Raw genomic sequence first — 72,089 nt, forward strand, 5'->3', positions numbered from 1 at the left:
ATCACAAAATTGATACTAAAGTACTCTCCCATCTTTTCAGATATGAGAAACTTTTATCCTTCTGCCTAATTTGATTCTTCTTATTCGCCCTGCCATACATTGGAACCTTTTCCAATGTCTCAGAGTTACACTTAAGCTTGTAAGTATAATCATATTTACTGAGCTTTAGTAAACTATGACGAATAGTCTTATCAATCTTTTGTGGTGGACTTAATCAGTGCACAAGAATGTGTACTCGATCCCTTAGTCCTTTACTTGACTCACACATCCATGTGGCCGAGTAATTAGTCTTAATTTTCCAAAACTTGAAAGTTCTCATTCATCATGCTATACAACTTGCATGATTCCAAGTTCCGGTCCAATTGAAACTTGGGTGATGAGAATCTTTCCTTATTTGGTAAATCTAGACATTACCACAAATGAAAGAATCAATTTCATATTTCCACTCTTGCTTTTAATGGAATCATATAAGCAACAATTTTTCCTCAAAAGCCATTGTAAGGATATTTTAAAATAAATAAAATCAAAAAAAATTTCTTTTATTTTAAAACTTTGCGGAAAAATTTATCCTTACAATCCATATGAAAACTTGTTGTTATCTATTCCTAAGCAATATCTCATAACTCCTAAGAAGTTGCTCAAGAATCCGATCTTCAAACTATGTGATAGAAATCCATCTAAGCCATCAGATTCAGCATATTCTTTCTTTAAGTTTCTTCACTTTTCTTTGATTCTTAAAACATCACCATGTTACCCAGTCACATCATGTATCAGGAATCTCAGAATAGAAACTTAACAGAGTTAGATAGTCGTCTTTACCTGAAGTAGAGTCAAACTTATTGACTTTAACATCCTTAGGTAAATTTGGCAGCTTCGCAACCAATGCCCCTTCCCTTGGCAATATAAACATATGGACCCTTTGATAATGGTACACGAGACTATCACAAACTTAGCTTTTCTGTTTACCATTTGGTCAACCGAGTTGACTATGGCCGATCCCTTTCCATTGGGAAGAGAATGCTTTACTGGATATCCAATGTCATCATTGTCAATGTCCATAAAGTTTTAGGAAGTTGATCTTAGCAAATAGATAAGATCGTTAAGGGTCTTGTCATAGTCTGTTTCATAGGTGTCCCAAAGGAACTCACTATGTGACTTAGAAAGTGATTGAACCACCAACTTTCTCAAGACTTTGACACCTAACTCTCCTGGCTTGTCAATATGTGACTACATCTCCAAGATGTGCTCACACCTAGACCTTGCCTTGCCAATAGGGCTTGAGTGACCTTAAACTTTTCAAGAACTTGTGGGTTGGGGAGAATAATTGGAGGAGGTGAAAGAAGTATGATTTCCAAAGGACATCATCTTCATTTAGGAAACCTTGTTTCACTAGATTTGGGAAGATCATAGGTGTCTATTACAGACATCTTTTGGGAGATATTCAAGATAGTTGATTTAAAGTCCTTAATATGACACCCAATATGAAATATTAAGGCTAGGACCCAACAAACTATTTTATAACTTAGAAGAGGTATGCCGTAATCCAAGCTATAAAATATTTGAAGGTAGGTGAATGACGATTCACCAATTTCCACCAAGATAAACGAAATGAATTATTAGGTTTTAATTGGTTTTGAAACTCCTAGATCTTTGAGATTCATTGAACTTTTCAAAGGCATGTTTCAATCTCGAGTGTGCCCTTCAGGTTTTGTGACTGGGATGTCGAGGATCACAAAACAAGGTGTGAAGTAACCATGCAAATCACTTGGTACCCTTAATAAATTACCCCTCAATCGATGTGCCGGTTAACCACACACGCTCCATCGATACTATGATAAATATTAAGTCACCCTTTACCTACCTTGTTAAGTCCAAGTTAGTGTGCCGGTTAACCACACACGCTCCACTAACGACTTAGACAAAGTGTAAAGTGTAATTTCATGGGTTAGCACCTTATTCACATTTTTCCTAAGTAACTAAGATTGGTTATTATTAAGAGTTTAGTTACTTAGTATTATCATTAATACTTTTAATGAAGGGAGAATTCTAGTCCTGTCAAACCCGTTCGGCTAACGACCCTCCACCAGTCAAGCAAGCGGTGGGTAAGAGTGGACACCCATTAAGTTGCCATTTTATAGGCAACAACCTTATACCCACCTTATAGACCGGCTTCGTGAATGAGGCGTACTAGCGGTAAGACTGACTTTACTCTTATACATATATATATATATATATATATATATATATATATATATATATATATATATATATATATATATATTATTAACTTATAATATTATAAAGTATAAGGGTTGAATTTTAACTTTTAAAATTCTAAGGGCTAACTTGGAATTAAAGTACTCATAAGTGAAAACTTTACAAATTCCAAAACTTGAGGGCAAGTTTTGAAACTATTCAAAACTAATTAATTCCATAACTTATGTGTTTAAAGTAGTTTTAATCCAAAAACTCTTCAAGTTCCGTAACTTGAGGACAAGTTATGGAAGACTTTAAACTAATAAAAGAATTAACTTTTCTTTATTTTATAACTTATGGAATTAATTAAGGTTACACCTTTTTTTTTTTTATTTTATTTTATTAAATGAAGAGACTCTTGGTCCTCCATAACTTGAGGACAAGTTATGGAGTCATAAAACCATTTAATTAGAACTAGACTCTTCATTTTTGTAACCTTTGCCAATTTTTATGAGTTTTATGATTCTTAAATGTGACTTTTCATATAACTTGAGGACAAGTTACAAAAACACATTTTAGAATCAATTCTTAGATTAATTTAGATTAAAACCAACTATCACATAATTTTATTCATTAATCTAAATTCACTCATAAAACAAGGTAACACAAAAAACTTTTGGTGATCCATAACTTATTCTTAAGTTATGGAATCCTTTAAAACATTAACACCAAATTTTGTAACTCCAAAAAAAAACTTTGAATCAATTTTTTTTTAAAACCTTTTCATATCCATAACTTATGGAGGTTTCAAAAAATAAAACTCTTTAGATCAAACTTTTAAAACTAATAAAATAATCATATTATTTTATCTTTTATTAAATTTGACCTAATTCAACTCATAAAGCAAATTATTCAAATTTTACAAATAATTAGTTTTTCACCAGAACAAGTAATTATCTTAAAATTTGACAAACTTCATGTTTTTTTTTTCAACTTTGAAAATAAAATATTTGCATCAATATAACAGAAAACAACCCGTGACTCTGATACCACTGTTGGGTTTTGAGCATTCTAACACTTCCTAAGTGTACATGAAACCCTAAATACCTTGGATCTATGTTTTCTCTATTATACATGCAAATAAGAATATCCAAGGTATTATCCTAATCTAGCATACAAAAACTATGAATGTAACAAGATAGAATACATACCTCTTGATGTAGCTTGATGTCTTCAAGCTTTAAGAGCTTAGCCCCAATAGTGTGGAAGCCTCAAGTGGAATCACAAATCACCAAGACACCTTGGAATACTTTAGAGAATATGATTACTTGGTTCTCTCTAGTAAAATTGGCTAGCCCTTCTTTAGTGTATCCACACTAGTGCCAATTTCACCAACCAAAGACATCTTTATATAGTATGGAGGATTAGGGTTAAACCCTAATACCCATGACCTTTCATTTCCTAGGATCCATGGGTTAAACACTCCATGGACTATCCATGAAAGCTTAGCCCAACCTAAATGAACTTGGCCCATTCCATATATATAAGAGTCCATATTTAATTAGTTCCTTTTGATCACTTAATTAATTATGAATTAATTCTTGATCAATACTAATTAAATAATATGATTCCATATTAATATATTAGAACTTATAACATATTAATATTAATCATAAACATACTATTCTCAAAAGATTATCCATATAAATTGTGTCGGTGAAGTGCAACCCAAATGGACCATGTCGGGTCGGGTCAAGTACATACCAAATATAGTTATGGACTTAGACATTAATCCAACACTTATCAGCAACGAAATCGAAAAGTACTGATGCATATATATTATTAATAGTAAACATACCCGTCTCCACATTTGGATCATTGATTGCATCCCTAGTGCCTATCACAAATGCCCTTCCGCTACCATTTCCTTCTTGGTCCCTTAATTTTGGACGTTCTCGTTTGAAATCACCTACATCTCCACATTCATAGCAACCACGATTTACACCAGTATTGTTTCCAGGTTTGATTACCGAAGTAAGATTCATATAGTACTTAGCAGTGTGATCCTTCCGGTTGCAATCGTTGCAGTGTATCTCTTGACATGCACACATATGGTGAAAATAGTATTTATTAAACTATGGTACATATCCAGTGTATTGCATTTTTTGGATTGGGTGTCGGTGAAAGATCTAGTATGCTTAAGAACCATATTAAAGTGATATTGCTAATTAACAAATGATACTAATGGGTCACACTAACGACAACTTGATATAATTGATTATTTATTAGAATTTGATTTTAATAAATATTCAATAAACTCTTATAATTAAATTGGAAATTATTTACTTCTAGGAAATAATAATTTTCATTAGCAAGTAACATTAAATAATTTTTATGGTATGAATTAATAAGTCATGCGCAATATTTTGGACTAGATAAATTCTTTTGTCTTTTACCAAAAAGTTAACTTTATATTTTATAAACTTGGTTTATAAAATAAATAAATAAAATCCTCTTTTAACTTCTTAATTTTGAAATTGAGGAAGAAGAAAGAGAGGTATGGTTTGTAGCTTATTTTAATATGGGGAACATACTTTAGAAGTATGAAATTAAAGTGTTACAAGAAATGAAATCATGGCTCGTCTTACAAGCATGAGAGACATGTTTGTCTAAAGTGATAAATGGTTAAGGACTTATAGACTTTTTCTTCACGCTATAAATACTAGCTTCATGCGACTTTCATTCTTGCTCTTCTTTTGGACACAAAACCATGAGTTGGAGAGAGTATGCATACTCTCTCCATTTTGTTCATCCTCTTGATGATATTACTTGCTTTTATACTCTTTTGAAGTTCATACTTTGGTTATGAACTTCAAGCTTAAGAATTAAGAGTTTTCTTTCAAGACTAGTATCTTAAATCAAGTTGACAACTTGTTGGTGTCTCAAAGGTTCCACATTCTCCATCAACTTCCAAGCCTCCCCTTGAGGATTTAAAGTCTACAAAGCTTGTTAAACACTTCTTCCTCTTTGTTTCTTGTTTTCTTTCCAAACTTTGCAAGAAGATCCTTGGTGGGTATAAACTTAGTTTAGGTCTATTCAAATTTAAAGTCTTCCGTTGCTAAATATTATTTTTTTTGAAATTTTTTTTTTGAATAAAAACACAACAATTGGTATCAGAGTCTCCTTGCATAAAAACAAGTTCATACATATTTTCTATGACAACTTTATAATTGTTATTTTATGTGACAAAAGTTTTCATGTATATTTTGTCATTTTAAAGTTATCTTACAAAAACAAAGGTTGTTTAATGTGTAAGTTGATATGTATGATACACATAAAATAGCCAATGACCATTGTGTTTGTTGTGTTGTGTTGGTTGTTTTATAAAAATGGTTGAAATAATTTATTTATTCATATGGTATGTAATAAATGAAATAGATTATTTTTCTTGGTTTATTTTTGTACGTAATAGATTAGTTGTTAGAAATAATTTATTTGTATAAAAATGTAACAAGAAATGAAGTTGGAGCCATTTTTTGAAGACCAAAGAGCAATTTTCGAGTTTAACAACATGTTGAAAGTTAGTGACAGTTTCTGAAAAGTGTCACTAATGCTATTTACAAAGGGTTGTTAGCCTTTTAGTAACAGTTACTGAAATATTACTTTCAAGAAGCATTTCCAATCTTTTGCAAGCAAATGGTGTTTACTCAAGTGAGAGCTTCTACAACAACATTACAAGAAGATGTGTTGGTCCTTTAAAATGTCCCTTAAGGAATGGACTTTGCATTTTTTGTGTTGGCTCACAAAAAATGTCATTAGTTGGTTATTTTTATGCACATATAATTTTATGCATGTTTGTGTTGTTTATTTTATGCAATTATTATGCGTGATTGATAAATTAGTTTTTCACATGCTAAAATAATTTTGGACAAAATAAACATCACATGGAGTTTGGTTTTCAAAATTTATAATGTGGACACAAGATGTACCAAGTTATAGTTTTAAAATAAAATTCAGTTTTATAAAAACATTAATAATGTCAAATTTTGAAATACTCAAATATAAGTTTAAAATGGTGATTTTTGAAACTTATACAAACTCTAAATATATAAGTAATAAAAGGAAGTTTTATTAAAGATATATAAAGGTTCAAATGCATTCAAACTTAATAGCGGTTATTAAAATTGAATCACGTCGAATTATATAAAAGCTAGCTTTTTATATAGAACATTTAAAAGTGATTTCTTTTGAAAATTGGTTCCATGGTTTATTATATGCATGTAATAACCATGATATCATATGTTTTTAAAACTAGAATTATAAAACATATAAAAAGACCCTTTTTACAAACCTCAAATTTATGCAATCTGTTTTGAAGAGCACTCGCACATCTCTTGTATGCACTAGTGGGATAAAAGATACCTAACCGCTTAGTGTTATCTTTAGATGGTCGGGGTGTATTCACGATATCTATAACCAAGTTATAAGCCGATTACACATGTTTTTCAAATTGGATGATTTGATTGTAAATCTTTTGTGATAAAGGATACCTAAGCAAGAGGGTTCTGAGGCATAGATTGGATCAAACATGTCTAATTAATTTTTTTTATTAACGATCCCATAAATCTAGGAATTATATAGTAAGATATAATTGATAACCGATATCTACTTGGTTAAATTCAAATGGATGGCATAAAGGATACTTAACTATTTATTTGTTTTGGAACTTGGATCCAAGATTTTGATAGTTAATATTTATGGAAACTAAAAGGGTATTAATTATTAAAGAGTTTAAATATTGAAAATACTAAATGAATTTTGTTAAAAATTTGCACTTGAATAATCCATTCTCATTACCATAAAATTGTAATTTTCTTTAATGACTTAATGAAACAATAACATTTACCAGATAAAACTTCAATAAATGACTTCATGTCTTAAGAGACAATCTGATGAGAGATATGAAATTGTATACACTTAAAGGTCCTAGTCCTAAACTATTTGCTTTAAGCAATAAGCCTGGCCATAATACCTAGTAAAGGCATCACTGTGATGCTAAACATGTTTCTAACATTAAACTAGGAATCGTTCAAGGCCAAAAAGGAATCACCGTGTGTGATCTACGAGTCCCATGTTTTATGGATTGAACACCTTTAGAGCACAAGAAATCCAGTAAGACCCACATAGATGGATCTTGTTTCTTTTATGAAGAAACTGGACACTGGAAGAGGATGTGCTCCTCTTATCTAGAAAGAAAGTCTGGAAGATACTAGTACTTCAGGTATCTACTAGATAGAACTCATACTTTTCATATAACACTTAGTTACTTGGTATTTAAATTTTAATCTAGTATTTGTAAATGGCTTGCAAATATTTACAAAAGAGTAACCAATTGAATACAATCAAGTTGGAACTACACTCTCGAAGTTTAGTTTTATTAATTATGTTAGGAACATAATGCACTTGTATTATGATACAATGTTTGTTTTGGAACAATGTATGTTTTAGTTTAGCTTGCCTAAATATATGTCTCAGTTTAATTTATGAATTATTGACTATTACTTAAATCGTTTTTCATAACAATCACCTTCATATTCGGAAATGATTAAAATTCTTTTTATGATACTAGATCTCTTAATAAGAACTATAAAGTAAATTTCAATGTTTTATAAATAACAAGTTCTATATACAAAATACTTAAACTTGATTTAAATCAAAATCATCTTTGACATTTTTATCTCTATTATATAAGTGACGTTCACATATTCCAACTTCAAGAAAGGGATCCTTGAAGGAAAATAATGTAGTTTATTTGACATATGTAAATCCTATATATATATATATATATATATATATATATATATATATATATATATATATATATATATATATATATATATAAGAGTCCTAATGACATTTTTACTAAGTAGTAGAGAAAATAAATTATTAAGGGATTATACAATATGGTGTATGACTTCCTTTCTAATGAATGTATAAGATTTTTCACAAGATAACAAATGAAATTTATTAATAACTATAGTAGTTTCAATTATATTTTACATGGTAAAGCATAATTGTGAAATATTTGTTGAAGGTTTCAAATATAAAGTTGAAATACAAACCGATAAGAACTATCTATGGCCTTAATGATAACAAAGGATGAATTAAATCTTACTTGGTATGATTTACTTTCTAATCGATAGAAATGTCCTCCTTTTATTTCCTGGGGATAACTCCTAGAACACTATCAATTATACCTTGTGTACAAACTCCAACTAACTAGTAGATATAACATTTTCTTCATAAGATTTTGTATGGAATGGCTCCATCCCTATCTTACTTAAATATTTTATGGATTTAAAGCCTATGTTGGACTAAATCTTTTAAACCAAAAATCTACTAAATACATATTTTTATATAATACTCTAAATGTGGCTTAGATTATTATAAGCAAGCCTACCGAGAATAAGTTTTTCTTATTCCTATGATAGCTGAGTTATCAGAAAGCAAGCTTCTAATAACAAAGCGAGTGGGAGGTACATGGAACTTGAAGCAACTCAAGAACCATAACCCGATGTAGTTGTTGTTGGAACTAGCTTTACAAGGAATTGTTAAACTTGAATAATAGTTATTCATAAACACAAAATTGTTCGCATTAGTGGTAGAAATCATCTATGACTTGAGAAATGTGGAATCTCTCATTGATGAGCTTTTATTGATGGTTTATACCAATCCATCAAATACTAAGATGCTATGTCAGATCTCAAATCTGATAAATGACTTGGAGTCATGAACATGATATATAATCCATATATGATAATCAAGTATGGTCCTGATTGAACTTTCTCTATATATTACATGGATAACCATACACACTTAGAGCAAGACTTGTTATAAAAGGATTTTCTCATACTCATGTCATTGACTATGGTCCTTATCACACTCAGGACATTGACTATGATCAAACCTTTTTCATAAGTAGCAATGATTAGATCAATAAAGATATTGCTTACTATAAATTCATATTCTCAATATGAGATATAACAAACAGATTTCAAGAAATACCACTTTTCTTAATAGACATCTACAAGAAGATTTATGCATAGATTAGCCTGGAGGTTTTCTTAATCCATGTTGTCCTACAAAAATGTGTAAAGCTTATGATCCACTTGTGGATATAAATCAAACATCTTAATGTTGAAATCATCATCTTAATGTAAAACCACAATGTATGATTTTATATCAAAATGAATAAAACATGTGTGTTTACTAAGAAGCAGTGGGAGCTTAGTGACATTCCTAATCTTGTATGAATGAGGCATACTTAATCATAAGAAATTACGTTCTGACCATGCAAAAAAAATTCACTTTGACTTGAAATGTGTTTCTAAAATGAAAGACTAAGGAAGGACAATATACATTCTTGGAATGTAAAATCTATATAGATAGATAAAATAAATGCTAAAAGTTTTATATACTTATGCATATATTGACAATTTCTTGAAAGAGATCAAGATAGAAGATTCCTTTGGAGGAACCTTAGCATTGTCACATGTCACTAAGTTTGATCCAGCCTCAAAAGGACCTAACTTATAGGTTTGAACTACCTGAAATGATTTATATTCGATTTTAACGGAAAATGAATCCATCATTTATGCCATATTATGCATAAGACCTGGTACATGATTATATTATGAGCGTATCATAATATACCAATTGAATACATGGTTAAGTCACTGGATGACTATAGGAACATTCTATGATTACTTTAGAAGAACTAAGAGAATGTATATGAGACAATTAGTTTTAAAAAATGTATATGTAAAGAGCTACATAAGATTCTGATTTCTAAACAAATATATAATTATGAATTATAATTGGATTATGACCTCATTGTGAAATGAAGAGCGTGTTTAGTTGGAATGAGGTCTAAGCAAAACAAAATGACACAATCTACTACAAAATAAGAGTACACTACTTTATAAGTTTAAATCTAATATGATTGGATGAATGAGTTCATTGAAAAGCTAGGTTGATCTATGTCATTCAAGGATCACATATAAATCTTTGTGACTTAGAAAGTATACTTAATTGAGCTAAGAGACTCCATGTCATGAAAGAACACAAATCATATACTCTAAGATATTTAACTATACCTAGAGTAAAGACAAATATGGAGATGATAGTATTCGCAGAATTCACACAAATTAAGTATAGTCAAACCCATTAATAAAGTTCTTCTTTTGAGCTAAGTATGAATAGTCAAACTTCAACCGTAAGACTTTAATATTCTAGAAATGGGATTTTGATTTAGATTTAGTATTTAGATATTATAACATTGTGACAACAACTATTATATAATGTTTTGATATACTGGGATATGATCATAACATCAATACTTGTTGCATTTCATATTAACATGTTTAATCCATGAATAATCCTATTATTTTAAAAGTTCATAGTCCGTTATTATTGTGGTAGCAATTATGAAGTAATACTAATATGAATTGGATTGGTTGACTTTCACCGGATGAAGGTAGGCAATGGGTTGTAACCAAGTTTCATAGGTACTTTTCAGAGAACTAGTATAGAACTGACCCGCATCAAGATCATCTCATGGATCGCTATCATGGATTATAATTGATTAAAAGGTACTATCTTTTTTGGGCTTATAAGTATTGCGTCATGGGCTCGGTCCTTAGCCCAGTTTTGGTATCCGGTTTGGGCCTGTCCAACCGTGATTATTTTACTCTAGGGTTTTAGTATTTAAGGTGCATGCATGCATCCTTTGTTAGTAACGGTTTGATTATTTTCTCATTAGTATTGTAAACCCTAGCTCGCCTCTACATTGGAAGTTCTTCATCGAGCTCTGCTGAGGCGTGACTATTATTGAATCATAAGCTTTGCATTGATTCCATACTGTGTTCATAATCTCATTGTGTTTGAATTGTTTGTTCTTCATCTATTTACCTGTGAAATATTTAAACGATCTGAGATTTATTCTCATCAATTGGTATCAGAGCAGGAGACTGTGTAATTCATACACATCTCTTCTATTGAAGAAGTTATTAGGGTTTTTCCACATTGATTGATATTAATTGAACCGTCATTCCATATTGGCGTATCTCATTAATTGTCGATCTTACTCTAAAGATAAATTACAAGTCTGATCTTAAACAAGTTATTAATCAAACTTCATCACAATGTCCATGGATGATTCTCAAACCAATCCAATCAACATCTCCAACAGTATCGAATCAACGACAAGGATTCCAATCTTATACACTTAGGATTATGAGGTTTGGACGCACCACTTCAAAGATTATGTTATCGACTTAGATGATAATGGGTACTTGATCTGGGAAGCAATCACAGTTGGCCCGTTTGCTCATTCAAGTACCTCAAAGATTGTCAAAACTCAAAAGGAGTCCAATCAGCTTGTGAATGATGTGAAAGACATTCCTTAAGACGAGAAAGAGAAGTTTCAATGCAACATTAAAGCCTTAAGAATGATTAGGTTTTCTTTGCAGTTAGATACATTTCGTTTGGTGAGTTCTTGCGCTACAACTAAAGAGATATGGGACAGGTTGAAAGAATTGTATTCCACTGATGAAGATCTGGAACATTCGATACAGACTTTGCTGCTTTCTGAATTTGGTGATTTCAAACAGAAGCCCGAAGAGAAACTTGTTCAGGCTTTTGATCAGTTTAATCATCTTTTAAGTAAGATGATAAAGCACAGGATCGAAAGGAAGGTTATTGAACAGAAGGTCACCTTCATGAACGGTCTTAGACCTGAATGGATGGCAGTTGTGTCTACAGTAAAGGCATACGAATAGTTTAAATCATATTCTCTAGCGAAACTGGTGGGAATTTTGAAGTCCCATGAAAGTGCACTGTCAAAAGAAACGAACATGGTTTCCAGTTTGGGTTCATTATCCCTTGTTTCAAAAGGGAAAAGTGTTGTTGAAGAAGAAGAAGAATTGGATCTTGCTGACTATGATCTAACCGGTGAAGAGTATGCCCTGATGGTTTCCAACCCTAGAAAGTTCATCAAAAGAAAATTCCCAGCCAACAAGAACCGAAACTGGCAGGGAAGTTACAGTTCTGAAAAGGTGAAGGAGGAACCGAAGATAGGTTCGAAGTCAGAAGAATCCAAGAAAGAGACGAAGATTGGTGGTGACTTAGGATTTGATTGCCATTATTGTGGGGGCAAGAATCACTTCGCTAAGGATTGTATGCTGAAGAAAACAAAACTTTTTGACAAAGGGTATGCAGAAAAGATCGAAAAGGAAATGGCTGAGCTGAAGAAGAAGCAAAAAGAAAAGGAGATCTTGGAGAAAAAGAAGTCTATTTTTCCAGAGTGGACGATTGATTCGCTTCAAAGAAGTGCTATAGATGAACCGAGTACTCATTGACTCGAACCTGTCATGTCGTTCGGTCTTGAAAACTTGAAGGATGCGCAGTTTGACATGCCAATCACTCGAAAGGCATTTATATTTCATTGCTTCAATTCAACTGATGCTATCCCCTCTCTAGACCCGAAGGTGGATTGGGATCTGTTAGAGTTTTATCTGGAGTTCGCTCAGCCACAGTACTTGACCTGGTGCTCACAGAAGATTACTACTGTCAAGGTACTGAAGCCCTATTCAGCTGGGAAGTTTATCAACGTTAAATTCAAAGTGACTCGAGGCTCCGAAGGCTCGGTTCATAACTTCTCTCTGGCTGATCTTCCGAACATCAATCCTCACGACTGGATACTCCTCAACAACATTTTGCTATCGAATACTCAGGAGTATCAACCGATTATAGATCACATCAAGCGAATGCTTGTTTGCTACATTCATGAAGTAGAAAAGATGGATCAAGAAATTGCCTCTGCAATTCACAAGCGAACCACAATCAAACCGATGGGTAGAGCATGCAATATAAATACAATGATCAAGGGCAAAATCGACAAAAAATATCACACTGTGATGTTTATCAGGGGGGAAGGTCAAAAATGCCTGTTCGCTCTTGTTGACAAGCACCTGTTCTCAACTGCTTGCTTGGAGCATATTTTAGAGATCATTCAGAGGTGTAATCAGAACTCAGCAGCCGACAAGAAGTTGTTTACTGACATGCTGATATGGTACATTCAATTTCGGCAGACTCTTCTTGCTATCATTCCTCGGCTGTTTAAAGTTGTGAAGACAGTGAAGCCTACTCAAAAGAAATAATCTCTCGCCTCATTTGGCACAAAGGGGGAGATTGTTGGGCTTATAAGTATTGCATCATGGGATCGGTCCTTAGCCCAGTTTTGGTATCCGGTTTGGTCCTGTCCAACCGTGATTATTTTACTCTAGGGTTTTAGTATTTAAGGTGCATGCATGCATCCTTTGTTATTAACGTTGTGATTATTTTTCTCATTAGTATTGTAAACTCTAGCTCGCCTCTACAGTGGAATTTCTTCATCCAGCTTTGTTGATGCGTGACTATTATTGAATCATAAGCTTTGCATTGATTCCATACTGTGTTCATAATCTCATTGTGTTTGAATTGTTTGTTCTTCATCTATTTACCTGTGAAAGATCTAAACGATCTGAGATTTATTCTCATCAATCTTTGTATCCTTAACACCTGAGATACATAGTCGGAATTAAGTTTAGGGAGTATTGTGCTTAGATATGGTTAAACATTGGTCCTTAACCGGGCAATTATAAAAGTCATTCTCAGGTATGGTATGAACTATACAAGAGGCTTATGTAGTCAAGATGGGATTTGTTCTTCTTATGTGTTGAGATTTAAACATCTAAGGCGCCTTACCAAAAGTTGAACACCATATAAAATTGATTGCAATTCGTATCTCATGTTCAACATGATGATTGTGACAAAGGGATAACTGATAAACTTACATTATACAACAATTGTAGCTTGGAGATTTTTGGGAATTTTGCATTGATAGAATGACACAAATTTGTATGTTGATGGAGGCAATGAAATGCTACTAGACGTTCAACCTGTCTCTATTATTCTAATATGAATTTTGCGCAAGTGGGAGATTGAAAGATCTAGTATGCTCAAGAATCATATTAAAGTGATATTGTTAATTAACATATGATACTAATTGGTCACACTAACTACGACTTGATATAATTGATTATTTATTAGAAATTGATTTTAATAAATATTCAATAAACTCTTATAATTAAATTTTGAAATTATTTATTTATTCCTTTTATAAACTTTGCTTATAAAATATAAAGTATTTGTCATCTTTTGACTTCTTAATTTCGAAATTGAGGAAGAAGGAAGATAGGTATGGTTTGTAGATTATTTTAATCTAGGTAACATACTTTAGATGTATAGGATTAAAGTATTACAAAAAGAAGACATGCCTTTCGATTATTTAAATAAAAGCATGGCTTTCATGATTGTTTAATAAAAAGAAATGAAAGCATGACTAGTCTTACAAGCATGGGATACATGTTTGTCTAAAGTGCTAAATGGTTAAGGACTTATGGAGTTTTTCTTCATGCTATAAATACTAGCTTCATGAGACTTTCATTCTTGCTCTTCTTTTGGACACAAAACCGTGAGTTGGAGAGAGTATGCATACTCTCTCCATTTTGTTCAACCGCTTGAAGATATTAATTGATTTTATACTCTCTTGAATCTCATACTTTGGTTATGAACTTCAAGCTTAAGAGTTAAGAGTTTTCTTACAAGACTAGCATCTTAAATCAAGTAGACAACTTGTTGTTGTCTCAAAGGTTCCACGTTCTCTATCAACTTCCAAGCCTCCCCTTGTGGATTCAAAGTCTACAAAGGTTGGTAAACAATTCTTCCTCTTTGGTGCTTGTTTTCTTTCCAAACTTTGCAAGAAGATCCTTGGTGGGTATAAACTTGGTTTAGGTTTATTCTAATTTTAAAGTCTCCCGTTGCTAAATCTTATGTTTTTGAAACTAAATGTTGAATAAAAACCCAACTATCGGTACAACAACTGTGTTCACTTTCCCAATATTTTTCCTTTTCCTTGAGGATTATGATCCTCCCGAGTTTCCATCAGGCTTGCGCTTATTATCTCTAACTGTGGGTGTGTCTGCCTCCTTCACTAGCGTGCCTTGATGAATACACTGGTTAGTAAAGTTGAAAGTTAGATGCTTGGTACTATCAAAGGTAGTTGGCCTTGAAGATGTGACACGCCCTTTAATTTGATGAATTAAACCTCGAATTAAATTTTTATATTTTTATCTTTAGGGGTTACAAATGCCTGGCACAAGGTGGCTAGATCATTAAATCGAGAGGTATAGGCAATAATTTCTTCACCATTCATGGTGAGATTCCAGAGTTGCTTTTCTAACTTCTGCATTTCTTAGTTGGGGTAATATTTTTATATTAGCATTTTTTTCAGTTCATTAAAGGGAAAAAATATGGTACATCCATACCCCTAGTCTTGGAATGATCATTCCACCAAGACAGTGTTGTATCCATGAACGTGCAAGTGGAAAACTTCACCTTGCAGTCCTGGGTACAAGAGCTTATATGGAATAAAGATCCCATTCTTTCTATCTAGTAGGTCATTCCTACTACCCCTTCATTTCCCTATAAGAAGTGAGGTTTGTAGTTCATAAAGTCTTTGTAAGTACAAGACTCTTGGTTCCCTTTGTTGTCACCATGTGAACTGCTACAATCTCCACCTCCATTTCCGCTGCTACCACCACCACCACCAGCATGACCTTCACCCAGTGTAGTACTCCTTATAATCCAATGCTTTTCCATAGCTTCAGTGACTTGTTGAATGATTAGCTGTTGAACTATTGGCGAACTTAAAGTAAATGTTGGTTCCGGTTCTATTGGTGCAGTTGCTTCTTTGTCAAGTCTACCTCTAGTTCGTGGTATGGCCCTTGTTTGTGGTGTGGTCGTTGCTCTGGTTCATGTATTTTCTCTTTTGACTATGGTTCCAGGAGGCATGCTTCAATCCTAATATATTCGATCAAGGAGAGTATAAGTTGTATGAATCATTGAATGAATCATTATATATATATGTACTAACGAAGAAGTTGTTATAACAGCTTTTGTGGACTTCTCTAAAGTTTTTCAAAAAAAATCCTTATTTTTATAATGGGAGAGATTACTCGAATATTTTCAAATACTTAGAGTTGTTTGTTATTTATTATCTCCTAAATCCCAGTATAATTACCCTGAGTAATATGCCCTATTCAATAAAATCCAAGTATAATGCTCTGATTAATACGCCATACTTAATAAAATACAAGTATAATGCCATGAGTAATGTATGAAACTCAATAAAATCCATGTGTAATGCCCTGAGTAATGTACAATACTCAATAAAATCTCAAAATAAAACAATTTACAAGTGTATAGATTTCAAATGGAAATGATTTTTCAAAACATATTATCAAATATATTTGATTCGTTTTGAATTACATTTCATACTGACCTAACCAAAATACATCCCAAAAATATGTGGGGGGTTCAAGGATGGAAAAGTTTATAATTGCAAATTTACAATTGACTATGCCCAAAAATAATTTGACAAGGATGTATACACTTGTCTACGTTTCCAAAAATTCCTAACCCGTCACCCACGGGTAGCAATAATCCTGACTAATCTACCATAGACAGACGCTACTGGCCAAAAGATTAATAATGTAATCCAGTTAGGACTGTAGATCAATACTCCTTAGTGCTATCGTATGACCCATGCCCTAAGCATTATCAATCATAAGATCTACATATTGTCATCATTGCTGCATGTCTCTCATCTGAACTCCATGAATCACTAGTTCTTGATAAGCATCATCAATACGACAATAAGCAATTTGTAGAGCAGCCTTGTCACACCCCCAAACCTGAACGGCGGACACGTTCGGGGGCGGATGACTTCATGTGGTAACGTAACAAATGAATACATAGTAAAGACAGCAATACAACCATCATATATATAATTGAAAGTTTACATCTGTCAAAAGTTACATGTTCAAAACCAATTACAATATGATGTCAAAAATACGAGATTAAACTGGCACCGCAGCATCCCTTCATCAAAAGCGTAATGAATACCTGAAATTACTGATTTCCTGGGACATACAAGTAATTTTGAAAGAGTAGATCAGCATTTAAGCTGGTGAGTTTCATAAGTATTTAAGTGACAATGTTTGTATGAAATGAAATGTTTTGTCTTTGTTTGTTTGTATTTAGAAAATCCTATATTTTCTACTAGTATAAAAGTAGCCTTCTCTCAAGACCAATGTTTGTTTCCAAAATGTATGTAAGTGTAAAATAACCAATGTGTTTTGAAAACCTTGTAAATCAATGCATTTTTAATACCCCATGTGAGTTTTATAACCATACTATTGACTCGGAATGCCTATACACAACGTTCTTCAGGCGTTGGAATGTTATGACGTTTGTCACCCCAAACGGTGGACTGCAGCTAACAGTCAGGGCGCGGGTTGTCAAGCCCGTATAGATCTATACACAAACACCATGCTCCCCCTCCAAGGGATTCTGGTATATAATACAGGACTTGAAATTTGTACTCAAACGTACGTGAAGTTAGCGTCTCACAAAACCGTGGTATAAAAACAAATCTACTTGTTAAAATGTTACGTTTCTTCTTGTATACGAAAGTGACTTCTTGAAATTCATGTTTCTAGTACATAAGAGTTAGAAATTTGTTTGTAAAACTATACTATTATAGTTTTCTAAAAGTGTGTCTCGTTTGTTTAGAAATACCTAGAAAAGGAATCATTTGTTTATGAAAGCATAGATTTTTGGTGTAGAGTCTAAGATAGACAAGAATAATCTAAGAAAAGTTTAGTTTATACATGCATTACAACAATTTATATTTCAAAGGATGGAATATAACATTTTTTGTATATATAAAAGTTCCCTATATAGTTTATAAATCACATGCGATTTGGATATATAAAAGCACATAAAATAATTGTTTATGTAACACACGATAATACTCATGTGTTTACTTGTATTCCCCCCTTGAGAGCATATAAAAGCATTTAGAATATTTAAAAAGGTTGATTAAGGGGTATGAAACTCACTTGAAAGTTTGAAGATAGTGAGATGGAAAACCGGGCAGAGTTTCGTCTCGGGAAACGGATTTTCCTCTGGATTCTCGGGAATCTCGGGAGTAAAATCGACCCTCGGGACTTGAGCAAAAAGACAAGAGCTTCGGGTTTGAACGGGCACGGAAAACGAGGCAAGATTGTGAGAGAGAGGAGAGAAATGAGCATTTTTCTCGGAAGCCCTCGCATTCTATTTATAGGAAGGCTGAACCGCCTCGGTACGCGGGGCGTACGCTCGTATGCAGCGCGTACGCATACGTCATGCATGACCGAAGCCTCGACTGCCTCGGCTTCGGATGGGACAGGTCGGTGGGGAGGCAGGTCGGATGGGACGGCGGGTCGGATGGGACAGCGTGTCGGACGGGTCGGACGGGTCGGAAGCCTCGGATAGGGCGACGTGGACGATCAGAGGCCAAGTCTCTCGGGTACGCAGGGCGTACAGGGGTACGCAGCGCGTACCTCGGATGAGGACGTTGACTCCTCTTCGGATAAGGTCCGAATTTTGAATTAAATAAATATATAATTTATTTAATAAACTTCAAAAATTCATATCTTCTTCATACGAACTCCATTTTCGATGGTCTTTATATCCACGCGTAGGTGAGACTACGCTCTGCAACTTTCGTTTAGACTCCGTCGGCAAATTCCGAAATTATTTTTTTATTATTTATATTAAACTCATCGTGTTTAAGGAATTTCTTTGAAAATTCATAACTTCTTTATCTGATGTCGGTTTTTGCCAGACTTTTTACCGCTGAAATACCATTGTCGAGACCTTCGATTCTCGTTTAGGTCATTCCGGCCAAAAGTCGCTCGATCTCCGATTCGAGTTTTTAGCTGTCTGTTGCTAAGCTGAACTTGGAAAAATCATAACTTCGATATATGAAGTCGGATTTGGGCGTTCTTTTTACGTACGATCATGGTTTAAAGACATTTAAACATAGAAGGAATTTAAATAGAACTATTTGTACATTTTATTATGAAAGTAAATTTTATTACTCAAAAGTGGTTACAATTCTTGACCCATTTAGGTCATTAGAAGGAGTTGAAATATCGGGTTGTCACATCATCCCCCCCGTTAGAGAGAATTTCGTCCCGAAATTTAAAGTAGTAAAGATACTAGTGAACATGAAATAGATGAGGGTACTTTTGTTTCATCTGGTCTTCGCGTTCCCATGTGAATTCAGGTCCCCGCTTGGCGCTCCAGCGAACCTTCACGATGGGTATGCGACTTTGTTTTGTTTGTTTGACCTCTCGGTCCATGATTTCTACTGGTTCTTCCACAAAGTTGAGGCTCTCGTTGATCTCGATCTCGTCGAGTGGAATAACAAGAGTCTCGTCGGACAGACACTTTTTCAAGTTTGAGACGTGGAAGGTTGGATGGATGTTACTAAGTTCGCGCGGTAGGTTAAGCTTGTAAGCCATAGGGCCAATTCTGGCAAGAATCTCGAAAGGCCCTATGTATCTTGGATTTAGTTTCCCACGCTTTCTAAAGCGTATTAAACCCTTCCACGGTGAGACCTTTAATAAGACATGGTCTCCTACCTGGAATTCCAAAGGTTTCCTCCTTTGGCCAGCGTAGCTTTTCTGTCGGTCTCTAGAGGCTTTCAATCGTTCACGAATCTAAACGATCTTCTCTGTCGTTTCTCGTATGATTTCCGGACCGCTGAGAGTGCTTTCAGGAACTCTTCCTCTAGCTAATTGGGTATCGCCAACTTCAGTCCAGCACAGAGGGGATCTGCACTTTCGACCATAGAGGGCTTCAAACGGAGCAGCCTTTATGCTTGTATGATAACTATTGTTGTATGAAAATTCGACAAGGGGTAAATGGATATCCCATGCCTTTCCAAAGTCAATCACACAGGCTCTCAGCATATCTTCTAAAGTTTGTATTGTTCTCTCACTTTGTCCGTCTGTTTGTGGGTGGTAGGCTGTACTCATGTCTAGCCTAGTTCCTAGGGAACTTTGTAGTGACTGCCAGAATCTTGAAGTGAATCTACTATCTCGATCGGAGATAATGGATATCGGAACACCATGCAGTCGCACTACTTCCCTTAAGTAAGTTCTTGTAAGCTTCTCCATTTTGTCAGTCTCCTTGATGGGTAGGAAATGCGCGGATTTGGTCAATCTGTCGACGATGACCCATATGGTATCGAGTCCACTTGTCGTCTTGGGTAACTTGGTTATGAAGTCCATAGTAATCCGCTCCCATTTCCATTCTGGTATCTCTGGTTGTTGTAGTAATCCTTACGGTTTCTGATACTCGACCTTAACCTTAGCGCAAGTAAGACATTTACTCACGAAGGTAGCAATTTCTGCTTTCATGTTAGGCCACCAGTACAGTTTCTTAAGATCCAGATACATTTTATCTGAACCCGGGTGAACGGAATACCTTGAGTTGTGAGCTTCGATCATGACTACGTTTCTGAAACCACCATGTTTCGGGGTCCAGATTCGGTCCATGAGATAGTAGGCTCCGCCACCCTTGACTTCTAGATTCTTTTCCATTCCTCGCAGGGATTCACCCGCCACATTTTCAGGTTGCAAAGCTTCCATTTGTGCCTCCTTAATTTGTGTGGATAAGTGGGAATGGATGGTCATAGTCAGAGATTTGACCCTCCGACCAGTGTATTCTTTTCGACTGAGGGCGTCAGCTACTACGTTGGCCTTGCCAGGATGATAACGAATTTCGCATTCGTAGTCATTTAGTAACTCAACCCATCGTCGTTGTCGCATGTTGAGTTCCTTTTGATCGAAAATGTGTTGAAGGCTCTTGTGATCGGTGAAAATAGTACTCTTTGTTCCGTATAAGTAGTGTCTCCAGATCTTCAGAGCAAATACCACTGCTCCTAACTCGAGATCGTGTGTCGTATAGTTTACTTCGTGTGTCTTAAGCTGTCGGGAGGCATAAGCGATAACCTTCCCTCTCTACATAAGAACACAACCAAGTCCTTGATTTGACGCATCGCAATACACTACGAAGTCTTCTATCCCTTCGGGGAGGGATAGTATCGGTGCGGTGCACAAGGCCTGCTTTAGCGTCTGGAATGCCTTCTCTTGTTTCGCTTCCCAGTCAAAGGCCACGCCTTTCTGGGTTAATGTAGTAAGAGGTTTTGCAATGCTAGAGAAGTTCTTTATGAATCTGCGATAGTAGCCAGCGAGACCTAGAAATTGACGAATTTCTGTAGGTGTCTTTGGTGCCGACCAGTTCTCAATGGCCTTAATTTTGGAGGGGTCCACGTGTATACCTTTCTCGCTAACAACGTGGCCTAAAAATTCGACTTTTCGAATCCAAAATTCGCATTTAGAGAACTTCGCATAGAGTTTCTCCGTTCGCAGTGTTTCTAGGACTTTTCGTAGGTGCTGACTATGCTCTTCCTTACTTCGAGAGTAGATAAGTATATCATCGATAAAGACGATGACGAACTGATCCAAGTAAGGGCGGAATACCCTATTCATTAGGTCCATAAATACTGCTGGTGCATTGGTTAATCCGAACGGCATCACTACAAATTCGTAGTGTCCATAACGAGTTCGGAAAGCTGTCTTTGGAATATCCCCCTCTAGAACTCGTAATTGGTGATATCCGGATCGTAGATCTATTTTGGAGAAGTAGTTCGCCCCTTGAAGTTGATCGAATAGGTCGTCAATACGGGGTAGAGGATAGCGGTTCTTGACAGTAAGTTTGTTCAGCTCTCTGTAGTCGATGCACATACGGAACGATCCGTCTTTCTTCTTTACAAACAAGACCGGTGCTCCCCAAGGTGAGAAACTTGGTCTTATGAATACTTTTTGAAGGAGTTCATTAAGTTGACTGGAAAGTTCCTGCATCTCTGCTGGTGCGAGACGATAAGGCGACTTCGCTACTGGGGTAGCTCCTGGAACTAAGTCGATTCTAAACTCGACTTGGCGTTGCGGTGGTAATCCTGGTAGTTCTTCTGGAAAGATATCGGGAAAGTCGCGTACTACCGAGATGCCCTTGATGTCCTTTAGTTCTTGAATTGTATCGACGATGTGCGCTAGGAATGCTCGACAATCCTTCCGCAAGCACTTTCGAGCTTGGATGCACGAAATGATGCAAAGGTTTGTACCAGATTTGTCGCCGTAGATAACTAATGTTTCGTTGTTAGGGAGGTTAAGACGAACTGCTTTCTCAAAGCACATGATTTCGGCGCGAAGAAGACTCAACCAATCCATGCCGACTATGACGTCGAAACTTTTAATTTGGACTGGCATGAGATTGATTGGGAAAGAATGGCCGTCTAAAGTTAACGTACAACCCATGTATATGCAGTTAGTGTTTTCGGTTTTTCCATTGGCCATCTCTACAGTGAATGATCTTTCTAACTTGCTAGGTTTAGGTTTAAGTAAATGAATAAAGTTTTGACTCATGAAGCTTCTCTCCGCTCCACTATCGAATAATATGCATGCATATGAATTATCGAGAAGGAACGTACCAGCAACTATAGTTGGGTTAGCTACAGCTTCGTCGTGGCCTATTGCCAAAACTCGTCCCACACCTCCGGTGCCTGCTGCCTTAGGACAGTTCCTCTTGTAGTGGCCCACCTCGCCACAACCGTAGCAAGTCTGTCATACACCTGCACCGGGAACTTGAGTGATCGGCTTTGTGGGGTCCTTGCAGAAACGGGCTGTGTGTCCCTTCCTGTTGCAGTTGGCGCACTGCATTTCCCGACAAAGTCCATGGTGGTGGTGGTTGCATTTGGTGCACTTCGGGAGGTTACCTACATAAGGCTTTGTTGGGTAGGTATTTGTAGGAGCTGTAGTAGGTACAGTGGCAGCATTCACTAAAACCAGTTGCTTCTTTGCGGATTCCTGGGAAGACCCACCCTTCCCTTTATTCCACACTCTCTTCCTGCTATTGTGGTTGTTGTTGTTGTTGTTGTTGTAGTTGTTGTTGTTGTTTCCTTTCTGTGGTTCTGGTACAGAAGTGGTTGAGTTCTGATGACCTCCGTAGTCAATCAGAGATTGTGCCAGTTCCTTAGCACTTTCAAAGGTGTCAGGTTTGGAAGCTAACACGCTTGATCGAAGTTGGGGCGTCAGTCCCCAGATGTACCTTTCTATTTTCTTGCTCTCGGGAGCAATCATATCTGGACAAAGAATTGCCAGCTCGCAGAATCTATTGGTATAAGTAGCGATGTCGGTACCAACCATTCCAAGAGTCCATAGCTCGTCTTCAAGCTTTTGAATCTCTCCCCGTGGTCAGTATTCTCTCATCATCATGGCTTTCAGGCTCTCCCAGCTTATGGAGTTTGCCACGATTAGGGTAAGTACTTTAACGTGGCCATTCCACCAAGTTAAAGCTTTATCAATAAGGGTGAAAGTTGCAAATTTGACTTTGCTGTGCTCGGGACAAGAGCAGATTTCAAAGACTGCCTCCGTCCTTTCAATCCACTGCCTCAGGGCCATCACACCACCAGTTCCATAAAATATCCGGGGCTTGGCATTAGTGAAGTCCTTATAGGTACATTCTCGAGGTGGTCCATGACTCTCGCCATGGTTGGATGGGTGTGTGCCAGATCCCGAGCCATTAGTACTTGAGTTATTGATCTGTGACATGGCAGCTGCCACCGCTGCGGTGACTGCTGCTTGAAACATAACAGCATCAAATTGAGGTGGTGGTACAGGTGCTTCCTCACCGTTGTTTCGCCTTGGGTTTCTACGCAGAGGCATCCTTCAACTATAGGTTGAAAAGACAAGGACAAGAATTTCATAGAATAGAAAATGTATGTGTCTCATGAACTAAATCGCTATAGTTCAGCAACAGATGATAGTATGAGTCTTAAAATAGAAGAATGAAAGTTATTTGTAAGACTGAAGGTATGAAACAAGTATTTGGGTTCACAAACACCATTCAAGGTTCGAACGAAATACTTAACATAGTAGTAATAGTGTCACTTATATTAATATAAAGGTTGTTACAACGATCATGAAAATTTGACCCCTATAAGGTTCTCCAATTACAAAGTTCGAGAAATTTAAAGACTTTTAGCCGATGTCCTAAGCTATAACAAAATTTGAGTCTTTGACAAGCACTACTTGCGACGTAGGTTGCGCTTGGAACTTGACTCCGCATCTGATTGCTTCGACTCCATTAGACGCCTATCAAAAGCGGCTTGCTGTTCCCTCAGTTCGGCGAGGGCTGCAATCATTTGCGCTTGAAATGCTTCGTTTTGGAGTTGAGCATTGTCTTGTATCTTGTCCAGCCTACGGATGTCAGAAGTGTGAACCTGCACTTCCACATTGACATCCCGGAGTCGGCTAGCTTGAACTCCGGACTGATAGGACTGATTGGCTAACTTACCAACCATTACCGGGAGTGCTCGATCAGCCGAACCTCCGCCGCGGACATCATAGAAGTCCCGACACATGCCGTAGGGAGGGCGTAGGTTTTGCTGTTGGCTCCAATGGTGGAGGTGACTTCCCCAGACGGGAGTCGGTCCTTGAAAGTTCCTTACGAAGACGGGAGGTTGAATGGGTGGTGGATCGATAACTTCCGGCTCTGAGTCGGTACCGGAGTCATCACCCACTTCTATGGGTTCCTCGTCCTCTTCGGGATCATCTTCGATCCATCCACCGTTGCCTTGGTTGGGAAAGTAGGGGTCGCCAGGGTGGTGAAATCCAGCCATTTGACTGTACGAGAAATAGGGTTATAAGAATTGAATAAAGTTGGAACATGTAAAACATGTAAGTTAAACTAGTTTAGATAGCAAATACTCCTATAGTATTTAAATTCTTGTTTTTGATTATTGTAATGGTTTGGTAAGGTTTGACTTGTTCCTTACTACGATCATTCCTCGATATACGTTGGTCCAATCTCGGGCAAATATAGTTGATCACGCTATATTTGTCCCAAATCTGATTACATATATAGAGTCTTAATCGTAGTGTCAACTTGTCTAAATACTTGTTGTATAGTTAGATATCATGAAAATAATTTGTTGTATGCATGTAATTGTACTTAAATGAACTATCAATTTAAGTTAAACGTAACGTTGTTTAAGCGTAAAAAGAAAAATGTTTTGTCAGAGAGTATTAGTCCCTTAAGCATTTATAGTTTGTATATCTTATGTGGTTCGATATACTTAGTTCACTATAAACATTGCTCTGATACCAATCTGTCACACCCCCAAACCTGAACGGCGGAAACGTTCGGGGGCGGATGACTTCATGTGGTAACGTAACAAATGAATACATACTAAAGAAAGCAATACAACCATCATATATATAATTGAAAGTTTACATTTGTCAAAAGTTACATGTTCAAAACCAATTACAATATGATGTCAAAAATACGAGATTAAACTGGCGCCGCAGCATCCCTTCATCAAAAGCGTAATGAATACCTGAAATTACTGATTTCCTGAGACATACAAGTAATTTTGAAAGAGTAGATCAGCATATAAGCTGGTGAGTTTCATAAGTATTTAAGTGAAAATGTTTGTATGAAATGAAATGTTTTGTCTTTGTTTGTTTGTATTTAGAAAATCCTATATTTTCTACTAGTATAAAAGTAGCCTTCTCTCAAGACCAATGTTTGTTTCCAAAATGTATGTAAGTGTAAAATAACCAATGTGTTTTGAAAACCTTGTAAATCAATGCATTTTTAATACCCCATGTGAGTTTTATAACCATACTATTGACTCGGAATGCCTATACACAACGTTCTTCAGGCGTTGGAATGTTATGACGTTTGTCACCCCAAACGGTGGACTGCAGCTAACAGTCAGGGCGCGGGTTGTCAAGCCCGTATAGATCTATACACAAATACCATGCTCCCCCTCCAAGGGATTCTGGTATATAATACAGGACTTGAAATGTGTACTCGAACGTACGTGAAGTTAGCGTCTCACAAAACCGTGGTATAAAAACAGATCTACTTGTTAAAATGTTACGTTTGTTCTTGTATATCAAAAGTGTCTTCTTGAAATTCATGTTTCTAGTACATAAGAGTTAGAAATTTGTTTGTAAAACTATACCTATTATAGTTTTCTAAAAGTGTGTCTCGTTTGTTTAGAAATACCTAGAAAAGGAATCATTTGTTTATGAAAGCATAGATTTTTGGTGTAGAGTCTAAGATAGACAAGAATAATCTAAGAAAAGTTTAGTTTATACACGCATTACAACAATTTATATTTCAAAGGATGGAATATAACATATTTTGTATATATAAAAGTTCCCTATATAGTTTATAAATCACATGCGATTTGGATATATAAAAGCACATAAAATAATTGTTTATGTAACACACGATAATACTCGTGTGTTTACTTGTATTCCCCCCCTTGAGAGCATATAAAAGCATTTAGAATATTTAAAAAGGTTGATTAAGGGGTATGAAACTCACTTGAAAGTTTGAAGATAGCGAGATGGAAAACCGGGCAGAGTTTCGTCTCGGGAAACGGATTTTCCTCGGGATTCTCGGGAATCTCGGGAGTAAAATCGACCCTCGGGACTTGAGCAAAAAGACCAGAGCTTCGGGTTTGAACGGGCACGAAAAACGAGGAAAGATTGTGAGAGAGAGGAGAGAAATGAGCATTTTTCTCGGAAGCCCTCGCATTCTATTTATAGGAAGGCTGAACCGCCTCGGTACGCGGGGCGTACGCTCGTACGCAGCGCATACGCGTACGTCATGCATGACCGAAGCCTCGACTGCCTCGGCTTCAGATGGGACGGGTCGGTGGGGAGGTGGGTCGGATGGGACGGCGGGTCGGATGGGACAGCGGGTCGGTCGGACGGACAGGTCGGATGGGTCGGAAGCCTCGGATAGGGCGACGTGGACGATCAGAGGCCAAGTCTCTCGGGTACGCAGCGCGTACCTCGGATGAGGACGCTGACTCCTCTTCGGATAAGGTCCGAATTTTGAATTAAATAAATATATAATTTATTTAATAAACTTCAAAAATACATATCTTCTTCATACGAACTCCGTTTTCGATGGTCTTTATATCCACGCGTAGGTGAGACTACGCTCTACAACTTTCGTTTAGACTCCGTCGGCAAATTCCGAAATTATTTTTTTATTATTTATATTAAACTCATCGTGTTTAAGGAATTTCTTTGAAAATTCATAACTTCTTTATCTGATGTCGGTTTTTGCCAGACTTTTTACCGCTGAAATACCATTGTCGAGACCTTCGATTCTCATTTAGGTCATTCCGGCCAAAAGTCGCTCGATCTCCGATTCGAGTTTTTAGTTGTCTGTTGCTAAGCTGAACTTGGAAAAATCATAACTTCGATATATGAAGTCGGATTTGGGCGTTCTTTTTACGTACGATCATGGTTTAAAGACATTTAAACATAGAAGGAATTTAAATAGAACTATTTGTACATTTTATTATGAAAGTAAATTTTATTACTCAAAAGTGGTTACAATACTTGACCCATTTAGGTCATTACAAGGAGTTGAAATATCGGGTTGTCACAAGCCTAGTCTACCGAATATTCCTCCTTTGGACTCGCAACTCTCTCAGTCAGAGTCACTATGTTCTCTACCACACCACCTATCCCATCTCCAGAGACATGAACCTGTTTTCCCAAGCGTGAAAATTATGTAGTAAGTATCAGTATCGTATTGCAAAATGGCGACATAAAGTAAGGTAGTACTTGCTCAGATGGTCCTCCTACCACATACTATGCAGTCTCCTGATCCTCCTCAATACCCAAAATCGTGAGTTGACCAATCCATGGTCGTGGCAATGAGGGATGTGCCGAAAATCCTGGTGGTGGAGAAATCCTAGGTATAAGAATGTTCCTTAAAGGGGTCCTCCTCTGGTAAGTTCCTGACTTATCCTTATAGATCCTAATAGGATGAATACGTGGAATAGTTTCCTCGTCAGTAGCTTTACTATCCTTCTCATTAGGCTCTTCCACCTCATCATTAGTAGGCTCCTCATCCTCTTTTTCCATTGGTTCCTCATCTGAAATTTCTTGATTGGGTGGTACTGGGATATTTAGGAAGTAAGGATCCTCTGATTCAGGAGTGTGTGGAACCGTCTGATGCTCCTTTGGTGCAAGTACAACCATCCAAAATCCATAATTCTCCATTCTAGAATTAAGATCCTACATAAAAAATCACACAAGTAGATGTTTATGACTGTCAGAGTTTTATTAGAATCTTTTAAATCAATAAAATGTAAGTATTTAAAACAGTTTATCAAATCCCACATAATCTAAAAGTCTGTATTTTGTTATAAAAACTTCTTTCTTTGACAAACTCTCAAGCGTTTAGTTTAGAAAAATACAATATTCAATGTTCAGTTGTTCATTAGTTGGGTCATAATAAAACTTAGGCATGCAACTAGGTTTGGTTGTGGATCGGCTTATGTATCAAACCAACTTTAGATCATGTACTAGACCTAAAATCTTGATTTGTCTCATCGAGGGACTGAGTGTTTATATAACTCGATACCTGATATCATTGTATTTTAATTATTTGTTTTCGTACTTCAAGGATAATTTGGTATTAGCCTAATCTGTATTATCATTAATATTTATACTTTTTGACTTTAGGTTTTTAAAGGTAAAACATTTTTCAACTCAGTTAGGTTAAACTCAGGTTTAGAAATAAACATTTCAAGAGTTTAAGATCCGAAACTCAAGTTTAACATTAAACATGCTTCAGTCGGATAGTTAAGACTCAAGTTTAATAATAAATCCTTCTTGAGTATGAGAGTTGAGACTCAGGTTCAAGAATAAACCCTTCTTGAGTATGAGAGTTGAGACTCAGGTTTAAGAATAAACCCTTCTCAAGTTGGAAATCCCTAAGATATAGTTGTATTCCTCCGAGAAGATACTAGTTCGCTATAGCTACTATCTTTGATACCAATCTGTCACACCCCTAGCCGGCGGCAGAAACACTGGGCGGTGAGTCGACATCATGGATCGCAATAATAAGCATACATTAAACATAAAACAATACAGTAGTAGAATAAATACATTTATTCATTGGAAGAGTAGATTACAATATCCCTTAGTCTAGGGTACCAGAAAATGAAAGGTACAAAACAAGCCTTAACAGGTAGGCAACAAAGGAAATAATGAAATATAAAAGATGATTGCAATCCCATGATCATCCTTGTAGTATGTCTTCAAATAGTCTAACCTCCCAAGAATACATGCATTTTGAAAGAGTGTCAACTAAAAAGTTGGTGAGTTCACAAGTTTGTAATAGTTAAATCAAAACATACTTTTTCCCTAAAGTATAGTTATATTTGGGTTGGTAATTACTTATCGAGACCGAAAAGCATTATTTGGATATATAGATAGACTAATATCCTATATATATATATATATATATATATATATATATATATATATATATATAAAAATGTATCTTTATTATCCTGACTTCTATAACTAAGTTCTTTATGAAAAGATATTATTTATATGCATTTCAAGTTCCCTATATTCCTTTATATGTTATAGGTATTTCAAGTTTCCTATACATATTTTGTTCACTGTGAGTGCCACAACTGAGCTATTTCAGACTGATATGCTTCTCCTAAACTTCATCAAGGCGTCAAATAGTACAAAAGACAATTACCACCTAGTATGACTCGATCGTCAAAGTTGTAGCTAGCAACCGTAGGTGGGGATGTCAACCTGTATAGATCTATACATAATTCTCCCGCTCTTTCAATTAACGATTATAAGCCAGAGGTGTTTCTAAGCATAATGATACTTATGTTTACGAATAGAAGGCTCACATGAATTTAAAGTAAATTAATAACCCTAACTATAATATCAAGTTTTTGATTATTATTCTTGTCGCAATACATAATACTACAAATATTAATTAATTCAAGGTTCCACAGTAAGACTTAGACGATGCGGGATGGGCCAAACGAGAAACGACGTGGGTGACGTGGCTGTTGACAATGGCGTCTTGACGGGGGGAACACCGCCCCCTGCTCGTTGCAGCTCGTCGAGATTGGATCTCGTTGGCATCCCGACCGGATGAAACGCAGAAAATGGGACCGTTGCAAACGTTTTAATTGCAACAGTATAAAAAAATAACTATTAAAAAAAACCATTTACCCTATAAATACCTATCATTTTTATAAAAAATTTCACACAATTTCTCTTCTTCTCTCTACATAGTTTCAATTATCTTCAAAAAAAAAATATGGAGCCTTTCGACTCGTCCGATGATTCAGATGACAATATTTTCTTCAAGCTGATGTACCAGTATTACACTACCGACTTGCTGCAACCAGACCCAGCCCCGCTACTAACAAGACGTGTGATGTTAAACATAAATTGCGAGGAAGGACACGAACATCTGTATCGCGATTACTTTGCGGATAATTGTGTATACGGGGCGAATGACTTCAAAAGAAGATTTCGTTTGAGTAGGGATGTGTTCTTACGAATCGCCAACGCCTTGGAAAGTCTGTATCGCTTCTTTACTATACTTTTTTACAAAATAAATAAAAATGTACTACATGTTTCTTTAATTTTACAACATATGCAATATATTTTTAAACTATAGTTAATTTATGTTTAGGTATGAATTTTTTCAATTAAGATATGATGCTAGAGATAGACGAGGGTTTACAACGTTGCAGAAATGTGTTGCGGCCATTCGTTTGATGGCTATGGGGGAGTCACCCGACACCATGGACGACTATATGAGAATGTACGAAAGAACCACAAGGGAGAGTTTGTATACATTGTCAAGGGGTGTTGTTGAAACATTTGGAGAAGTGTATTTTTGGAAACCTTCGTTGCATGATTTGAAAGAATTGTATGCGGCGCATGAAGAACGCCATGGGTGTCCGGAATGATTGGAAGCATTGATTGCACATAATGGAAATGGAAAAATTGTCCGGTAGCATGGAAAGGGCAATACACAAGTGGTCATCACGGATCACCTTCGCTGGTTCTAGAGGCTGTTGCTTCTCAAGATTTATGGATTTGGCATGCATTTTTTGGGGTTGCAGGTTCCAACAATGACGTCAATGTTCTTGATCAGTCGCAATATTCGACGATCTTTTGAATGGAAAGGCCTCGGATGCTCCTTTCATGGTGAATGGAAACGAATACAAATATGGTTATTACCTTACAGATGGAATATATCCCTTAGTATTCCACATTCGTGAAGGCATTCCTCCACCCGGTTGAAGAACGAGACAAATTTTTTAAAAGAAGACAAGAAGGAGTACGTAAGGATGTGGAACGTGCTTTTGGAGTGCTGAAGGCGAAGTGGCATATAGTCGAACATGCAGCACGACCATTGGATTTAGAAACTCTACGATATATCATGTATACATGTATCATAATGCATAACATGGTAGTAGAAGATAAAGGGCGAAATATTGCACACTATATCCCAACGGAGCCCAGACACATTCAGTTTCAACCAGGAACAGCATAATATTTGCATCGCGTTGTTGACAATCAGGACACAAATAAACACAGAAAACTTCGAGAAGATTTGGCAGATTATATCTTCTATGGTAACAATAACGATAATGAATAGCGTTGTATTTTTTTTTTTGAATCTGGATGTTATTTTTTTTTATTTTTTTTAATTTGGATGTTATGTGTAATTTAATATCTATGTTAATTTTAATCTTTAAAAATTATTATATGTTATTTATAATTTTTAAACATTATGTTTTATTTATTATGTTATATTTAAAAAATATTTGTCTAAATTAAAAATAAAAAAGAATTTCGGAAAAAATAAAAAATATATTAAAAAATGGAAAAAAAAAGTTGGTGTCATAATAAGATACAACATGGTGACCATTTCCCCACTTTGGCCAGGACTTTGACTTTGACCAATTTGACCTTCAAGCGTATTATGGTAATTTGGATATTTATGTCAATGGATCATTGATGGCTATAAGTTTGGGGAAGTACTTCGGGTTTGTGCTTTCGTGGTTCGGTTCTACAGTTGCAAGGTGAGTTATCCTCACCATACTAAGGGGTCTAAGGCACCAAGGCCGGCCCATTGGATATGTTATCCTAGTAGTGAGATGTTGAGTATGAGTTAGTGTTGCATGTTAGTGGTTATCCCAGTTAGGTAGATCTGTAGGGCTACATATGATGTTATATGATTATTGCATGCTCAGTAGTTATGTTATATGTTACTTGTTATGTTGGATGGGTTGAGGTTGTACTGCTTCGTGCGGTACCCAACAAACCTTAGAGTATTTCAGATATGAGCTGAGGGCTAGGAAAGGCATTCCAGACTTATACTAAGGACTCGAGAGCATTCCAGATATGAGATGAGGGCTCGGTAGGCATTCCAGACTCGTACTGAGGGCTCGATTGCATTTCAGATACGAGCTGAGGGCCCGGTAGGCATTCCAGATTCGTACAGAGGGCCCAAGGGTAATCCAGCTCGTAAAGTTGTGGACCCATAGTAGTTATTGTATGTATAGGTGTGTGGGTATTCCAACCCGATGGTTGTTTGGACCCATAATATGCAGTTCATTGTTGTATGTGTATGGTTATGTGTGTATGGATATTTTGGGGGAACTCACTAATGTTTCGAGCTTATGATTTCAGTTTATTGTTTCAGGTACATCAGATGATCGTGGCAAGGCAAAGGTGTGATCGTACCGCTCCTCATATTTCATGATCTTGTGATTTGGTTCTGGGGATACTCTGATGTTTAAACTATTTTGAAAACAAGTTGTAACTTAATGGTTTTTGAATGGGTTAAAATGTTTTAAATTGGCTTGAATTTTATGGGTGTTACAAGTTGGTATCAGATCCTTGGTTTGAGTGAATTGGAGGAACACTCGTGTGAATCCAGTCTCAAATCAAGGAAAAGATTTTAAAAGGTTTTCAAAATAAGTAAAGGAGGATGCAGAGTGTACGATCAGCCGGAGCCAGTAAGTAGACCCCAAAATACCATACCGTTATTTGATATTGTGATATGTTAGGACAACATGCTAGTACTAAGATAAGGATCCTCAGGAACCATATGATAGAATTGCTTGATCTTTGATGCCTTGCCTTATGAAGAGTACCTCATTGATTGTTGTATGACTCTTTCGCGTGTGAACTAACTATTGGGTGAATACTCCAAATCACATGCTACATGGGTTAAATGGTCTTAGGGTAAAAGATTTGGTCCTGCTGTGCAGCTCTTGTCTGAGTCCAACCGTTGTGGGATTAAATCTTTTAGTCGAAGATTGTTTAAGCCATGCGGTATGTGATTGTATTCATGCAATAGTTAATTGGCACCAATGGAGGGTCGTGTGGCAGTTGGTGGATGGGTGGGTAGTGAGGGGTCGGGAGGCCAGTTATGCGTTATTTAGTGTTCCTCTAGGAGTGAGGATGGATCTCTCGCTATGCTTATGAATATTTAGGGTGTTGTGGTGATACTTGAGACAAATATGGGTAGGTGTGGAAGGTAGTGTGGGCCCGTACTACTGAAAGCACAAGACCCATATGCATAGCAAGGAAGTCACAACCCCTAGGGTTTGGTTGGGAGTAGTTTCATCGTCGTGTATGTGGATTATCTAATATCTTCCCGGTATATGTTCAGTATGGTGATGGCGAATCGATTTGAGGCAGGATCTGGATCAGGATCGGAAGCGAATGGCCTGGATAGGCTGGTATTGTCCGTCGATCAGTTACGGGAGATGATTTCTGTGGAGGTTTCTCAAATTTTGCGAGAAGAATTGTTCGGTGTCGTGGACCGGGTCACCGCCAGGGTGATCACCAAGTTCGAGGAGCATGTTGCAGCGTTGCAATCTGTGAGAGATGTTGCTACCGGTATGACTTCTGGGGGAGTGCCGGTGGTGGGGTCACAACTAGGAAAGAGGAGGAGGGACTTTTCAGCAGAGGACGAAGAGTTGGATACAGCTAACCTAAGTACTGGAAGTCACGAGGGTCAGGAGGTGTGTGGCTAGTGTGGGGGAACCCACGGATTTGCTTGTCACAAATTCAGGTGCTACAAGTGCGGGGAGAGAAGGCATGAGCAACGGGTTTGCAAGAAGTATTAGATATGCTTTCACTGTCACCAGCCAAGTCATTTCAGCTCTAGCTGTCTTTCATTGAGGACGGAAGGAATTCAAATTCCAGCACTCATTGTTCCTCAGGAGTTCAAGGTCGAGCAGCAAGAAGTCGTTGGTATGTAATTGGAAAGCCCATATTCTGTAATAATATTGTGGTCAAATCGTCCTTGATCGGTTTCTATTTTTTCTTGGAATATTGTTGAATGTGGACAAGCTGTAATTTCAGGTTAGTTGCCTGTTCTGTCTGTTTTATGTGTCGTGGAGTTTAATGAGTGGTTAGGCCATTGGAGGTGTCAGGTGAAATTTATTATCAAAGGATTGTAGGTGATTAGAGTTCAGGGATTCATTAAAAAAATGGATATTATGTGGGAGGTTTGCGGATAGGGTTCCACAGGATGGTTATTCAGCATTGTCAATATTCATTGGTTTTAGCAACCGTTAGTGATTGACGGACTAAAGTGCCAAGAGAAGTTACTCGTTGCCGAGGTATTAGTTGGAGCACCTATCTTGTGGTATTCAGGACGTGAGTGTAGGGTCGTTCAAGCATTAGTGGCTGTTGGTTTCACTGGGATTCAGGAAGTGTTCATCTGGTTCTTAGAAGTGTGTGATCAATTGTGACTAACTAGTAATGGAGCACTAGTGGGAAAGAATTGGTTGTCATTAGATCGATCGTTGGGAAGTGAGAAGGATTGGGAATCCTCCAATTTTCATGTATTATGAGGTTTAGTCGAATCTAAGTGGGGGAGTGTTACCCCGAGATGCGGAAGTGGGAGAGGTTTTGAAACGGGGATAAGTTTCACAACCCGATAGGGAGAATGGAGGCCCTAGTGGCTGCTTGGGTTGAGGGTGGTGTTAATTGGGGGTTCGGAAAAACTCCCCAGCATAAGAGCATGTCTTCTGGGTGCTTGATAGCAGAAGTTAGGGAATCAAGTTGGGATTCTAGCCATGAATTGAGTTCAGTTGTGTGTTAGTTTGAGTGCGTGTTCGGCCAGCATGGAAAGTGTTGTAAGACTACGGGGGTAACCATTGCAAACACTATCGATCAGTGGGTCTGTCCCCGAGTATTAAACATGTTGCTGGAATAGGTTGAAGACTCCAATGTATTTTGGTTTGATCGGAAGTTGTTGTGAGAGATCAGATGGAGTGCAAAGGATCTTGGTGATCCCATCAATTCGGAGCGTCTCCGAGGTTTCATCTTCTTGGATCAGGTAGTACTCCAATTGGGGAGTAAGAGTGGATCTGAATGGATATTAGTCAGTTTTAGGAAGGTTTGGGATTAGAGTATCCTGTCATTCAGGTTCTGGGAACCGGGTAAGCTTTTTCTCATGATCGTCTATGACATTCGGATAGGGTTGAGGCAGTCCTGCTCTATGCAGTAAGCCAAGATACCCGATGCGGGCCGACTGTAAGTCGTAGGCACGGAGGCTCGAAGGGAGCGGTAGGGTTGAGGCGGTAGGCCAACAAACCCTGAGAATTCCGACTCGATAGTTGAATTGATTAGACATGTTGGTATTCTAACCCGAAGGGGTGATATGGGTTACATATGAGTGTCGTGCTGGTTGGCCGGTAGTGGTAGGTATGTTGATGATGGTTTGAGTTATCGTGATGTGTCTTGGGATTTGTGTGTGGTAGTAGTTTTTGTATCGTATGTTGTACGTTGAAGAGAGAAGCTTCGATGTTGTGTCAATGACTGATGCTGCAAGGTCACGGGTTTAAGCATCGTTGGAGTTGAAGGAGGTGAGTATCTCTAGAATGGAGTTTTGGACAGACTCGGAAGCAATCCAAACCTATGATGAGGACCATGTGAGGATATTCCAGTCATGGGCTGTGGGCTTAGAGATTGTTTGATTATGTTTATTGTAGGAGCGTGTTCGGATTGGACGTATTGTTAAGATTTGGGTGAGTTGTGCTCGGTTGTGTCGAATCAGAGGAGTTTGAAGGAAATGAAAGGATAGATCCTTCGATACCAAGTATGGTTGTAGACATGGGATATGTATGTAGTGGTATTCCAATCTAGGGTATTCCATCCTGAGGATGACTGGACCCAATGATTGATTGGACCTGATGTGTTTGGTATTCAAACCTGAGGGTCGATTGGGCCAAACATGCGTAAGGATACTAGGGTATACCATCCTAGGGATGACTGGACCCTTCATAGGCATACCTGGTATTCAAGCCCGATGTTGATTGGGTCAGGTATGAATGTTTATGTGATATAGCTGGTTGTTCATGAGAGTTACTCGGAAGCTGAAGGGTGTGTCATCCTGTCAGCGTAGAAAGGAACTAGATTTAGGAAGGAGTTGTCCTTAGTAGGGACGCGATAGTAGTGTCTGGAGAGATCTGATTTGGTTGGGGATATCGGAGTCTGCAGTGTAAGGGTGTTATCCAAGATCGGGTGTTGCAGCAGGCTTCGAGGATGAAGCCTAATTTAATGGGGGAGAGTTGTAACATCCCGAAATTTAGAAGTATGATTTAAGGGTTTAAAGTGTAATTTCGAAGAAGGGACTCAACAAGTAGGTATACTTACTCGCCGAGTCGGAGCGGGTTTTAGGTCGCGAATTAAGTGACCAACTCGCCGAGTCGGAAGCTGGACTCGACGAGTTGGTGCTGGAATGAGAAAAACCCTAATCTCGAGGGTTGTACTCTATTTAAAGGACTTTATGTCCTTCTCTTAGCCTCCTTGTTTCTATTGAGAACCAGAAAACCCTAAGCTCGTGTGTGTGAGGCCTTTGGAGAGAGATTGAAGTTTTGGAAGTTGTTTCTAGTGGAAGAAACTTGAAGATCAAAAGGGCTTGCATGAAGAGAGTGGTGTAGATCCCGAATCTACTTCAGTTTGGGCACATCTTGGAGGTAATAAGTTGTTACCTTCACTCTTTTGCATCTAGATCTATTCATGGATGAGATTTGGGGCCATTTTGGTATGTTTGAGATCTATTTCGGGTTTGGAGTTCGGATTTGAAGTTGCTACTTCAGATCTAGACTTGTGTTGGTCTAGAATGTCATAAAGCATCAGTCAATGAGTTGTTGGTGAAGCCCCTTTGTCTTAAATCCTAGCCCTTGAGTGATTCGGACCTTTAACTCCTTGGTTTCACGTAAAGTTTGCAAATTTACGTGAGAGTCGTGCCCTAGAAGAGTGGATCTATAGTTTGGAGCCCCTACATGGCTCAAAAAGCCTCTGTATGGATGAAGGATTGAAGAGACTCGGCGAGTTCCTTGGGTGGACTCGAAGAGTCATATGAAGATAGGCATGAACTCGACGAGTTCGAAGAACAACTCGGCGAGTCTGTTGAAGATTGCCTTGGACTCGGCGAGTCAGGTCGCAGAACCCCAATCTCTTTTGGTTAAAGCCTCAGATTAGTGAATCGATTGGCGACTCAGTGAGTTTGACAGGATGGGACTCAGAGATCGTTGGACTCGACGAGTCTTAGGGTGACTCGGCGAGTTGAGTTGTGCTTTGAGAGTTTTCTGAGTTTGAGAACTCGGCTAGTTGACGGGTTGACTTGGCGAGTAGAGTCAATCAGGAAGGTTGACTTTGGCCAGGAATTTGACATTGAACAGTTTGATCTTTAAGGGTATTATGGTAATTTGGATATTTATGTCAATGGATCATTGATGGCTATAGGTGTTGGAGTTTGGGGAAGTGCTTCGGGTCTGTGCTTTCGTGGTTCGGTTCCGCAGTTGCAAAGTGAGTTATCCTCACTATACTAAGGGGTCTAAGGCACCAAGGCCAGCCCATTGGATATGTTATCCTAGCAGTGAGATGTTGAGTATGAGTTAGTGTTACATGTTAGTGGTTATCCCAGTTAGGTAGATCTGTAGGGCTACCTATGATGTTATATGATTATTGCATGTTCAGTAGGTATGTTATATGTTACATGTTATATGGGATGGGTTGAGGTTGTACTGCTCCATGCGATAGCCAACAAACCTTAGAGTATTCCAGATATGAGCTGAGGACCAGGAAAGGCATTCCAGACTTATACTAAGGACTCGAGAGCATTCCAGATATGAGATGAGGGCTCGATAGGCATTCCAGACTCGTACTGAGGGCTCGATGGCATTTCAGATACGAGCCGAGGGCCCGGTAGGCATTCCAGACTCGTACTGAGGGCCCAAGAGTAATCCAGCTGGTAAAGCTGTGGACCCATAGTAGTTATTGTATGTATAGGTGTGTGGGTATTCCAACCCGATGGTTGTTTGGACCCATAATATGTTGTTCATTGTTGTATGTGTATTGTTATGTATGTACGGGTATTTTGGGGGAACTCACTAAGCTTTCGAGCTTACGCTTTCAGTTTATTGTTTCAAGTACATCAGGTGATCGTGGCAAGGCAAAGGCATGATCGTACCGCTCCTCATATTTCATGATCTTATGATTTGGTTCTGGGGATACTCTGATGTTTAAACTATTTCGAAAACAAGTTGTAACAACTTAATGGTTTTTGAATGGGTTAAAATGTCTTAAATTGGCTTGAATTTTATGGGTGTTATAGTTATTTACAATACAAACCTACTATATCATTTGTTTAACAAATTCCAGATACAGATTTAATAACAGTTTTATAATCCTAATAGAAATAAATAGTTATTACATGTATCCCCCCCCCCCCCTCTGAAAACGATAAAAGACTTTAAATGGGGCCGTGACACTAAATTGTGAGGTTAGTAATCGAAAAACCGCAGAGTTTATGAAGATATGAAAAATAGCAGTTTCATCCTCTAGTGAATAGTAATATTGATCGGTGAATAGTAATCTTGACCAGCGATGAGTATTGACTTGACCGGAGCATGGCCTGAATCTAGCCGGAAAATGACCAGAAAATATCATCAGAGGCAACATACGTCATTCGGCTGTGGTTGTGGACGATGCAGGGTTGAACGGTGGTGGCTGGTCAGCAACACAGGTGGTCGGAGGGATGCTCGTCGACATCTGGATCAGAGAAAATGGGCGGCAGCCGGTCACTCTAGTGTTCTTCGGTTTTCCAACGAGGTGGAAGAGGGCGGCACACGGTGGCTAGTGGTGGTTCGCCGGTGATTGGAACCAAGAGAGAGAGAGAGAGAGAGAGAGAGAGAGAGAGAAGTGAATTGGTGAGAAAAAGAGGGAGCCCATCCCTCCTATTTATACTTTTTCCAACTCCGATTCAAGGGCCGAGATCGAAAGCATTCTGACGGTTCGAATCTATCCTACCTTTTTAAGCTTATCTGATCCAGGCGACATGCTTTCATGAAATTTTGAGTGGCGATGTTTTTGTTAGCTAAATCAAATACTAGACGTTTTCCTAAGAAAAACGGTTTCATTTCTAGTCGTTGAGAAATAATACAGCTATCCTCACTAAATGTTTGAAAGTGTTTTTTGGCTGCTTTCCATTTACAGTCTTGAACTTTCACTTTGTAAAAGAATCGATATGACGTTAGATTTTGAATCAAATACTAAATTCACACTCCGATCCAAGGGCCGAGAACTGAAATTTATTCTATAGGTCGTACGAAGATTACTTAGGGAAAAAGGCATCCAACCCTATCCACAACAGCTCGGGATATTTCGGGCATAAAATGTTAGGAACATGACAATTTACTAAACTGAGTGAGACTCATGGGAAAACTGACCAGGATTAAAAGTTCATTTTCTAAGATGTCTTTTTTTTCATTTTAAGTCGGGTTTTGACGCCTATCAGGCGGTGAGCTATTACCCAATTGTTCATATTCTTAAAACAATCATATCTTTTGCATACGAACTCCGTTTTCGATGTTCTTTATATCCAAATTTCCCTATTTTGAAGGACTAGGTGATGAGACTATTGATACCCCATAATAATGTCAAATACATATATCTCTTTCAATCATATACATTAACCCATTCCTTATGTATACTGAAATTGTTCATTTATTAGGGACTCATATTAATCCAAGACTGGATTGGTAAATTAGATGTATTTCAAGGTATAATACTATTGGCTGAAAAAAAAAACAAGTTAAGCACTTCACATAAATATCAAAACAAACTTCGGTGAACTTGCAGAAATAAAACTTTTGAAAATGTAAATCAAGTGAACACAATATTTAACGTGGTTCGGTCAAGGTGACCTACATCCACGGGCGAATGAGAGAGAGGATTTTATTAACTTCCATGAACAATTACAATCACACAACAATTACACCTCATAATGATGGAGATATGAGTCTATTTATACTTGAGGGGTCATACCTAAATCCCTAATGGACTAAGCCCATTGGCCCATAGGCCCATGTATGGTGGCAACCAATCATATTCCACCATGTAGCATCTTTTGGAACATTATTCCCTGTCATACAACCCATGAGCATCAGCAGCACACATGATGGACCACATTGACAATAGTGTAGCATCATAATGCACAAGTGGTGCATCATGAACACTAATGGCCCAACATCCATCATGGTGGCACAACATGGTGTATATCATGAGAAATACCAACTTCTGAGCATCCTTGAACGATCTTGAGTATCATTGAGGACTTCATAGCATACTTGGCTCATCAAGGACCAAGATGGTCCATCTTGCACCATCATGGTGCAACAGGAATATGGATAGCGCAAGAGGCATCAAGTGTGGCACAAGATCATCTAGGTTGGAGCAACATCACCATCTTTGAGCAATAATAACATGCATGGCGCAAGAAGGCCATGCTTGGCGCAACAACATACTCAATGGTGCAACAAGAGTACCCCATGGCACAAGAGGGATACCCCATGTGCAAGAGGGAGTATCTTGGCGCAAGAAGGAGTGCCTTGGCCCAACAACATCCTTCTTGGCCCAAGTCTTCAACAGATGTCGCAACAAGGTTCCCTTGTTGCTCCATATCACTCCCAAACGCTCCAAACCTCTTCCAGGTGATCTAAGCCCCCTTCTGTACGATCCGTTCCTTTGGCACTTGATCCATTCCTTTCTTAGACTATCTATTCCTTTCTAAGATGATCCATTCCTTTGTCACATTCTTCATGAACCTCAAGTGCTCCATTGAGTTCTATATGCTCCAAATGAACTCGAAATTCTTCATCCAAGTGCTCCACTTGATTCTAAGTGCTCCATGTTTGACAAGACTTCATACCTCAACAATCTCCCACTTGAATGCTTGAACAACTTCATCTGCTATTCAAAGTCTTCATCATTCTCTTGATCCCTCTCGCTCGCTACGCCAATCCCATCCTCAAAATCTTGGAAGGGTAGTTGAAGCCATTCATGGCTTCAACTTTTCAGTGGTATACAGCTTAGTACATTCATCTGTTGAGTTCTCCATACTAAGGACTTTCTTCAGCTTAGTAGCCCTTTGGTTCATAGTCATGAACTCTTTGGTCAGCCGTATCTTAAGCTCATTTATCTTCTACGTGTTGCAATCGGCAATCAACACGACATCAAAATTTCATACGAGGATGATGTATGAGGAGCTTAAATTCTTCAAATAACAACTGTGATCAACCTCACATCTTCTAAACCCACTACTACTCATGAAGTTATCAAAATTTAAGTACCACTGCTTAGAAGTTTGCTTCATGCCATACAGGTTTTCTTTTTTCTTGAACACCAACTTTTTTTTACCAGCTGTAAGAACGCTTTATCGATGCACCTTCAAGATGTCTCCTTCCAATTTATCATAAATGAGATCAGTTGTATTCATATCTAGGTGCTCTAGATGGAGATTTTCAGAGGCCACTATATTCAACATAGAAGTAATTGTAGTCATCTTCGAAACTGAAGAGTTGTCCTCTCCCTCTTGTTGTATTCCCTTGACCGCCAATTTTCCATTGCAATTTTTACCACCATCTATCTCAACCTTAACTTGAAACATATTCTTGTTCTGCAGTCCGCTCAACTTGTCATCCATAGCCTTCTCCCACTGTATGGAGTTTATCCTCAAGGCCTCTGGTTTTTACCCATTCTCAAACATCAACATATCATTGGTTGATGGAGGATACCTCACTGGAGTACTTTGCTTTGTGGTCCTCTGTATAATATGTGGTTTGATCTTTGAAACGCCTACAGCTCCACCCTTATAACCATTATTGTAACATCCCAAAATAATGACCAAAAATTTTGTTTTTACTTAAGTAACTTATAAAATTATTCACTGGAAAACATCATCGAATCATATCATTTCATAAAACCATAGTCAAATGTCTCAAACCATATCATAAAATAGTAATAATGTTAGAGTACAATCCCATGAATCTCATAATGCGGAAATCCTATGTGTGTGTGATGTTTTGCTACCATGCCGGCTCCTTCCCCTTCGAAGAAGAGGTACCTGAAAAACAATACTGAAACTATAATCACAAAGCTTAGTGAGTTCCCCCATCATACCACATACCATACTATAAACATACTGACAGGCATATTTGGGTGCCCGACCTACCCTTCTAGGCATATCGGGGTGCCTAACCTACCCCTGTCAGACATACCGGGGTATCCGACCTACCCCTCCGGTTTATCTCAACCAGTTATGGGGACAATTTCACCCCTACTACTACATAATGACATAACATAATCATACTACCAGGCATACCGGGGTTCCCGACTTACCCCTTCGGTCCTTATAACTTTAACATGAGGACTATTCCCCCTATTACCACTATCAACTAACATCATATCATACTAGCATATAAAACATATCAAATAATGGAAAACCCAGTTAATTATCATGAAGACAACTACCTGAAAAATAATCCCTACTAGTGGGCTAGCATTGTGGCCGTAGACCCACTTCTATTGGAAGGTATCTCACCTCGATGTCGTGAAATGTATGAACTTTCCTCGATGCTGGAATTATTCCTCTCAAACTCGTACACATAACAACATTCCTTCATTACCATTTCATACTCTTAACCCTTTCAAGGGTCCACTCAAGTCAAAGTCAAAGTCAAAATCTGGTTGACTCAACTCGCCGAGTTGGTCCACCAACTCTTCGAGTTCCATGATCCACACAATATTGGAACTTCAATCCTACTCGTCGAGTCTTTCAAGAACTCGTCAGGTTCTCCTTTATATAAAATTGGGACCTTTTTGCTCTTGACTCGCCGAGCTCGTCCATGAACTCGTCGAGTCCTTCTTCATACAAGTTGAAGTGTTTAGTCCTTGACTCGCCGAGTTCTTCCTTGAAATTGTCGAGTTCTTCTTCATATAATTTGGGACATTACCTTGAACTCGCCGAGTTCATTCTTGAACTCGTCGAGTTCTTTGATCTTCAAATCCGTATTCACGTCCATCTTGTTAAGTCCTTTTCTAGACTCAACCAGATCGATCAGAAACAGAAAAGGTTGGGAACCATGACCCGACTCACCGAGTCCTATGAGAGATTCGTCAAGTCCCCCAAAGTCCAAACCTATACATCCGTTTTCAGTCAGACTCAACGCATCCAAAACACAGATCTGGCCTCCTAGAGTCGATATTGCACGTAAAGTTACAAACTTTACGTGCATGCAAGGTGTCATGAGCTAAGAACACCATTTCCAAGTCCAAAATGAAGTCTAGACCAAAGGGAAGAGCTAAAGCATGATAATTTCGTCAACTTTATGGCTATAATGACTGAAAGGGATTTGGATCTGAAGTTACAACTTTAGATCACACTCCATACTCAAAAGGATCACAAACTTGCTAAAACATGGCCCTAAACTCAAACATGGAAAGATCTAGCAATAGAAAAGTCAAGGAAGCAACTTTATACCTTAAAGGGACTGGAAATGGAGCTTGAACTCTGGATCTATTGTTCCCTTGAACCGTCTAGATCCTTCTTCTTCTTCCTGTAGCTTCAAGATCACACAAACACTCTCAAAATGACACACACACACACACTCACTCACAAAATGCTGAAAGGTTTCAAGTTAGGGCTTTCTGGACTAAGGGAAACGATGGAGGCTGGGAGGGAGGCCAGTTAAAGTGTTTAAATAGGGTGCAAACCCAAAAATTTAGGGTTTCATTTAGATAGGTCTACTCGTCGAGTCGGGGCTTCTAACTCGGTGAGTAGACTCTTCCACCTACGTCCAATCATTCGCATCTACTCGACGAGTTGAGCCTCCAAGTCGTCGAGTTCCTATGTAAATATGCAAAACTTATAATAGAAATACGTACCGGGAACCGGGTGTTACAATTATCACTAGAGATCCCAAGATTTCCAGGTTTATTAGATCTCCCACTGCTTCTTGAACATCTGCCTATCCTTTGACCAAAGATAGGTTTTGCGTGATTCATGGATCCTCCCACTAAAGAATCTGAAGTTGGACTATAAACATCAGAATGAACTGAACCTGACTTCCCAAACTTAGGTGGATTTTCTATCTTCGCAAAACTGACTTTCTTCTATTTGCCAAAAGAACATGGCTTAGAAGCATCTATCACATTGTTTGAATATGGCATCCTCCCACTGGATATAGGCTTCCTCATTCCCTCCTCACTTATCTGAAAAAAAAAATTATGGCATAAAGTGGATGTTCCAACTCCTTCAACAATGCTTGCTTCCTCTTCAGAAACCTCTACCATATATAGTGTACCATGTTTCTGACCCTTAGCAATGATCAAGTTTCCCTTCTTCACTTTCCACTTGTGATCACCAAATGTAACATGATGACATTCATTATGAAGTTGTCCAACTGATATCTACATCCTCTTTAGATCTGGAATGAACTTGAAATTCTTCAAAGTCCAATCCGTACCCAGAGTCGTCTTGAGAACCACATATCCGACACCCTTGATATCCATACACTTTTTATCTTCTAGCCTAACCTTCCCTTGGTAATGGTTGAAGTTCTACATCACATATTTCGAAGGACTAGCATGAAATGACAACCATAATCAAACACCCATGATTCTATTGAGTTTTCAACTAAACAAATGAGCGCGTCACCTTCAAAATCTTCTACCATATTCATCTCCTTTTGGCCTTTCTCTGCAATTAGCATTGGGAAATGAATTAAATGACCACTCTCTCTACAATTCCAACAGGTCACGTCCCTCCTGTTGTTTTGTTCACCTATCCTTCTCGACTTCGATCTTTCACTACCCCACATCATCTATTGCACCTCATTCCCTTATCTTCAGTACTTAGAAGACTATTAGAAGCTTCTCTAGCACTCTGTCTGCGTACATCCTCACCAAGGATTAAATCACGAATGCCTTCGAATGTTAGTTTAGCACCCCCCAACTCAGCTGCTAACTGTTGTCACTGTACCAGACCAACTACCAAGCAAAGATGATAATAGTAGCAATGTCATGACTTCATCTTCAAATTTAATATCATCCGACATCAAGCTTTATAGGATTGAATTAAATTCATGACCAGTCACCGATCCACCCTCCTTCATCTTCAGATTTACCAATTGTCGAATCAAGTGAACCTTGTTCGCTACTGAAGGTTTTTCATACTTGTTAGATAGTGCATTGATCACATCATGAGTAGTCTTCACATTGACAATGTTGTAAGCTACATTATTTTCCTAGGATAATCTCACCACAACAAGTGCCTTATGATCTAGCAATTCCCAATCCTCTTGCATCATTTCTTCAATTTTACTTTTGGACAATGGTTCATGTAAATTCTTCTGGTAGAGGTAGTCTTTGATTTGCATTTTCCATAAACTGAAATCATGCCTATTGAATTTGTTGATCTTAATTGTCCCGTATTCAACCATAGCTCCGATACCAACTTGTTAGGTGACCACAAAACAAGTTAAGCACTTCAGACAAATATCAAAACAAACTTCAGTGAACTTGCTAAAAAAATTCTGAAAATGTAAATCAATTGAACAAAATATTTAACGTGGTTCGGTCAAGGTGACCTACATCTATGGGCGAATGAGAGAGAGGATTTTATTAACATCCAAGAACAATTACAATCACACAACGGTTACACTTCACTTGAGCTCTCAAAACAAAAGAATCTCTTTGGCTTATTAACTGCTGCAAAGGAGTGCTTTCAACCTCACAATTATTACTCTCTTGAAATTTTTGCACACTCATAATGATGGAGATATGAGTCTATTTATACTTGAGGGATCATACCTAAAACCTAAATGGGCCAAGCCCATTAGCCCATAGGCCCATGAATGTTGACAACCAACTATATTCCACCATGCAACAACTTCTAGAACATTCTTCCATGTCATACAACCTATGAGCATCAACAGCACACATGATAGACCACCTTGACCATAGTGGAGCATCATGATGCACATGTGGCTCATCATGAACACTAATGGCCCAACATCTATCATGGTGGTACAACATGGTATATATCTTGAGCAATACCAACTTATGAGCATCCTAGAACGATCTTGAGCATCATTTAGGACTTCATATCATACTTTGTCACAACTGGAAATTTTGTGTCATGTAATTTATACACTCAAGTTAATGTGAATCAAAAACTTAAGAACATGTGTGACACCTATTATTATGACATCAAAAACTTCAATCCAATACATCATACAAGTACTACAAATAGTCATCAAACAATTGGAAACCCTAGAAGTTCTTGTTTAGGTCCACTTTGGACTAGGACTTCCTTATTGGGCCCAAATGGACCAATAAGCTTCCAATTTGACTATCATGGGCTTAGAACCCTAATTGGGCTCTAATTGGACCCACAATCATTTATTTTAACATTTTGGGCCATAGTGGGCCTAGAATGAAGTGAATTAAAAGCCTTGATCCATAATTAACCTAATCTAGCTTAATGAAGAATAAAAATCACAATTTTATTTTAAAGGGCCAATGATCACCCAAACTAACTCTAATATTGGGCCTAGAGGCAAAAAGCCCAAAAATCTTTCCTTCCCTCCTATTTTCGGCCCAAGCCCAAGGGTAAAGGAGGAGTTGACTTTGGATTGCCACCTCATTTTTGTTCATTGGATATCCATGCATGGAACTCATACTTCCAAGCACCTATCTCATCAAGGATCACTTCTCTTCTTTTCCCTCCCTCACTCTCGGCCGAAACACACACACACATACACAAATATCTCTCAAACTCTCTCAAGAACACTTCCTCCCTCTCCACTCAAAGATCTCGAAATTTAGGAAGCTTTGAAGAGGAGATTTCCACAAAATCTTCATCTAAGGTAAGATTATGCTTAGATCTATGACTTAGATTCTTTTTGTTATCAAAATCTTTTCCTAATCCATGCAAACCCCGTGATCTTACATCCTAGAAGCACATCAAACTCGAGATCTTCAAGAAAAGGGTGCTAAGGCCAAAAATCACCAAGTTTTCTCCCATCTTTTCTTCAAAAACCGAAATCACACCCTAAGGTGAGCTTCATACCCCCTATTTTCTGTTTTTATGAGTTTCGTGGGGGGGGGGGGGGAATACAAGTGAAAGTGTAGATCTATATGTGTTTTGTATGCCTTGTATGATTTCTATGCTTATATGTGTGTTTTTGTGTGTTATAATGTTGGATCTAGCCATAAAACCCCTAAAAATCGAGATATACTTTATGTTAAATGATACTAGCATCAAGTATATTTCTACATACAAAGTGTTCCAAGAAAAATAGCTAAATGGCTTAATAACATTTTATTTGGGCTAAAAACTCAATTTTTGGACATAAAATGTTAAAAATATAAAGTTAAAGGGCCCAAAATGACATATCACGAATTCTGATGGATGAGGAGTGTCAAAACAGTTTCAATGAAATATTTTCTGGAAATATACTCATTTGGAGGATTAAAAATATAAATTTCAAGCTTAATGGGCTAAAAATGACAATTTCGGCCCAATAGGGCCCATTATGCGAAATTTTCTATTTTGGAGGGCCAAAACTGTGTTTTTCTGTAAAACAGTGGACTACTAGTGTTCCAAGTACTTTTCAAAGGTTTAAAATGCTTTTCAAATTTAAAAAGGACCAAAGTTGGAAAAAATTTCCAATTTGGGCCAAAATTGTAAAAACTGTGAAAAAGAGGGGTTATAACCGAGAAAACTGCAATTTCAGGGACTTAAACTGTTTTCAACGAAAAATATGCTGAAAAATATTAATTTCAATAATTTTTGGTGTTAAAATGTCAAGAAAAATGATTTAAGGACCAAACCGGAAAGTTATTTAATTAGAGGGTTGAAAAAGTAAATTTTACAAATAATGAAGGGCTGAAAACAGAAAACTTTCAAGGCTAATTCAATACACGCAACTTGATCAAATATTGGCACCGCGACTACCTACGTAATACAATACACAACAATACCAAAAATCGTTGTTAAACGAATTGATTCGGTCTCGAATCAATAACAATCCGAAAATACTAACTCGACGATAACTTGATTCATACACGAAAACATTTGGTAATTCAATATACACGTGAGACTGCACAGACGTCTACGCACCATCTTTGGGCCCCAAAGTGTAAAATCTTGTTTGTTGGGCCTAGCTAGCCCAATGACCTGATCTTAAGGCCCGAAGACTTCTACCTTACGAGTTGTTGGATCTTACATGATCTAACAAAGCGTAAAAGGACTTTCAATGGCACTTATACTATTGGTCCCCAAGGGTCCTATGGTATTGCTAGTAAAGTCGGTATTTCATGCGAGGCGGGTCAAGGGCCCCTCGTACTTTTTTTTTATCCCCAACCGGTTAATCGAGTCATCGGGGTCTTCGTGTCCTCTTTCTCTTCGGATGTGGGATTACTCGAAGTCAGGACGGTCGGATAACGTGATTAGTACGGATGACGCCTACGGGATCGTTGGCATAGTTATAAACGGGTCGTTTGTGTAACGCGTGTTTATAGCAATTAATCATGCGCAAAAATAATCCGACGTCGCCTGGAATTAATGACTTCACGCGCTGCAATGGCTTTATTTTTAACTTCATGGAATTCAAAGAATTAGGAAAACATCGGGTTTTCCTAGGGTTTTTCAATACACACGATTTTCAAAACGTACACAATTTTGATGAACATTTTTCTTACAACTATAGAAACAAACAAGCATACCTATGGATCTTCACAAATGTTTTCAAAAGCTCTTTTCGGAAAATATCGGATTTTCTGGTAGTTTTCAAAATGATACAAAACATTGCTTTTCAAATACCGCTTATGAACTCACCAACATTTCACATGTTGACGTTTTTCAAAATACTTGTATTCTCAGGTAATCAGTGAATCAAAGGAAAATGTACTCGGTGATGGTTTGCAGTTTACTTGTTAACGAGTCGAACAATTTATTTTTGGGAATGTAATGTTTAAACAATGTACTTCATGTAAACTTTATCGGTTGTACTATATTAATGCATGGTGACGAATGTTGTTATGTTTCATATATATTCAATGTTATGGTATTCAATTAAGTCACAACAGCCCTCGGACGTTTCCGCCGTCTGGTTCGGGGGTGTGACATACTTGGCTCATCAAGGACCAAGACGGTCCATCTGGCGCCATCATGGTGCAACAGGAATATGGATGGCGCAAGAGTAATCAAGTGTGGCACAAGAGCATCCAGGTTGGAGCAACATCACCATCTTGGCGCAACAATAACATGCATAAGGCAACAAGGCCATGCTTGGTGCAACAACATACTCCATGGCGCAACAGGAGTAGCCTATGGCGCAAGAGGGCTACCCCATGGTGCAAGAGGGAGTATCTTGGCGCAAGAAGGAGTGCGCTAGGCGCAACAGTATCCTTCTTGGCCCAAGTCTTCAGCAGGTGGCACAAATAGGTCCCCTTGTTACTCCATATCACTCCCAAGTGCTCCAAACCTCTTCCAGGTGCTCCAAACCCCCTTCTCTACCATCAATTCCTTTGGAACTTGATTCAATCCTTTGTTAGACGATTCATTCCTTTCTCAGATGATCCATTCCTTTGTTACATAATCCATGAACCTCAAGTGCTCCATTGAGTTCTAAGTGCTCCAAATAAACTCAAAATGCTTCATCCAAGTGCTCTAATTGATTCTTAGTGCTCCATGTTGGACAAGACTTCATACCTCAAAAAATACCATATAAACAACAAAGCAATGACTTATTACATATTAGGTCTATTACAACAATGATTAGGCTAACACTTTTCATTTAATGATGTCCTAATTTCTATAGTTGTCACAATGTATATTGATAAAAGTTTGACTGCTAATCAACATCGAAACTATCACGAGTTCCATCTAGGACTCAACTCTTTTATCGAGAAGTTTAAGTCATACGTTGATAGTAATGATAAAATCAGATTTTCATGTCAACAATGTGATAATCATTACTTCAAGTACCCGACAATAGTGAAACGACATATATTAATAAATGGTTTCAGTAAGTCATACACCACTTGGATCAATCATGGGGAACTTTTAATTCCTCCAGTTGTATATGTTGTAGCACCAAGTAGCGAAATGGCTGGTATTATCAACGATGTTATGTGAGAGTCGAGAGAAAATGATACCAACCTCGATGAAGGAACCTCAAATACAGTGGGTAGCGGTCTGAGTGGTGATTTTTTACAATTTTTAGAAGAAGTGCAAACTAAACTGTATCATGATTCCACTTTTTCTTCCCTTGATTGTTTATAAAGTTAATGCATATCAAGGTGAACAGCAAATAGACTCGTAGTTCATTTTATCAACTCTTTGAGTTGTTACAATCAACATTTCCTAAAGAAAACAAGGTTCCCCTTTCACATTATCTAGCCAAAAAGAAACCGAAGAAGATTGGTTTGGGGTACGAGTCAATACATGTGTGAAAAAACAATTCTTTTCTTTTTTGGAAAGAACACGAGTCATTGCAGATTTGTCTCATTTTTCAAGAGAGTCGATGGATCGATAAAAACACCAATGGCAAGAAAGTAGATCTTTAGGTCTTATGGTAATTTCATGTGACCCCTAGACTACAACATTTATATTGTTCGAGGCACACTGCCAAAATATGACTTGGCATATTACCGGATGATTAGAAGAGGGTGTGATGCGTCATCCCGTTTATAAGGAACATTAACAAGATTTTGATAAAAAAAAAGTACCCTAAGTTCTCGAGTGAACCCCGTAACATACGCCTAGGTCTTTCAGCTGATGATTTTATTCCATTTTGTAAAATGCACAATCCACATAACACATGGTCGATCATACTCACCATATCCAATCTGTCACCATGGCTTTGTATGAAAGAGTCATCATTCATGATGACTTTGTTGATTCCCGACCCTAAAGCCCTGGTAAGGATATGGATGTTTTCCTTAGGCCGTTGGTGGAAGAGATTAAACTTTTGTGGAACTCGGGCATACATACTAAAGGTGTGATGTTGTGACAACCGAGAAGATTTCATCACTGACCACCGTTAGGAGAGAGTAGGAAAATAAATGTAATAGCTTAATATTGTAATATCTGATTTATGAGATAATAAAAATCAAATATGTCGTTACATTTATAATCAAATCGATTGTTAGGCTAAAAAATAAGTTTCTAAAAAGTTCTATCGTCTTTTAAAATGCTTAATATATTTAGAAAGTACTTGTTGACGTGGTCCCAAGGATATAAGACTCGTAAAAATAGGACTTCAAATGAAAGAGTTATGGATTAAGTAAAAATAAAAATCAATCGTGTAATTAAAGTTAATTACGTCAAAATGGTACTTAGAGATTGACTTAGTTTTGACTAAAAGGGTAAAAAGGAGAGTCATAGTACTCCTTGAGATATGAACGTTAGGACAAAGAGTGCTGCAAACAGGATCCGTATGAGGGGGATATGGTTTTTGTAGAATCATTTATTTTTACCCCCGTTAGGCACAAAAATGAAAGTCAAAATTAGCTAAACAACATAAAGGGGAGTTGTGGTACTCCTTAAGATCATGACATATATAAAGAGGACTTAGATCGGAGCTCCCACAAAAGAGTTATGATTTTTACAAAATCATTTTGTGTGTGCAAGGTGCGCGCCTACGCTCGTCACTCACCTAATACAGGATTCGAGTAGATTGGAAGAGTAATGGCCAAGTGGGGAGGTGAAATGTGGCAACCTATGGATGGAGCCACGATGATCACACGCGACGTGTACAGATTTTGCGCTACATGCACCCCACATTCATGCCTAAAAATAGAAGGTAGTGTCGAACCATTTCTGCATAACTTTCTCCTAATCTCTCTCTCTCTCTATCTATCTATCTCTCTCACTCTAACCTCAAAGTGGCTGCTACCCTAGTTGATCCTAGGAGCCCCAGGCCCGATTCAACCCTACATTAGTGGTCTCACATGTCAAGGTTGAGTTCACGGCCCTATTTTACTATTTCCAAAGTTTTAAGGAGAGAATATATATGCTTATCAAACTGCTTTACCAATATATATATATATATATATATATATATATATATATATATATATTAGTAGTTATACAAATCATGAAAACCTTAGGATAATGTAACCATAGATACTCTACATAGTTGTATGCTATGAGATTATGTCATTTTACCTAGATGTTATACTGGCCAAATTCCTAGGATAACTTAGTACCTAGAAGTAATGCTAATTAGCTTTTAGGGATATGCATTGTACCTAATCGTTACTCTGCCTAAATATCATGTTTTCAGATCAACCATAATTACAATACATACATATATATATATATATATATATATATATATATATATATATATATATATATATTAAAATAATATATACATATACGAAAATAATTATGAGACCTTTGGATTCTAATTATGAAGTATAAATTAAAAAAGATTATATAGTGATAATTAACGATTAAATAAAGGGATTAAAGAAAACATAACGCACCTAAGGTTAATTGTGTTAGTGAGCTCTTATTATTCATCCTTAACCCGATTAAATTCGGCTACCCAGAACCTACAATCGTTAATCTTGCGAGAGCGAGAAAGATATGTGATCTGTGACATCCCGAGATTTAGGTCATAGACTACAAACGACTAAATTACAGTACATCTTTTTGTAATTTAACTCGTTCAGTTTTAGTGCATCTAATGTAAAATAAATGAGTTCATTTTATATATTATAAGATGTCAAATGTTATGTTACTTCCAAATGTGTAAACTATCAAACGAATCAAACAGCTTAAACTGCAACACTTGTTAATGCGTCTGAAAAACTGAATATTTGTATTAAGCATTTTGGAACAAAGAAAACATTAAAACCTTATAGTACATTTTCCCCTGTTTCTGAAAATATAAAGAATGTCCAAAACGGAGTTCGTATGCAAAAGAGACGACCGTTTTAAGAAAACAGACAATAAAACACTGGTTTTCTTTATTCGCGTAAAACTGAATCAATCCGTTGAGGCACTTACACACCTCCGATGGAAATTTCAAGAGCGCTTTTCGACTCAGGCTATAGCCTAATATTTAATTTCATACTCAAAATATTTTTACCAAAAATATTTTCAAAAGTCGAAAAATCGAGCATTACGATCTATTTAGACGTGAAACATTAAACACGATTTCTAGGAGTTTCGTAACTCGAAAATTAATCCATTCGGGTTTTTGGAATCCTTGAATTAAAATACGTCGGGATCCCGATACACCAAAATATAGTGATTTTGAGCAAATTAAGGAGAACGTGACCTTATAGTGAGGCCCACATATTTTACAAGAAGCAAAGAAATAAGATTTTGTCTTTCACTCTTGCCTTGCCCACGTGGGATAAGAGCTCCCCCTCCTTCCTTACTTGCACACTTCACCAAAAAGGTATATGACATGGTTGTTTGAGTATGGCATTCAAGTGTGCAAGTGCATGTGTATGTTTTACTATAAATAAGAATGCACCTCTTCTACAATCCTCACTCAAAACTCAACATCCATATCTCTCTCTAAACCTCTATAATCTCTCTCTCTCTCTCTCTCTCTCTCTCTCTTGTTAAACCACACCACCACCACCAATATCACCACCTTGTTCCACCACCAAAAACCACCTTGTACCACCTTCTCTTGACCAAAACGGGCAAAACCACCACCCAAGTACCACATCATCCCTCCCTTATATCATCCCTCTTCTCCCTTCATCAGATTTTGCCCAAAATATAAGAGAAAACCGAGATAAAATTGCAAAAATGGTCCATATGGTTGGCAAATTTCTGCAGTTTTGGTCCAAAACGATACCTTGGTGCACTACTGGTCCAATTTTGGATCTTTTTATTGTTTTTGGTCTCTACACACTTAAAAAGACAATTATGCCCTTACAATTTATATTTTTCATTTTCTTTAATTCCAGAAATACATAAATTAATTTAATTTATATTTTTAATTTATGTGTCATTTGTCATTTCTCTTTTAACAAAAGAAACACACACACAATAAAAAGATCGAGTTCTTGAAGGTGGTTGAGTTGACTGTATTTGACTGGTGTTGAAAGACTTCGCCGGAATTTGACACATGTTGAAAGACAAACTCCCCGATCATTGGTTGTATCAAGGTGGCGTCGATGTAGGTACCTACGAATCTTGGAATGTGATTAGGGTTGAAGCAGCATCCGTTATTTTTCTCAGGAAATCGATGGTGGAGCTATACAATTGATGAAGATAAAGAGGAACAAAGGAAGGGTTCTCTGTGTCGGTGATCGATTGAATGCCAGAAGGAAGCAAGTGGGAGGGGCGTATGGTGGTTTGGGTTTTTAAGGGAAACAATTGAAAGGGAAGTACCCAGCAGCCACGCTCTTTGGAGAGAGAGAGAGAGAGAGAGAGAGAGAGAGAGAGAGAGAGAGAGAGAGAGAAGGGGGGAGGGAGGGAGGGAGGTGTTATTTTTTTTCTTTTAATAATAAGAAATTAAAAAAGAAATTAATAAAAGAAATATAAGGGCATATCCGTCTTTTCAAGTAGGGTGTGGACCAAACCCACACAAAAATGTCAATCATATGACCAAAATCACGTAAGGTATTCAAAATTGGACCAGTGGTGCACCAACATTTCATTTTAGACTAAAATTACATAAATTTGCCAACCATAGGGACCATTTTTGCAATTTTGTCGAAAACCGGAGACAACAGCCACCGGAGTCTCTCCTGCCACCACATATTTCCGTGTTGTCACCATCGAACAATCCCTCCACCACCCTACATTGTTGTTGTGTTGCTGCTTTGTAAAGTACCCCATCCTCCCCTCCCTTCGCCTTCACCAGAAAACAACAAAAACCGGCAGCAGGAGGCTGCCGGACTCCTTCCAGAAAACAACAAAAACCGGCAGCAGGAGGCTGCCGGACTCCTTCCATCATCACCGAAGACCTCCACTTCCACCCTCGTCGTCATCCACTATCGTGCACCACCACCGTATGACGCTGCTGTTGCTGCCTCTTCTTTCATCGTAAGTCCACCTCCACCACCGATAATTGTTGCGTCGATCAGCAATCCCAGTCAAAGTCCCGATCATGTCTTTTTTTTCTTCTCGTTGCATAAAATGCGAACAGAAAGGAAGAGGAGGATAACCTCGTCCACTTTTCAAACCGTGTTTTGAAATAAATACAATATACCCCATTCCTAAATTCATGACAAAATCAGTCTCCATGTTACTAAACTCCACTTTAAATTGCCCATAAACCCCCTCCCCTCGAAAAATGTTGCAAACCACGTCCCAATGGTCCTAAACTACAATTTAATAAATTCGAATTTCACCCTCCTGTCAAAGTCCCTTACAAACCTGGTCCAAAGTTGGTTTAAATGTGACAGATTCTACCCCCATTTCGAAATACCCTTTCATGCTAAGCCCAAAACCTTCAAAGTTTAATTAAAATATTTAAAATCTACCCCAATATGGAAAATCGTTTTCCAAAATAAATCCTTGATTACAATTTATTTCTAGAAAATATCAATTTATTTTGGTTTAGATAAAATTTATTTAAATAAATTTTTGGATTAAATAAATTTTGATTTAAATAAATTTTGGATTAAATAAATTTTGACTTAAATAAATTTTGGATTAAATAAATTTATAAATAAGTCTTATACTTTAGTTAAAATACCAAGTATCCTTCCAATTATTAACTTATATTAAAATTTTCTAGGGAATTAAATTAATCCCGAAGTTTCGTGTTCACGACAACCCATCCCGATTTCTCAAATCAAATAATTAAAACAACCCGACAACAGCACTTTAAGGTGAGTGTTACGACTGCTCTTTTATATATTTTCGCTGGAGAATACATGTACTACTTTTGCTACATAATACAAAAAAATACACCTAAAGTATTTTTATGTAAGAACTATAACTAGTTTATAAATTATTGGTTTAACTTTTATATGTTACGAACACATAAACTAGTTATAAACTTCAATATTCTCATATGTTATGTTGTTAAAATAATACAAATTTTAAAAATAACATATGTTTTTTTACTACAAAACCCTATGATTTTTACGTGACATCGTGTGACATAAAATGCATGTCGTAAAACTTTGTAGTATTCCTAATGATTTGAACTATACATGCATATGTACAAAGTTTATACAAGAAGCACACTAAGTTTATAAAAGCTTGTGCCTTATACTATACATGCATACCGATTATGCTCGACTTGTATAAACTCTATATGATTCATTATGCCTAGAACTTATTCACTTTTAAGTTAGGGTTGAGAGCTATTCATACCTTAGTTAAGGGCTTTATAGTGAGACACTATTCATTAACTAAAGTCTAAACACTTAGCATACCCACACTACTATAACCGTTAATCTTTCAATCAAGATATATATGTATAGATCCATACAGGATTGACATCCTCACCTACGGTTGCTAGCTACAACCTCGATCGATTAATCGAAGTGGGTGATAAGTGTCTACAATCGTTACTACGACGTCCAATGAAGTGTTGTAGCAGGGTACATTCAGTCACATAGCTCAGTTATAGAACTCACTATAAACATTAACTCGAATCTCACTCTCTCTGACTACAACTCATAAACTTGATTCTTTCAAAATTGTTTTAAGCATCAATTTACTTATACCAAGACACCTTGTTTTTAAGTTTTTTTTTAAATATGGTTTACTTATAATGAAAATAATTTTTGAACGCTTTTAAATGTGCTCTTGTCGGCAGAAAACTTATAACTCTCACCAACCTTGTGTTGACCTTCAAAACTACATGTATTCTCAGGAAATTGATAATCACACAAATTCAGACAACGGATAGTCATGGATCTCAGGCAATTTAGTTTACTACTTTTGTTATGTCCGCCTACCTGTTTAAGGTAATTCATATATTATATTATTATCTCGAAGAACCACGTATGCAAATCTCCAAGATGAAAATATTTTGAATCATCAAATTTTGGATAATATTATGTTCAAAAATTAAAAAAAAAATTAATATTTCTTAAAATTAAAAATAAATGCATCAAAAACTTAATTTTGAAAAATTCTTTTTACAAAGTCACAAATATATTGAGTAGAAGTATCCCTAAAATTTTCATAATTTTTAGACAACTTTTTTTTTTGGGATTTTTTATTAAAAAAAATAAATTTTTTTTCACATTTCATGATTGTGCACATTTATAGAGAATTAAATTTTAAAAATTTTGGTTTTTTCAGATTTTTTTTTCAAAGAAAATAAAATTAACCTTTGTCAGAAAATGTCAAACTCTTGCACATAATTACAAACATGCCATATTATCTCGTGAGATATTGACGATCAATAAAATCAAATCTCCACTTTTTATTTTTTTCAATTTTGCGACAAAGATTTATCATCACAGTCCTTACCTATCATGGATCAATTTTAATGATGCAAAAAGAAATTTTCAATTTTTTTCTCCCGGACATAGCTCTATGCTCGATTTTATGATTTGTATTTTTTTTTATATTTTTTAATTTTTTTAAGGTGTCCTCACGAATCCTCACTTTAAAATAAGTCCTCACAGGAATATATATATATATATATATATATATATATATATATATATATATATATATATATATATATATATATATATATATTTGAAACCATATTAATTTTGTGAGACCGTGAGACACAATTTAAAATTAAATTTAAAATGAAAAATAAAAGGAAAAATCAGAAAATTCTAATTTTAATTATTATTTTCGTCAATTTATTTACCTAAATAAATAAATAAACATTACCGTTTTTCATTTAAATTACATGAAATATTTTAATAGAATATTATATTGTAAATATTATGATGTGATTTTTAGAATATTAGAAAATATGTAAAGTATTTTTATATTCTACTAGAATATTTCACAAATATTTCAATAACAATATTTTTTGGAAAATGTAAATGAAGAAAATAATATTTCAAATAAATTCAAAAATTTTCAATTATTTTGGATTTTTAAAAGTTTTTTTATCTATAAAATGAGTGGCTAGAATTGTGTCTCCTTGTCTCACATGAATCTAACCATATATATATATATATATATATATATATATATATATATATATATATATATATATATATATATATATATATATATATATATATATATATATATATATATATATATATATATATATATAGGGATGAGATCAGTTGAAAATTCATAGTGTCCCGAGAACCCGAGAACTAAAAGTGGTGCGTTAGATCAAAACTAATTCATTTAGAGCATGATCGTAATCTTATCAATCTCATTTAATGTTTAACTTTTTGTGTTGTTGTAAATACTAATAGAATTGTCTAAAAAATTACATAATATATCAAATTTTCAGATTTTTTAAAAAATAGTATTTTTCAATTTTTTTTAAAAGTGCACATTTTTTTAATTTTCTATAGAAAACACGAATTTTCGAAAAAAAAATTGAAAAGAATATATTTTTTTAAAAACTGTAATTTTTAAAAAACATTTAAAAATAAATAAAATTATATAAAAAGAACTTAAATATTTAAAAATACTATAACTTTTACCCAAAAAAATCAACATTTTAGGTACCTTTATGTATTACAAATGCATATATGCATATTTCATATATTATAATATTTGTAAGTAAATCAGAAGAAAACTCATTTTATTTACTAATCTATAAAACACAATACAATAAGTTTTTTATTCGATACAATATAAAATAGAAAAAACATAAAAATGCTACAAAATTTCAAAACGTTTTCATGTCTTCGTTTCAATATTTCCATATTTTCTTCAATTTATCATTTTTCAGTTGTTCAATATTCACTACAATTTGTTCCAAATCAACAAGAAAATTGAAAAGAAACTGATTGATGCAAAAACACTCACAAAAATACATATGTGATTTACATGTGAATCACATGTAATTCATATGTAAATTACATGTGATTTACATGTGAATCACATGTAATTCATATGTGAATCACATATAATTCATATTGCATGTGATTTACATGTGAATCACATGTAATTCATATGTGAATCACATATAATTCATATTGCATGTGATTTACATGTGAATCACATACAATTCATATGTGATTTACATGTGTATCACATGTGACTCGTATGCGATTTAGATGTTAATCACATGTAATTCATATGTGAATTACATGTGATTTACATGTGAATCACATGTGATTCATATGTGAATTACATGTGATTTACATGTGAATCACATGTGATTCATATGTGAATTACATGTGATTTACATGTGAATCACATGTGATTCATATGTGAATTACATGTGAATCACATGTAATTTATATATGATTCACCTATGGTTTACATGTAATTCATATGTGAGTTACTTGTGTTTACATGTGAATTACATGCGATACACTTACATGGGAATCACATGTAATTCAAATGCAAGAGATATAAATCATCAATCTATTTGACTGTTTATGCAAAAAAAAAAATCAGTTTTGATACACTTACAGTTATAGAAACTGAAGATGGATGCCCAAGGACTGTATCCTAAAACACAAAAAAAGGGCAATGTCGGAACTTATTCTTGAGGACTCACTGCCGGTATTAAAAATAAAAAAATAGAAAGTTTACAAGATCACTCACTAGGTGTAGTCTTTACTTTAAAGCTCCGGCCTCCAGCATACACGTACAAAACCATGAATCAGGTGGAACAGAATATCATTAGAATATAATTTTTTTACTTTAGTTAATTATGTAACAAATAAAATTAACTAGCATCAACAAAAAAAAAACACCATGTCACCTACATATACGGTCTCCTAACTGAGAACACACACTATAACCTATACTAGCATCAACAAAAAGAAACAAATGTCATCCTCTAAAGAATGACAGATTCCACCACCATCAAAAGCAAGCAACTAAACAACTACACCACACATGGAATTCACCATGATAATGCTAATTACTTATTTTCATAAGTGCTACTTAACCACTAACTCATGAAGAAAAAGAAAAGATAATAAAATATTTTGTAAACAAATGTAAAAATAATGAAATAATATTTTTATTAAAAACACAAGGCACTTACTACAAGACTTTCAACAACCAATTTCACATTATGAACAACTGCATCTTCACTCACAAACTCTCTAATGCAATAAAAACAAACAAAATTTCAACATAATGGTTATCATTTTTATATTGATAATAAATAGTTTTTAAATATTCACTTGTTATCAGAATGACCTTTAGTATTTTCCAGCAAATATGGTGCAACAGAAAGTCCAAAAACTATTGTTGTGGTAACTAACTCTTAACCTTGAAAACTATTCATGCTCATAAAGTAAGATATTTGCATATCATTAGAATCAAATCAATTTCTAAAACATGGTAAATTAATGTATCATATCTATATTTACTACTAAATATAAAACTCTACTGCAAATTTTGAACAAATCATTTGACTTACTCGGGAATTAGAAATGTTGATTTTGTTGTGATTTAGCCCAACTTTAAGCTCTAATTCTTGTGTAATCATAATTTATCAAATCTGCATCCAAAAGAATTGTTAGTAAACATATCCATTTAAACAAACTGTAACCAAATCAATTGAAGTTGATGATAAGACGCAAAAGTAATTTGTAATTTCAATTTGAGATTGAGAAATCTAATTAACGATGACATCCAACAGTTTGAACTAAATTCATGGCTTCTTACAGGTTGCACATAAAAGATATCACTGTAAGCTTTAACATATCATTTCATGAAAACTATATTATATAAGAAAAGATGTATGAAGAACATCATGATGATTTATTGAATCGAGAAATGGAAAGTAAAATTAGAGTAATTGAGAGAATGAACAACGAGAGTAAATAGAATCTTGTTTCAGCTCAATTTTGCTTTTCAATGTTTACAGAGAAAAATAGACAGGTTCTGTTAAGGACTCTTATCTAACTCTAATAAACTTCCCTATTTATAGGAACAGTGAAAGCATGCAAAAAATTACAAGGACTGAACATTACACTTCGTTACAAATGTGCCTTGTAAAATAAACTTATAAATCCGACATATTACAACCAGAACTTCGACCTTTACATTCTCCCCCTTTGTAATAATGTCGACCTTCTTCAGTTCAAGAGAATCTGTATAGCATACAGCATTACTCTTCGGATTTCAGTATACCAAGAAATAATCTTCTTCAGCTCCTTCTTGTGACCAACATTATTTTTCGAACAATTATTCATACGAACAATAAAGTTCGTATACTGGGACGCTGTATATCTTTCAATTTTGTTGGTCTGGAACAAAAACCTTTTTGCCTTCCCATTCTTGTCCTTTCTTGTGAAGACCATTCCAAATGGCTTTAAGCAGATCTCCCTATCTGCAAACTTCTTCAACTCAGCCTGAGTTTTTGGAACTTCCATTGGAACTTTAACTTCCATTCCCTTCGCAGTAGCTAACTCCACATCAGTAAGAGCTAAACACTTATAGTAGTTGTCTATAAATATCTTGATGTGAGCAAGCCCAAGACGAAAAACTTCAGGATCAATTTCTCAAAGATATGAAGCATCTTTATCTTTTAACAACAATGCAACTTGTATAAGATCATACAAGTTCATCAATGGAAAATCTGCTACTGAGAAATCACAAAATTGACTATTCGCCCTTGTAACAAAGAAGCAAAGATTTTGCATCATATTCTCGAATAAAACATCCCTCTTTATGCTTATCACCCTCTTTATCTTCACGAGTGACCATATTTCCTCTGGAAGTTTCCCAAGTACAGCATGAAACCTGATTTTCATGTATGTGTACTCATCATCATTGTCAAACTTTTCAGCAATTTTGTACTGAGCCATGATGAACATCATCTCATTTATAGGAAAATCCAGTTGATTCATGTTAGAATTGGCAACAGCATAGCTCTGCTTCGGCTTCTTCTCAAAAGCATACATATGATTATATGTAACTTTCAACTCAATCGTTTCATAGTTGTAATGCTTAGCAGGATCACCCTTGTTCATTCCAGGTGGATCGTTTGCACGAAGTCGCATTATGCTTTGCACTATTCGTAACTTTTCAACCTCAGCCTCTGCTTCAGCTTTCTTTTCTTCCTTAGATTTTTCGATCACTATAGTCTTTCCTTTATCTTTGATCAAAGATCCATCAACATTTTCTTTTGTCTTCGAACTACTAGCACTTCCAGTAGAAGAACCAATAACAATCCCTTTCGAAATTGGTTTTATAATTGGTATTGTAGTAACCACTGTTGAAGTAACTGGTCTAGCAGTCGAAATTATTGGCTTTGTTGTTGAAACCTTTGATGAAAAGACTTTGCCAACCGTTTTCCCTTCTTCATGAGAAACCCCACTAACTTTCTCATCACCAACTTTCTTTTCTCCCCCTTGCACCCCTGTGTTAACAGGTGGGACATCTGTTGGTAGAAGAGTCGAGATTCTGGACAAAGGGGCCAACAGTTTGTGTAAAACAGCTTCGAACTGTGTAAACTTTTGAGATAGGAATTCGGGAGTTATGATCAAACATGAAACAGGCTGTACCGACAATTCTTTCAGTATAGTGATAACCTCCATGAAACTTAGACTGTCATTTGTAGAAAGTTGAGTAATTTAAGGACTTAAACTTTCGTAAAATTTGACATATTTGATGACTGCATCACAAACGATATCCACCTTGTGATTGAGAGATGCATAATCTTTCTAAACAATAGCAATCTCTTTTACCACGTCGTCACGAAGTTCTTGAAGCTTGAAGTTGACATCTTCACGCACTTGCTTCACATCCTTAAAAAACATGACATATCTTTCTTTAGCAACACTTTGTAAATCTTGAACTTCACTCTGAAAATTCGAAGATTGAGACTTCATTCGTAAATCATTGTTCTTATCATTTTGATCCATCTTCTCCAATATTCGAGATTCAGATTCAGAAACCAACCCAGAACATTTATTAAGCATTCTTGCATCTACATCTTTCAGCATTGCATCTATTTCAAAACTAGAGACAGACTGACTTCCTCCCATGTCAGCTTGAGACTGAATTATGGAATTCAATTTCTTATTTAGAATCTTGAATTGTTTCATGGACATCAAAATGTGGTTAGGAAAATTCTCTTCCTCTTCATCAAATTCCAGATCTTTGAAAGTTCCCCCAAAACCTCCTTTATCTGTGTTAGTTTCCATTTCACCAACTTCTTTGGGTGGATCAGTAGATTGAGATGAAAAAAAGTGTTGTAAACGGATTCTTAATCACATGCTCGAATGTAGGTGAGTGTGTGATGTTTGAAACAGAAATGTTGTAGAGTGGCAAAGAGACAATAGTATCCACTTGAGAAATAGGAATACCTTGTATGGACAATGGAGGCACAATAGTCGAAACTCCTTCACCCATATTGACATTTACATCCGTATCAGATACATTTGTATTGATGTCTGAAGTTCGAACCTCCTCAAAGATTGACTTGGTTAATGAAACTTTGGGTGGTAAAACCTTAGTCTTCTCAGGAATATATTTAGGAAGAATAGTTTCAGGTGTCTCAGGAACTATCTCCTCTTCAGACGAATCCTCTTGTTTAACCAACTTTTGTTGCTTTTTCTTCTTCTTTGAAATATGTTTAGCCACGTCTTCAGCTCTTCGTTTCTTTGATGTAGGCGAAACAGGAGCTAGAACTTCACGAATAAGTACCCCTTAATGAGTAATTTGTGGTTTACGAACATTCGAAGGAGAAAATCGAGAGGGTCCATCTTTAGACTTTTGTTGACCACGAGCTATCTTCTTTAGTATGCGAAAAACACTAGACTTGGATGGAATGGTTTCATTGACATGATCATCAGTAACATGTTCCACAGTCTATCACAACAGTCGAAACATGTTGTTCTGGCTTCTTAGGCTTCTGTGGTGACTTTTTGGATTTGTGCACAGGCTTCTCAGGAGTAGCCTTTGCAGTCTTTTTAGAATGTTTTGATTCGAAAGACTAGCATCTTCTTTAGGTAATAACTTTCTAGTTTCATCATCAGGGTTGATTGTCTTCAAATACTCAACCAACATCGAATTTGTTGGCTCAACCCTCTTCAACATTGCATCAAAAATCCTGGCAATGTGTGTGAACACTTCGGCATCATCAGAAACTTCCTTTGGGAAGTGATACTTCATGAACTCAACGTTCCCTTCATCAGCAGGCACCACAATTCCTTCTTTGTCATAAAAATAACCAAGGATCAAACTCCAGTACCTTGCACACGAAATGCCTTGAACAACATTCGTGTTTTCGACACTCTTCTGAAATTCCTTCCATAGTTGTGTAGAGTAGTCTACGGAAATATCATAGTACAAGCCTGCTACCATCGCATAAACCTCCATTTGACCTTTGTCCAATCCAACATTACGACCAGTCAAGCAACGTAGAAATATTCCGAACAGAAAATTCCAAACAGTTGGAGGACATAACTTCTTGAAATCACTAATCTTGGTGAGTGGTGGTTGATGACCCATCTCATTAAACATGTGGATTATTTTAGCATAATAAAGATTAATATTTAATGGAGAATTAGGGATATCAAGAATCTGACAGAAATATTGATCTGTCAGTGCAGTGTGCCAAAGATAAGATAAGAAGCAAATTAACGAAAATATTGATCTATGATGTCGAAAAACAAATTTCAACACAAAAGCAGATGAATCCCGGGCAAAGATTACTTCATTAATTATCAAGAGAGATAATCAACTGCTTGTGTATGTTCCCGTGAATTTCAATTGAATACTTATAGAGAAGTATCGAAGGGCTTCTTTTATTAGGCATCGTGGGTAGCTTAATGAATTTTGTTACATATCAACCTAAACATAAGGTGAGAAATTGTAACAAAAGTTACTTGTTTGACCAGTGTACTCAGTGACAAGTATGCTTTGGAAAAAACATTTAAGTGAATTTGGAATTCGAATGAAACTCACACGGAAATCATATTCATGAAAAAAAAATTGTGTTGGATCTTGTCGGGTAACAAACATCGTGGGTGTCGATAGTTTGATCAACACCGCTCATACGAAATGAATATGATTTGGAGATTCGAATATAGGTACTGAAACAAATGTCTCATGAAAACTGGAACTTGGTTCCCCGTCAATTCCTTATAAGGATTCGAACGATTGAGTTTCACTTCCATCACGGTATCATGATGTAAGATCATAAACACAGATTTTTGACATGCCTAAGTCATGATTGGTTTGATCGATGACCTCTCGAACATATGTCATTGTGTGTGAAATGTGTTAGAACTTTGTGATGAAAAAGATTGGTTTTGAGAAACGAATTGTACCTCTGTTATTTTCGGACAAAATGGAAAACTCTTAACTCATGTGAGAAGAGTAAGGTAGCTTAATTGACTAATGGGAATATAAGCCTGACTTGGAAAGAAATTTTCGTATGAAAAATTTCATTAAGGATTTTGTAAACACACATTGAGTCTACAGAGGATTGGGTCGACATGCTGCAGCATGCTTCTAGGGACAGTCTAACTAGTACACAGTTGTCGAAATTGTACCTTCCCATTGAAAAGCAAACATGACCCTTGAAAACTTTCGTGTATTCTGCACAAAGGAAAACAAAGAAAAATAACAAAAATCTTTTTGATATTTTTGATTTTTCTAATAGAAAGAAAAAAAAAATGTGCTTTTGTGAATTTTTCGAAAAATAAAACAATGAACAAAAGAAAATCTTTTTGGAATATTTGGTTTTTCGAAAATAAAACAACAAAACCAAAATAAAATCTTTTTGCAGTTTTTGATTTTTCGAAAAGAAAGCTAAGATACAAACTTACGAAAAACATTTTTACAAACATACGAAATTTGTAAACTAACGAAAATCTAACAACCTTACGAAAATTTGACAAAATAACGAAACTTGGTACCACATAACCAACATGCACATTGTCGAATTCGAAGCGTATCGAAGCGTTGACTATGAACAATAACCTCTGAATACAGTATTATTGCTTCTGAATCGACACATTTGTATAGCACTCCTTTGTTATACATTCGAAATCATTCCTGGAACTGAACTCGCTTCAATCATTCCCAAACCTGTCAAAATTTGAACAAATGATTTTTCATCCAAAGCTTTTGTAAAAATATCAGCAAGCTGACCAGTTGTTTTTACAAAATGGACTTCAATGTTTCCATCTTCCACATGATTCAAATGTTGTACTGGATTATGACAAATGCGTATAGCACTTTGAGAATCACAATACAATGGAATCTTTTTCATATTCACAGCATAATCTCGCAAGTGACTCTGGATCCAAATAATTTGTGAAGTACAAGCACCAACTACAACATATTCAGCTTCAGCAGTGGAAATCAAAACACACATCTGCTTCTTCGACTGCCAACTAACCAACTTTCCATCCAAAAATTGACAACCACCACTTGTGCTCTTTCGATCCAAAGTACACCCTCCTAGATCTGCATCTGAAAATGCCTGAATGAAAATTTCTGTTTTCGAAGGCTACCACAGTCCTAACGAAATCCTTCCTTTGAGATAACGAAAGATATTCTTCACAACAGTTAAATGTGGTTCTCGAGGATTTGCTTCATGCCTAGTACAATTACATACATAAAACATGATATCAGGTCTACTTGCAGTAAGATAAAGCAACGAACCTATCATGCTCCTGTATAATGTAAGATTAACCGCAGACGTTTCTAACGAAGCTGATAGCCTTGTGCCAACTGCCATTGGTACTCTTAACTTCGTGCTATTTGTCAATCCAAACTTTTCGAGCAAATTCCTTGTATATTTTTCTTGATTGATGAAAATGCCTTCTCTGATTTGATAAATGTTTAAGCCAAGAAAATTATTGGTTTTACCCATCGTGCTCATTTCAAATTGGCTTTTCATCAAATTTTCAAATTCATTAGATAAAGCAGGGTCAGTAGAGCCAAAAATAATATCATCGACATAAATTTGAACAAGAATTAGATAATTCCCCACTTTCTTTCGAAATAACGTGGGGTCAATTGATCCTTGTTTAAATTTTGACTGTTTTAAAAAAAACTAGTAAGAGTTGCATACCATGCTCTTGGTGCTTATTTTAACCCATATACAGCTTTATCTAAAATGTATACATGATCAGGATGCATTTCATTTACGAAGCCTGGAGGTTGTTCAACGTAAACAGTTTCTTCGAGTTCTCCATTGAGAAAAGCACATTTCACATCCATTTGGTAGACATCAAAATCCTTATGAGCTGCATAAGCTAAAAATATTCGAGCAGCCTCGATTCTTGCAACAGAGGCAAATGTATCTTCATAATCAATACCTTCTTGTTGCGAATATCCTTTTACGACTAATCGTGCTTTATTTCGTACAATATTTCCATATTTGTCGGTTTTGTTTTTGAAAATCCATTTTAATCCGACAATCAAAACATTTTCAGGTTTAGGAATTAATCACCAAACCTTGTTTCTTTCAAATTCAGCCAGTTGAGATTGCATTGCAACAACCCAATCTGAGTGTTCTATTGCAACCTTAACTGTATTTGGTTCAATTTTAGATATAAAAACATTGAACATGCGAAATTCTTGATGAGTATTTAATACCTCATTCTTTGCACGAATCTAAGCTCTTGTTAACACTCCATCTTTAGGATTCCCAATGACTTGATCTTTCGGATGAGTTTTTGTCCATTTCTCTAATGGTGGATATGCTTGATCAAATTCTAAAGGTGCATCTTCGTACATCTCTTCATTTTCAGATCCTGCAACAGAAAGATTATCATTTATTTCGTGAAATTCATCATTTTGATCGAGACTTATTATATCGTCATCATTATGTCTACTTTCAACAGAATTATCATTCTGATGCTCCCCCTCAACATCTTCAACTATTCTCCCATTCTCCCCCTCGAAAGAATGACCCCCTCAACTAGAGTATTCGAATCCAAGTGGTCCTCCTCCACTGGATTATTAGGCATACTTTCGCCAATTTCTGGAGAATTCGTTGTTGAAATTCTATCACCAATATTTTGAATGGGTTCAATATGCTTCGACAATTAAGATTGTTGGTTATCATTGCACGAACTTCAGCATCCACAACCCTTTCAGGAATACCAAAAATTAAATCATAATCAAAATCAGATGAACTCACAATTTCAGATTCATTTGTTGATTCATTAATAATTGTCTTTTGTTCGAATTGTTTTTCAGCTTGTTTGACATAATAATCATCAGAAGTAAGATTAAATGTCTCTTTGACTTTACGTGTGTACTTGTTTAACACTCTATATGCCACCGAATTGTGCGAATATCCCAAAAAGATTCCTTCGTCAGCTTTTGCTTGAAATTTCGAAAGATTATCCTTGCGTGTGTGCTTGTTTAACACTCTGTATGCCACCGAATTGTGCGAACATCCAAACACATAAAAGAATTTAACATATGGTTTTCGATTATTGATAATTTCATACGGAGTGATGTTAAAAGGTCGATGAGTAAAAGAACGATTCTGAGTAAAACATGTTGTTGACACTGCTTCGGCCCATAGATATTGAGGAAGATTCGCATATGTTAACATAGTCCTTCCTGCTTCACAAAGTGATCTATTTCTTCGTTCAACTACACCATTTTGTTGTGGTGTATATGGAGATGAAAAGTTATGCGAAATTCCTTTCTCAACTAAGTACGAATCCAGCATATTGTTTTTGAACTCAGAGCCATTATCACTCTTGATTTTTCGAACATTCTTTTTTAAATTCATCTCATTTTTCTTGATAAAATAAATCATTGTTTGAGCGACTTCAGATTTTAACCTGAGAAAATACACACAAGTGAATCGAGAAAAATCATCAACAATAACCAAAATGTATCGTTTCTTGTTGAGAGTTTCAACAGTTGATGGTCCACAGAGGTCAATATGAAGAAGTTCCAACGGTTCGACACTTTTTGAATCTATCACAATCGGTTGACCTTTCCTATGTTGTTTCCCTTGTTCGCAAGTTGCACATAAAGTATCATTGTCAAATTTTAAAACCGGTAAGCCTCGAACAAGCTCATCAAGTACCAACTTATTTAAATTGCGAAAATTTAAATGTAATAATCGACGATGCCATAACCAGCTAACTTCAAATGTGGCTTTCGAAAGTAAACAAACTGAAGGTTTCCCAACAATCGTTTTTAGATCAAGAGTAAACATATCGCCATGACGTTTCGACTTCTCACATAATGTAAAAGTATAAGAAAACTCATACCTGAATGTTTCTTTCATCTATTAGTATCTCTTTCGCCTTCTCACATAATGTCCTAACCTACATCAATAAATATCTAAAACTTCATTTTCTTTTTATAGAATTGATATTACATTAATTACTAGTCTGATTCTTTCAAAACACCCAAGAGTATACTATGGATTATGTAACGCCCGGTTCCTGGTACGTATTTAAATAAAAATTATTCACTTTTGCTAAGGGACTCAACGAGTTGGAGGCCCTAAACTCGTCGAGTAGGAATTTGATATGTTGGACGAGGGACTTGATGTCTACTCGACAAGTCGAGGAGCCTCGACTCAACTAGTAGGCCTGCCAGAGTGAAACCCTAATTTTCAGGGTTTGCACCCTATTTAAACACCTTAACACCCCACTATGGCCTCCCTCATCTCCTCCCTTAGTCTAGAAAATCCTAACTCGAAACCCTAACCCATTTTGAGTGTTCTTGAGCCATTTTTGTGTATTTTTGGTGGTTTTGAAGCTTGAGAAGGAATAGGAAGCTTGGGAGTTCAAGAGGAAGCAAGTAGATCCAGAGGTTGTGTTTCATTTCCAGCTCATTTGAGGTATAAAATTTATACCTTGTCCATTCATCTAGTAGATCTCTTTTTGGGTAGTTTAGGGCTTTAAGGAGCCATTTTTGGAACCATTCATGGAGGCAAGCATGTTTTGGGGTTTAGACTTCAGATCCCAGGTCCTTGAGGGACTCCATGGCATAAAGGTGCCAACTTTATGACCATGGGAGTCCCATGCATCCTATGAATAACTTTTTAGGGCTTTTTGAGCTAAATATCCCATACATAAACATAAAGTTTGTAACTTTACGTGTTATACCGACCTTAGGAGGCCAGATCTATGTTTTGGATGCATTCAAACCGAATGAAATCGACTGTATGGGTTTGGGTCATGGGGGACTCGACGAGTCGTTCTTAGGACTTGGCGAGTCGGGTCGTGGTTCCCCCAACCTTTTTTGTTACTTTGCAACTTGTTGAGTCTAGAAGAGGACTCATCCAGTTAGACGTGTTTTGGACTTAAAGGTCAATAACACGACGATTCCAAGGATGAACTCGCCAAGTTAGTGAGAAAATGTCCCGACAATATGAAGGAAACTCGACGGGTCCAAGGAAGGACTCGACGAGTTCAAATGGAAAGTCCCGATTCTGTAATAAGTAGAAACTTGACGAGTTGAAGGGTAACTTGACGAGTCAAATCGCGAATTTGTGATGCTATGAATTATGGCACTCGACGAGTTGCTAGACCAACTCGGCAAGTTGATTCAACCAGGATGTTGACTTTGACCAGGGCGTTGACTTTGACTTTGACTATTACCCAAGATTGACCCTTAAAGGGGACATGAATATGAAGGAGTCACTAAAGGAGACTGTTATGTGTAGGAGTTTGAGGATAGTTGATCCGAACACCGAGGACAGTTCAGTTACTGCACGACATCGAGGTGAGTTACCTTCCAGTAGAAGTGGGTCTAAGGCCACAATGCTGGCCCACTAGTAGGAGATGGTTGTTAGATGATTGTCTTTGTGATAATTAAGTGGTATGTTATGTTTTATGTGCTAGTATGCTATGATGATATGTGATAAGGGTAGGAGGGGTAGGATAGACCCCAATACCGGTCGATAGGGCCGAAGATGTATGCCAACGCCCGAATAATCTAGGCAGAATATGATTTATATGTTATGCACTAGGATGCTATGTGGTGGAAGTAGGGGTGAAATAGTCCTTGGTACCGGTCGACAGGACCGAAGGGGTAGCCCAACACCCTGTTATGCTAGGCTAGGTACCGGTCGACATGACAGAAGGGGTAGGCCAGCACCCAAATATGGTAGACAAGTTACCGGTTGAAAGAGACCAAAGGGGTAGCTAGTACGTGGATATGTTATACAGTATGTATTATATATGGTATGTGGTATGATGGGGGAACTCACTAAGCTTTGTACTTACGGTTTACAGTTTTTGTTTTAGGTCCTTCTTTGAAGTGAAAGGAGTCGGCTCGATAGTAGCGCATCACACATGATTTCCACATTATGATGTTCTTGGGATTGTACTATGATATTGTTATTTGATTATGACATGCTTTTGAGAATTTATAATCTATGGATTTGATGAAATGAATTAACTTGATAATGTTTTCTCTAAAATGTTTTATGAATCATTATATTAAAAATGAAATTTTTGGTCTTGAAATTTGGGATGTTACAAGATTAATTGAGATACAACATATGATAACTTAACAATAACAACATATGTTGAAAAGTAGATAACAAGTTATCCTTGCAATATCCAGGGGGT

This window comes from Lactuca sativa, chromosome 7 (genome assembly GCF_002870075.4).
Source record: "Lactuca sativa cultivar Salinas chromosome 7, Lsat_Salinas_v11, whole genome shotgun sequence".
Classification (NCBI taxonomy): Eukaryota; Viridiplantae; Streptophyta; class Magnoliopsida; order Asterales; family Asteraceae; genus Lactuca; species Lactuca sativa.